The 72,089-nt window shown below is 36.4% G+C and overlaps 5 protein-coding genes and 1 long non-coding RNA gene across 7 annotated transcripts in view; 5 read left to right on the top strand and 1 right to left on the bottom strand.

The window, feature by feature from the left end:
* Nucleotides 1-1,057: 1,057 nt before the first annotated feature.
* LOC131929704 (uncharacterized) lies at nt 1,058-4,988 on the top strand (the record flags this gene model as incomplete). The annotated part of the gene is given in 3 exon segments (XM_059286045.1): nt 1,058-1,250; nt 1,862-2,017; nt 4,745-4,988. Coding segments are annotated over 3 exon segments (486 nt in total). The 3' UTR covers nt 4,888-4,988.
* Nucleotides 4,989-6,863: 1,875 nt separating this feature from the next.
* On the bottom strand, nt 6,864-8,732 carry LOC131929705 (uncharacterized). Its single transcript, XR_009383989.1, has 2 exons — nt 8,354-8,732; nt 6,864-7,902 (listed from the first exon to the last, which is right to left on the bottom strand). It is a non-coding gene; the product is annotated as an uncharacterized LOC131929705 (long non-coding RNA).
* A 397-nt stretch (nt 8,733-9,129) lies between these two features.
* On the top strand, nt 9,130-13,329 carry LOC131929700 (epithelial membrane protein 1-like). Its single transcript, XM_059286042.1, has 4 exons — nt 9,130-9,201; nt 10,742-10,939; nt 12,200-12,352; nt 13,082-13,329. The coding sequence occupies exons 2-4, from the start codon at nt 10,759-10,761 to the stop codon at nt 13,228-13,230; spliced, it is 483 nt and encodes a 160-aa protein (XP_059142025.1). The 5' UTR covers nt 9,130-9,201; nt 10,742-10,758; the 3' UTR covers nt 13,231-13,329.
* LOC131929699 (epithelial membrane protein 1-like) lies at nt 9,136-26,752 on the top strand. 2 transcript variants are annotated; one of them, XM_059286041.1, is made up of 4 exons: nt 9,136-9,180; nt 23,761-23,969; nt 25,106-25,258; nt 26,301-26,752. In XM_059286041.1, the coding sequence occupies exons 2-4, from the start codon at nt 23,783-23,785 to the stop codon at nt 26,444-26,446; spliced, it is 486 nt and encodes a 161-aa protein (XP_059142024.1). In that variant the 5' UTR covers nt 9,136-9,180; nt 23,761-23,782; the 3' UTR covers nt 26,447-26,752. The 2 variants fall into 2 exon arrangements, with proteins under 2 accessions (XP_059142024.1, XP_059142023.1); XM_059286040.1 differs by lacking the exon at nt 9,136-9,180 and adding an exon at nt 20,031-20,199.
* Nucleotides 26,753-31,658: 4,906 nt separating this feature from the next.
* On the top strand, nt 31,659-41,377 carry LOC131929701 (uncharacterized). The gene is made up of 4 exons (XM_059286043.1): nt 31,659-31,767; nt 37,409-37,615; nt 39,827-39,979; nt 40,941-41,377. The coding sequence occupies exons 2-4, from the start codon at nt 37,435-37,437 to the stop codon at nt 41,084-41,086; spliced, it is 480 nt and encodes a 159-aa protein (XP_059142026.1). The 5' UTR covers nt 31,659-31,767; nt 37,409-37,434; the 3' UTR covers nt 41,087-41,377.
* A 15,426-nt stretch (nt 41,378-56,803) lies between these two features.
* LOC131929703 (Krueppel-like factor 6) overlaps nt 56,804-72,089 on the top strand; it is a 60,927-nt gene continuing 45,641 nt past the window's right edge. The window contains 1 exon segment of the mRNA XM_059286044.1: nt 56,804-57,016. Coding sequence (XP_059142027.1) covers nt 56,912-57,016 — 105 coding nt within the window. The 5' untranslated portion in view covers nt 56,804-56,911.

Here is a 72,089-nt window from a genome sequence, read left to right on the forward strand (position 1 = left end):
CCTCACATTTTAGCCAGAATCCAACTCTTTCTTTTCTCCTTCACGTCACTCCTAAGTTATCCTCACTATAAAATATCAATGTATATCTAAAATAATAAAAGAGGGGTTGCTTTTTAACAAAGGGACATAACTAAGCAAATAACAATTACTGATTGCTAATGTGTTAATAACTAATTATTAAAATTATTTAAAATAATTAATACTGCAAAAAAAGTAGTAAAAATTAAGTTGAAATGAAGTTGAAAAATTATTTAAGTTGCCAAACGATGAACCCATACAGTCTTAATCCCAACACTTTTATCTTTTACACAGCCATAAATATCGTGGGTGAGTTCATTTATGGACGACCCCTAGGGAAATTTTTTCTGATTTATTACTATTAATGTGGTTGTTTTGTGTGTGCTAATACATACATTATAAACTTATTTTCCAAAAAGGAATACATGTAATTTTACTGATTTCCCTGCCAGCTTCCAATGGACCTGATAGGTGGGGTCAACCCTGCTCCACCCCCAGCTTAACAGACATAACAACCACCTCCCCACACTGACATCACACCCCACATTTACCCGTGTTTCTTTCAGAGTTATTTCTCCGTGGTGTGTATGTGTGAAGGGGGGGGGGGCAATTTAAAAAATAATAATTCGTAGAGGGGAGGGGGCGAGTTAAATTGCCTGGGGGAGGATCGGAGGGCAGACACTAGTAAAAGTATATTTTTTCTATATAAATTATATTTAGGGGTGGGGGTAGAAGTTCTTTTGAAAGAAAGAAACTGCTATTAGCCTGCTTGGTGGAGTCTACCCTACCCCCTCCTCCCTCAGTTTAATATACCTGACAACCCCCTCCACCCTCCCACACACCTGAACTGACCTCACACTCCTGATTTCTCTTCCAGCTTCCAATGGGCCTGATGGATGTGGGTCAATCCCCCCCCCCCCCCACATCCTCCTCCTCCCCATCCTCCCCCCCCCTATCCTCCCCCCCATCCTTCCCCCCCTATCCTCCCCCCATCCTCCCCCCCCCCCACATCTTAACAGACATCTGAATTCTCTTCCAGCTTCCAATGGGCCTGCTGGGTGGCATCAACGGGGCGTTTTTTATCGGCGCCTGCGTCATAACGGTGGGTCTGCTTCTTGAGATCATCGGCGTGTCCACGGAGGAGTGGTCAGTGGCGTCCATCCTGCACGCCACCCTCGGGCTGAGGAAGGTCTGCCTGGACGGGGAGTGCACCAGCTACAGGTCCAGACGTGGTAGGTGCTAACGTGACAAAAACATACGTGATACGTAATCCTGCTTGTGTTAGAACGTGACATTACACCGGCTGGTTAGATAACGTGACACCACGCCACCTGTTGTATAGGGATAGGGTGTTTGCATGGAAGAGCGATCGACTGCTAACTAACACGAACGTCTCGAGTTCGGATCCCAGACTCCAATCCATAGTAGGCCTACGTCCCTGAGTCCACCCAGCTCAGATGGGTACCTGACTCACTTTAAGGAAAGTAAAGACGGCTGAGCGCAGAGCTTACCACACTATCACTTTATTATTACTCCGAGGACACTGAAACAGGAGAACTCTACTTCACCTACTACTCAATGAATGGACCGTAAGCTACGAAATGGTCCTTTTGAATTTGTCTCTTCTTATGTAGACAAAAGACCTTTGCATGTGTATGTAACAAAGATCTTTAGCCTCTAAATCCTAATGTCTTCTATTTATTTAATTCAGTTCAATTACATATACATCTATTAAAGGTTGTTAACTTTAACTTTTTGCATAAAGATAGAACTGTTAAGTTTAACTGAGCATCATGCTGTTGGTTTGCCTAAACCAGAACAAAAACACTTCTGTTTTCTCCAGCCGTGCTTGAAGTGACAGAAGCGTTCGCCATCTTGGCCATTCTGGGCACCATTGCTACTCTGGCCATAGCTGTGGCCTATGTGACGAGTTTCATCATGGGCACGGAGAAGAAATTTTCATTGCTCGTTCTGGTGGGAGTGGTGGCCTTCTTCTCGCGTGAGTAGATGGAACGGGGGGGGGGGGGGGAGTGTGAGGTAAACAGTAAAATTTCGGGGGGGGGGGGGTGTGAGGTAAACAGTAAAATTTCGGGGGGGGGGAGTTCAACACAGTAGCATGGGGGATAAACTTATTGTAAACACAGTAACATGGGAGTTAAACACAATTTAAACACACTAACTTGTGGAGATAAACCCAAATATATGATAAAAGTGTAAACACCACACACATTATATAATGCATGTCCCCCACCCGCAAAGTATAATGAAAAAGTTATTTAAACCGTATATGCGTTTATGTTCTCACCTTTGTTTAGCTTGACATAAATGTTTACAAAATACTAGCTGCATCCCGTGCTCCGCCACGGTAAATCTTTTAAATGTACAACTTTGGAACAGAACAAAACGAACAAAAACACAACCACAACACAACCACAACACAAACACAACCACAACACAACCACAACACAACACAACAACACAACCACAACGCAACCACAACACAACCACAACACAACCACAACACAACCACAACACAACACAACCACACAACACAACACAACCACAACACAACCACAACACAACCACAACACAACACAACCACAACACAACCACAACACAACCACAACACAACCACAACACAACCACAAAACAACCTCAACACAACCACAAAACAACCACAAAACAACCACAGCCACAACATTAGAATCACCACCAAACAACACGCTTTTTTTAGGCGTCCGCGCCCAAAGAGAGCCTTTATTTAGTCACAAAAATAGATTCTACTCTATAACTTACAATAAAACAATGCAATGCAAATAAATGTACGGCAAGTGGTGTTTACTTTTATGGTTCTAAGAAAACACATTGGCAATGTAATTAGAATCACCACCGAAAAACACGCTTTTCCCAGGCGTCCGCGCCCGTAGAGAGCCTTTTCAGCATTCTCTCTACTATAATCCTAAAATTTCACCATCTGTTAACACCGAAAAACAAAAACAAAAAAATGTGATTTTGAGAGATCATAGACTAATTAGAAAATAATATAAATAATCTTAACATTTTTCTATTTTACTTATGAACCTTAACATATAATAATCAATGTGGAAGTAATAAAAAATAACTTAAATTATTGAGAGTGAGTTAAATATTAAAAAAAAAATTTTTCCCATACGTCCGCGCTCAGAGAGAGCCTTTCCAGTCTTCTCAAAAAGTCAAATTTTACCATCTGTTTTCATAACACCGAAAAACAAAAGCAAAAAGAAAGTGATTTTTGAGAAATCATAGACTAATTAGAAAATAATAATAAATAATATAAATAATCTTAACATTTTTCTCTTTTAATTATGAACCTTAACATGTAATAATCAATGCGGTAGTAATAAAAAAAAATTAACTTAGATATTGATGAGTTAAATATATTTTTAAATTACCTCCCTTGCAAAAAAATTACCAAACAAAAGTTGAATTAATTAGTTTTTTCGACCTACTTTCATGAAAATATATCCATTTTTTCTAAGAATATAAACGAAAATGATATTTAACATTGATTTTTTAAGTATGTTTTAGCCATTTTCGTGTATTTAATATTTTCTTTAAGTTATGCAAAAGAGTAAACACAGTGGCAATTATAAAATAGCGCTATGTGGCTATATAAACAAACCCTACTCTACTACTTATAATAAGACACTGCGGTGCACTGAAAAGCACAGCATGGTGCGTAGTTTACTTTTATAGTCCCAAAATCTATAGCGATGACGGACGGAAGGAAGGAAGGACAAGCTCAGCCCGCTTATATTATAGATTACCTGAAATTTAATATATCGATAGAAATCTAAAGCCTACACACAGACAAAAGCATCCCTATCAAAACAACACACCACAACGGTATGTGTGGACCATTGATCATACCTATGTAAAAATATTTCACGTTGTACCTTCTTACCCCTCCCTCCCCCGGGGGTAGAGTGAACAGAAGCTTCACATACACCTGTCATTCAGTCCCTCCCTCCCCCGGGGGGTAGAGTGAAATGTACAGAAGCCCCACCCCACCCCCTCTGGGTAAAGTGAACTGTACAGGATCCACACCCCTACCCCCTGGGGGTAAAGTGAACTGTACAGGATCCCCACCCCCACCCCCTGGGGAAAAGTGAACTGTACAGGATCCCCACCCCCACTCCCTGTGGGTAGAGGGAAATGTACAGCAGCCGTATGGAGCTTCACAAACACCTGTTGTTATTGGGTCCCTCCCTCCCCTGGGGTTAGTGTGAACCGTACAGGAGCCCCACCCCTCCCCTCCCCTATTAATAGAGTGAACAGGAGCATCACATACACTTGTTGTCATTGACACTTTTTGATTACATGTTCTGTCTTGGACTAATTAAATCTTTCCAACAATAAGTACAATTTACCACCTGTCGGCCAATTCACAATATCTAACAAATAAGGTGTGGATTACATACGTTTCCTTCAGCCATGCAATAACACTGTTGATAATGTCTAGAAAAAAATGTAAACAATCGTCATTGGGATTTATAATCAGGTGTTTAGGTCCAGGCTTTAATTGTTTGGACGTCAGAGGAGAGAGGGTCAAGGAATAGACACCTCTTTACCCATGTTAAAAAAAATTTTGTTTTTGTTTTTTGTTATATTTTGTCTCATAATTATAACACTTGTTCAAATAGTTACACATTTTAACCCGTCTATTCTCCCCCCCCCCCCCCACAAGTCGTGTGTGCGGTCATCAGTGTGTCCGTGTATGGCAGCACATTCCACCCCAAGAACATGGACCTCGGCTACTCCTTCATCCTCACCATCGTCGGGGGGTGTTTGACGGCCCTGGGTGGGGTTCTCTCCTCCTTGTCCGCCTAAAGACACGTCCACTCTGCTTCACCTATCACAAGGACCAGCAGGGGATCAACGATAAAGCCTTGTTTTACCACAGGAACGTTCAGTTTCTATATGTTATTCACTTTTATACTGTATTATATTTTTCCTTATTTTATTTTTTGAAATAAAGTTGTATAACCAATCAAAATTTAGTAATTTTTTTTTTAATATTTAGCATTACTTTGCTAAGCTTTTTGTTGAATTCGTAAAGAACGTTTTAATGGTTTTGTTTGGATTACTTTGCTTTTTACATCATCACTCTCTATTGAGTAACTTTCCTGCAAATTTAGCACCCATAGCCAGAATGCATAATGTGGCATGTCAGTCACAATCACAGTAATTCCTGACGCTTTTCTTACAAAAATAAACAATTATGTTGAACTACAACAAATTGTGGGTGGGGGGTTGTATACATTGAGATATTAGCTACTTAGTCAACCAGTAATGGTGTTTTGATGTGCATATTTTATTGATTTAGAAAGAGAAAATAAAAATGAAGACATTATTTACACGGTGATTATTGAAGGTGGAACTCCGTGACGTCATGTTTTACATGTCCTTTTGTCTGAATTGGGATGAAACAAGTGCACTGTATTTTTACTTTCTCGTATATACGAAGTATAGAGAAAGTATTGTAATCGTGCACAAACATAACAGGAAATTTAGACAGTTTTCACCTTTTTACTCCTCAGTCCTTCATCGAATCCGAAGTATAGAGGACTTATTTTAATCAGGCAAAAATTATTAATACAAATATATAATCATTTTGGCGTTTTATGCGTTATCGAGTCGTAAAAACTGGACTTTGCAATTCTGTCCGTATGTCTGTGTGTGTGTGTGTGTCTGTGTGTAAACACGATAACTTCAGTACCGTTACAGCTAGGTTGATGAAATTTCATATATAAGTATTTTATCAAAATCGCAGATCCTGATCAACTTTTGAGCGATTTCCGATAACCGTAAGTGGTACTTTTTCTAGTTTGAATTTTTAAAAAGCCTATAACTTGAGTACTATTTCAGATAGATAAATAAAATTTCACATGTAAGTAAAAGGTCTAATTCTCTACCTTCTGTCAAATTTTGAGTAATTTCCGTTGATTGAAAGTACTAATTTACGCTATTTTCGATTTCTCAAAAAAAAACGAATGTAAATTTATAAAGTACTAATAATATTTCGCACTATTATGCACGTTTTATTTGGCGTTCACAGGTGTGCAATTCTTTTTTCTACGAGATTTTATTCTATTTTAAAAAGTTTCAGTATTTAAAATGGATTAAAATTCATGTCTATATCCCGAATTCCCATCCCCTGTTTTTTTTTATAAAAGAATATTTGAGAAAGATTAGGGGAGATCGCTCCTGGTTTATTTTATGTGCCAATCACACAGGCAGGCGAAAAAACAAACCAACAATGAATGGCGCAGTGGGTAGATTGATTAGGCTTCAGTGCTGAACTCTAACTTGCTGACACAACCATTGTTGGATGTATACAACAGTGGTTGGATTTATACAACAATAGTTGGGCTAATACTATATTATTTAAAAAAAATTAAACGAGGTTGCTGGGCATTGTAATTTACAGGTGAGTAATCTAATTGGGCTAATTTTTATTTTTAGTTTTGAGGGATAATTTAAGCGTAACTGAAGTTAAACAGAGTGCCTCAGGTAGCTGGACATTTAACTCTTTACAATTCTCAGGTTTAGTAGAAAAATATTGGAGTACACTGGTCTCAATTGTAAAATGTCCACTAGACATTATTAAACAAGGAAAGTATATAGTGTTATGCACCATTCTTTAGGTAATTGAATAGAGAATCAGCAGAGATTAAAAAATCCAATGTAGCAGGTATGGCCTTGAGGGCACAATTAATTAATTAATTAATTAAATTTGATTTTACTTTTTTAAAAACAATTACATGAAAAACACCAAGAACAAAAAAAATAAGCCAAGTCCTATAATGAAACAAAGTAATGTTTATTGGATAGATAAATCAATTCTGCATTTAAAAAAGGTGATGTGATGCATTTAGGACAAGAACTAAAAAAAATATACAATAAACAATAACATGACCTGTGTAAGGGGAAATCAGTAAAAAATTTATAAAAAAGTAATCTGCAAAGAAATTAATATAAAATAGGATAAGGTTATTGATAACAAAATAAAAACAATAAGATTCAAGAAGATTCATGAAATTATAACAAACAGTTACTCTTTTTGTGAATACAGATATGTATCACAAGTGCGACACCTAGTGTTGACCCCCCCCAATATTTATTACTTATAATCCTGAATACTAATTGCTTGATCAACATACAACTGTGTATAATTACCTCCTACCTATGTTCTGCTGTTTACCTTTACTGAACCATTAGCTGTCTTATAGCTTGACATCACAGACTGTTTTAATTATCGCGCCACTTAACTGTTACAATGTCACCCTCGCTAAACCATAGCATGTCACCTCTTTTTGAAACTTTTTCAAAAGACCTATCTTTTAGGGCAATAAGAAAACCTTTCCTATTTTTATAATTGTGCCACAAACACCAATTCCACATTTAAAAGATCTTTAAATAGTTTAAGTTTAGTGTACAAGTTGTCAAAAAATAAAAGATATACCGCACGCAAGACTGATTGTGACAATATGGTAACTACATCATAAGATAGGCCAGAGGTGGAAGTCTGTGGTGTCTTGTCTTCAAACATCAGCAAACCTAAAAAAATAACTCATTTATAGATCTATAGTTAAATTTTACCATCTTTTGGAAATAGGTCTTGTAAGTCCACATTGTGCTGCATAATGGTTGGTATACATAACAATTGTCTTCACCATATCCACTGTAAAGTACAGCTTGACGAAATGACACAGGGCTCAGGGATTCCCTAGCAGCTCTTTTAGTTAAAATATCCCCATTGACTAAGATGTGTTCCATGTTTCTTAGCAGGTTGGAATTTAGGATCTAGAGGTCCACCATCTACATCAGGATGCTGTCTTGGGTCTGAAATCAAAACATAAAATATATGTTGACTTGGCTAGATAATTTATTATAAATATAGGCCTAATACTTAGAATATAAAATAATGTAATAGCTATAAAAACAAGAGAATATTGAAATACTTAAAATATATATTAGAAACTAAGCAACTATAGTTAGTTAACAGTGAATATAAAGCAGAAATATTTAGACAAAGCTACAAGATGCTAGAGCATACACTGTAAACAGCTCCTTAGCAACCATTTTTTTTTATTTACTGGTGTGAATGGGGCATTTTATTTTATTTTTATTTAATATTTTATAAATAATATAAATACTTCATATTATATCGATATTTCTAGAAGAGGCTGGTGTAATTAATATGAGTGTTTGTTATAATGATTAATTTCATGGTGGGGCAATTTAATTAAAAATGTTCAGTCTTAACATTGAAAAAAAAAAGTTGTCAACTCACCGATGCCTGTCCCTATGTTGTGTTGAGTTATTAACTGAGATATTTCCCAAATCATCGTTTGAATCTTCGAATTCTGTTTCCACAATATCTTCATCAGACGATTCATCACAAAATCTCATATCACTTGCGGTTTTAAACATTTTATTTTCATTTAATTCGAAGAGTCTGTCTCAAATCGACTTCACTAAAAATCCAAAATGGCGTAAGCAAGGCATGCTCGGTTCAAGCGTTTTCTTTCGCTTTTTTCATAATAAGAAAATAAGTTTCGCATTTTATGTGTGTTTTTTATAAATGCTAAAACAATTAGGAAAATAATGACATTTTAAAAAAATAAAAAAGCTTAGGGATTATTATTAAAAAATACACATTTCTGCGTCGATCTTATAAGAACGATAGCTAAGGGAGAGAATTGAAAAGAGTTAAAATTAGGTCTGCGGTCAAAAACTAAATATTTTTAATGTTGTTGGGGGGGGGGGGGGTGGATACAAAATACGTTATTATTCACGTTATAAAATCGATTTTAAAATACGAACTAAATAGATATAGTGGGGGATTTAAGTTAATTACAAAACATTAAAATAACATGAACCCTACTTGTTCAATCAACCGATTTATAGAAAAAAATTATAATTCCACTTAATTAAATGATTGACACACAAACAGACACACACATACACACACGGGTTTTTCTGTGAATTTGTTTGGACCCTTCTGTTTTTACGCGGATATCGAAAGAGGGAAAATCCATTGGTTACACTTGGGAAGGGGAGACCATATGGATCCGTGACTTGTCTATTTCCTAGTTATTGCGCATATTTGGTGAAAAGGTTTGAACCAAGCAACCAAAGGTAAGTGTTGATTTTTTTTCAAGAAATAATTGCTGTTTTATATTTGTTCAAATGTGTTCAAATCCCAACAGCGATGTCCAATTTGGTGGAGTTTACCCCACAGACAGAAGTTGAAATATGTGTTATGGCATCCCTAAAGGCGTCACTCACACTAACAGTAGATGTCCTCCCTTTAGACGAACGGCGGTCGTAGTTTCTCACAACGGCTAGCACGTACCTGGCCACTTAGGCAGGCACACATACACACACACACACACACACACATATATATATATATATATATATATATATATATATATATATATATATATATATATATATATATATAATGTGTGTATGTATGCACACATTATATATATATATATATATATATATATATATATATATATATATATATATATATATATATATATATATATTTATATATATATATAATGTGTGTATGTATGCACACAAACACATGTATGTATGTGTGTGGGTGACAGTAAGTTGGTCACTCCTGTGCTGAAAAGGATGTCGAGTTTATCTCCGACATCATCTTCTACCGCTACTCCCCCCCCCCCCCCCCCACAACCTTCGGTTGAACACAACCATGTGACGTATGACTGTCAGACACTCCTGTCTTACCTCTCCTTATTTTACCTGGGCGGATTCTCCAGTGATTACCTATCTCTCCACCAAAATATTTTAAACATGCTCATTTAATGTGGGACAGGTGACGTAGAGTTTTATAGACACCACCCCACGCTCTTGTATATTCTTTTTCCCTTTCTTTTTAAACCACAGCCAAGTCCTCTCTCTTCTACAATTAAACTTAACAAAGATAAGCAAACGTTCAAACCACTTCCATGACTTATTTCCCTTTTTTAAATAGTCAAATTGGGGTGCTCATAAGCTCCTTTTAGTAGATTTGTACTAAACAAATTAAAAAGCAATTACTTCTCTTACTAAATATTTTTTCATAAAGTACTTACTAAAGAATGACCATGTATAAAAAGGAAATGTATTTAAAATTAATAATATAAATACAAAAAAACATAAAAATAATCATAGGTCCCCCCATATATATATATATATATATATATATATATATATATATATATATATATATATATATATATATATATATATATATATATATATATATATATATATATATATGGGGGGACCTAAACAATTTTTTTGCGGGGTGGCCATTTTTTTCTAGTTCCGCCACTGGCTGAGCCCCCACCTCCCAAGTAGAGTTGCCTGAAAGAAACTCTAAATGCGACTCTTGTCATGAATGAGATTAGGTGCATGGTTTAGGGATATGCCTATGACTATATTTTGTATAAATTAAAGTACCGATTCTTGATAAAAATCCGTTTTCAATGTCATTTTTCGTTTCCGGTTAAATTGAATTAAGGCGGTGATTTTGGTTTTGGTTTTAGTTTAGAGAAAATAGACAGCACCATCAACCTAGCGCCCGTTGTATCCTTCCTCAACGGGACATTTTTCTCGTTGATTAAATTGTTGATTGTAGCATTACATCCTCTGCTAGGTTTAAACTCAACTGTAATGGCGCAAGCAAGCAATGTTGCTGTGACGTTCTTCGTTGGTCTGGTGGTTGTCGGTGTTGGCCTGTTTCTGGAGATCGTTGGGTTGTCGACGCCAGAGTGGGCTGTGTACCTACATACTACAGCAGGCCTGTGGGCGGCCTGTGCTATGGGAAAATGTGTTAGCTATACAACAAAGTCAAGTAAGTGGTCTGTCATGTTGTCTGTCCTAAGTCAAGTTGTCTGTCCTAAGTCAAGTAAGTTGACTGCGGACAAAGTCAAGTTGTCTATAGTCAAGTTGAACCTTCCCCGGACAATATTATGTCTGTATGCTTTGTTTTTGTTATGTGCCTTTATGTACCTTTGTCTAGGCATTTGGTGTTAAGTTTGTTCCCCAATGGTGACCGTATACACAGGGGTATATATATATACACATTGGTTTAAGCCTAACTCTGAACCTATCCCTATCCCTATTCCTATCCCTATATCTCTATCTCTATCTCTATCTCTATCTCTATCACCATTCTTATCATTATCCTTAAAGTTATCTTTATCCCTATCCCTATCCCTAACCCTAACCTTAACCTTAACACTATCCCTATCCCTATCCCTATCCCTAATCTATCCCTATCCCTAATCTATCCCTATCCCTAATCTATCCCTATCCCTATCCCTATCCCTATCCCTATCCCTATCCCTATCCCTATCCCTATCCCTATCCCTATCCCTATCCCTATCCCTATCCCTATCCCTATCCCTATCCCTATCCCTATCCCTATCCCTATCCCTATCCCTATCCCTATCCCTATCCCTATCCCTATCCCTTTCCAAATTCTAACCCTAGCCCTAACCCAAACCCAAACCCAAACTCTAGTCCTAACCCTTACTGGGGGGGGGGGGGAGTCCTACTGGGCTGGGGCTAATTGACAAGGGGGTAATTACTCCGGGGGATAAAATATGGGCGGGATGTCCGGGGGGTTATTGACGGTGGGAGGGGGGGGAGGTAATTCCCTGTTTCCGTTCTGGCTTCTAGTCCAGCTGTATGCCTTTTATATACTTATCTATCGGTATGTTCCTCTGTGTTCTGTCTAGCTATATTTTCTGTCTAGCTATATATTCTGTCTAGTTATATTTTCTGTCTAGCTATATTTTCTATCTAGCTATATTATCTGTCTAGCTATATTTTCTGTCTAGCTCTATTTTCTTTCTAGCTATTTTTATGTCTAGCCATATTTTATGTCTGTTAGTTTAGCAAACGCCATGCTCACTATTGATATTTTTTTTCTATATTTAAGCATAAACATAGTGTTCTTAATTACTTATTTTTAATTAACCAATATATTATGCTTGTGTGATGAATTATTTGATGTATTTAACAGTGTGTTCTGCTTGTGTGATGAATTATATGTTGTAGTACCAGTGTGTTCTGCTTGAGTGATGAATTATATGTTATACTTCACCAGGAGAGATAGAGGTGTGTGAAGCTTTTGCTATCCTCGGTACTTTGGCGGCCGTAGCTGCTGTTGACTTAGCTGTTATCTATTTGGTGTTGGATGCGATTGGTAAAAACAAAAAAATCATCGCCATCATCGTTGCTGTAGCAGCTGTTGCGTCGTGTAAGTCTGTTTCATTTGTCAGGTTGCAACATATAATACATATACGTATGTGTATATGATATACACATATATAAGGTAAAGACACACACATAACACTGATAACACTCATACAACATTCATCGACACAAACACACATATATATGTATATATGTATGTACGTACAGTTAACTACATATTTAGAAGAATACTTGATATTGATGCGGCACGTACGTTGACCACATAAACATACATGTTATCAACATCATCATTTACCGTTAGTATCCAAGGGGAATAGTGTGAGTCGGGTACCCATTAGAGCTGGGTGAACTCAGGGACCCTTAACGATAGTCTCAGGGGGGAGGTGGGGTGGGGGGGGGGTGTCGTACGGAGTTGAGCTAGGGGATTCGAACTCGACCGCTAGTTGTGTGTGACTTAACAAACTTATCAAACCAACCAATGTCTTATACCGGGGTCGGCAACCCGCGTCGCGCGAGCCGCATGCGGCTCTTTTGATTTAAAGAGGCGGCTTTTCAGCTATATGCTCAATTATTAATAATTATTTTATTTTACTTTCAAAACTCCTCAGAATATATATATATATATATATATATATATATATAAATAAATAAAAAATGTTAGTGGCTCTTTAAAATCAGGGAAATTGTGTACATTGGGACTTTTGGCTCTTCTGTCTCAAAAGGTTGCCGACCCCTGTCTTATGCTTTCATATCTCCATAATCTACCCCACAGTGGTGTGTGTGATTATCTGTGTGTGTGTGTTCGACCACTACTTCATCCTCGGACAAGGGGCAAAGGTCGGCTACTCTTTCATCCTCAACATCATCGGCGGAATTCTGACAGCCATTGGCGGAGTGCTGGTCGCTGTTTCTGTAACATGACTTTATAGTTGTGGTTGAACTACATAACATTACAATATATATAGCAATGTCTAAATTTTGCAACTTTATAGTTATGGCTGAATTGTATATATCCGGTATTTATTGTTGTCTATCAGTTGTATATTTATATTATCATTTATATCATATTTTGTAAATAATATATTAAATAATCAACTAAAGTGTGTGTTATTTTTTTATTTTCTTAAGTATGAAGACCCCGCTGATGAATTTTTGTTTAGTCTTAAACAAACATGTTTAAAGATCAGCAAGATCGTTTGATGGTAGGCAATTAATCTGAGGATTCAGCAACACTCTAATATCTGAAGAATTGATTATAAAAACGTGTTGAAAATTTCATTACGTGGCATCATAAATATATATTTCGGCCACCTAAATAAACATACATGCAGTATGTTGAGGTGAAAAAAATAAGTAGGCGTTGACTAGTGTGCACCAAACATAATTATCATTTTATATTGTGGTAATTTATTGTCTATAATTTGTTTTCTCCTTTTTAGTGCATTATTACATAAAAGCTTGTTATTAAAACGTTTCTGTATGAAATTTTTTTACACGTTTTTATTTAACTCACTTCCTCTGTCGTCAGTCTGTCGTCATTCTAGATTGAAACGCCAGAGCGAAATTGCAGGCACTTCTAACTGACAGATACGATTCGTAGTTGATACGTGGGTCAAGGCATAAAGACATTGCAACATGAGATTTAATTTGACTTAATTGGTTGGCTGATTAGTTTTTTATGAATTAATTTAAATTTTGATCAGATTAGTAGGCAGTCTCATCGGACTATTCCGCCTTATTAGACACGCGTCATTACGTTCAATAGGTGCGCAATGGTTTTAAGTCATGCAACTCTAGTGTAAATAAAACATGTAAAGTAGGCTGTAATAGATTGAGATAATTGTGAGGTCAAGGGAACTCACTCTTCTGTATTAGTATTATATTTATATTGTTATCTTGAGTGATGTCCCTTGTGCATTGTACTTCCTTCCTCTCTGGTTATCGTCATGTAGTTAGACCCAATAAACGTTTATATACAACCACACGCTTCTATCGTCAATCCATCACATTTTGGCGACGAGGATAAAAATCTACTAGAAAGAGCACCTACTTACGCAAAAAAGAGGTTTGCTAGAGCTTATTAGCTAAGTATTTCTAGAATAATGGCGCTGTATGGCCAAATAAAAGAATTTGATTCGAATGATGAAATCATTCAAGATTACCTAGATAGGTTAAGCTTTTACCTTGAAGCAAACGACGTGACGATAGAAGCCAAAAAGAGAGCTGTTTTGTTAACAGTCATAGGGCCTCAACAATTTAGGCTACTAAAAGACTTATGCGCACCAGCTAGTCTAACTACCAAGAGCTTTAACGAGCTGAGCAAATTGCTAACAGACCACCATGCGCCTACCCCATCAAAGTTTCTATGTCGAGCTAGATTTGACAGTAGGACTCGTCAACCAAACGAGTCAATATCAGAATATGTTGCTGCTTTACGTCATCTAAGTAAATTTTGTGAATTCGGCGATACGCTGTCTGACAGACTATGTGAAAAGTTTGTGACAGGTCTAAACAGCCCTGATGTTCAAAGAAAGTTGCTGCTCGAGTCAGATCTAACATTAGAAAAAGCAATACAACTCGCAACTTTATTCCAGCAGTCATCCGAGGCGGCGAGATCTCTAGCACCTTCAGAGATCCATGCAGTAAACAGCAGGTTAGTCAATAAACACCAACCCCATCAGAGCATTTCAACTTATGCTAAACAGCCTGCACGTTCAAATCTTAGATCTAAATCTAATAATAATTATCAAAAATGTCATCGATGCAAAGGTCCCCATGCATCTCATCGGTGCAAGTTCAAGTCTGCAACTTGTTATAAGTGCAGTAAGCAAGGTCACATTGCTAAGGCCTGCTTTGCAAAGTCTTCGTCTGTCGCTAAATCTAGCCAGTCAAGACAGTACCGCAACCAAAGGCAGCACTATGTTAACTCTCACCAAGACTACCTAACCCAACCAATGAACCACTCTACCAGTGAAAATGCTCAAATTGATTTGCAGCCGGATTTCAGCCTGTTCTCTGTGAAATCAAAAAGTCATGCTCCCATCAATGTACCAGTTTGTATAAACGGTAAGAGCATCAGCTTCCAACTTGACACTGGAGCATCTCTAACAGTCATCACAAAGAAGGACTTTGACGCTGTCACAGGAGGATCAGTGCCTCTACAGCCATGTCACAAGTGTCTAACAACATACACTGGTGACAATGTTCCGGTAATAGGAGAGTGTATGGTTCATGTAAGTTATAATGGTCAAAGTGTTAAACTTCCTCTTCTTGTGGTTGAAGGAAATGGACCACCATTACTAGGTAGGAACTGGTTAAGTGATCTTAAGTTAAATTGGAAGAGTATATGTTCATTGAACAATATAAGAGAATCTAGTCTTACTTCAATAGATAAAGTTATATCTGAAAATGAAAGTGTTTTTAGTAATCCAGGATTACTAAATGATAGAACAGTGAAGATAAGCATTAAAGACACAAATCCAAGATACTGCAAAGCTAGAGTTCCACCTTATGCAATGAGAAATAAAATTGAAAATGAGCTAAGTAGATTGGAATCTAATGGCATCATAAAGAAGGTAGACTATTCCGATTGGGCAACGCCCATTGTGCCAGCGTTAAAGAAGGATGGTTCTGTAAGAATTTGTGGAGACTACAAAACTACACTGAATAAGCAAATAGAGCTAAATAGGTACCCTATTCCTAACATTGAGGAAATTTCTTTGAATTTGGCAGGAGGAGACAAATTCACTGAATTGGACTTTAGTCATGCTTACACTCAACTAGAACTGCATCCAGATTCAAAAGTCTATACGACAATAAACACACATAAAGGACTCTACCAATATGAAAGACTATGTTTTGGTATATCATCCAGCCCTGGAATTTTCCAAGCTGTCATGGACAGTATTTTTAAGGATATTCCAAATGTTTCTGTTTACTTTGACAATGTGTACATAACTGGTAAGAATGACACTGAACATCTTAAAACACTTGATAAAGTCTTGAAAATAGTTGGTGAAAAAGGTTTAAAGATGAACAATGATAAATGTCAATTCATGCTGACAGAAATTAGTTTTCTTGGTTATATATTGAGCAAACAAGGCATCAGACCTCAACCTGAGAAAACAAAAGCCATTAAAGAAGCACCCAAACCTGAAAATACCCAACAACTAAGAGCTTTTTTGGGCTTGATAAATTACTATGCAAAGTTCATAGGGAATCTGTCTGGTAAACTATCACCACTGTACAAGCTGCTACAGAAAAATGCAACTTGGCACTGGGGTAAACAACAAGAAGCTGCTTTTAATACAGCAAAAGAGGCTTTGTCTTCTGACACCTTACTAACTCACTATGACCCAGGGAAAAGACTTGTATTGACATGTGATGCTTCACCAGATGGTGTAGGAGCAGTCTTGTCCCACATGGATGAGAAGGGTGACAGACCCATTGCTTTTGCCAGTAGATCTTTGAACCAGGCTGAGAAAAATTATTCTCAGTTAGATAGGGAAGGCTTAGGCATCATTTTTGGTGTTAAGAAATTTCATAAGTTTCTGTTTGGTAGGAAGTTCACCATCTTTACAGATCATAAACCATTGCTAGGTTTATTTGGAGAAAACAAAACCCTACCTGAGCATGCCTCACCAAGAATTCAAAGATGGGCTATCACACTAACTGCATACAATTATGAATTGAAATACAAACCTGGATCTGAGAATAGTGCAGATAGTCTTAGTAGATTACCTTTAAAAAACCAAAGCCTTAGCTATGTACCAGAAGATGTATTTGTTCTCTTCACTATCATGGATAACTCCAATATAAATGTGAATGATATTAAAAGAGAAACACAAAAAGATGAGTGCTTAATAAAAGTATATGAGTACTGTAAGAATGGTTGGCCTGAAGAGTCTGTGAATGATGACTTAAGGCCATATAAAATAAGAAATAAAAACCTTTGTGAAGATAATATAAAAGATGGAGAAGATGCAGTCCATTATCAGTCAGAGTTGCCTAAACAAAGTATTTGTAACTTAATAAATGATTATGGTGATATGGCAATTTCAAATGTTTTAAGTAAGAAGGAATGTGATCAATCAAAGAAATCTATGTCAGTCAAGGATCTGAATAACAGCATAATACTTTCAGATGCCAATTCAAAAATAGTTCCATTAAATCATGACAAAACATCCATTGAAGAGAATTTGGTGTTAATAAGAATGTGTATCTAAGAAATTATGGGAGAAAGGAAAAATGGATACCAGGTCAAATTGTTCAATGTACAGGACCTGTGCCTTATAAAGTTAAAAATAACTTGTGCAGATAATAAGTGTGAATCTATCAATCCCACCAAATCTGAACAGTTCACACCAACTCAGTTTGTTCCACAACCAAGTTCTGTTGATATGAGTGAACCAAGTTGTCTGGAGTCAGAAAATGTAAATTCTGGAGTTAATGATTTAAATCCTAGACCTCCTGAGATAGAGAATCCAGATGGTCAGAATATTGAGTCACCAAATCAAAAGCCACAGAGAAGGTCAAACAGGACAATCAAAGTCCCAAATAAGTTAGACCTATGATTTTAAAGGTCAAAAGGACTTTGACATCATTGTTTTGTATCTTGATTATGTTGTAGCATATTGTGCATTGTTTGTAAGGATGTAATCTACCATAGTGTTCATGTTACAATATAATTGGTGATTTTAGGATACTATCAATTGTTCTATTGAGAGATGTGTTATTGTGTTCTAAGGGTAAAGGGATGTAATAGATTGAGATAATTGTGAGGTCAAGGGAACTCACTCTTCTGTATTAGTATTATATTTATATTGTTATCTTGAGTGATGTCCCTTGTGCATTGTACTTCCTTCCTCTCTGGTTATCGTCATGTAGTTAGACCCAATAAACGTTTATATACAACCACACGCTTCTATCGTCAATCCATTACATAGGCCTACTAAAAAAATTTCAGAAAAACATTTTAATAACAAGCTTTTATATACTAATGCACTAAAAAGTATAAAATAAATTATACACTACTATTTAAATAAATATAAAGAAAAGCGTGGGTCCCTTATGTATCTATTGGATACTTTTACTAATATTTAGAAAAAGACCCACGCTTTTCTTTACAGTAATTTAAATAGTAGTGTATAATTTATTTTATTCTTTTTAGTGCATTAGTATATAAAAGCTTGTTATTAAAACGTTTTTTTTATTATTTTTTTATGTTGCAATCACACAGGGCAGGTGAATAAACAAACAATGAATGGCGCAGTGGGTAGCTTGATTAGGCTTCACTGCTTAACTCTAACTTGCTGACACAACCATTGTTGGATGCTTACAGCAGTGGTTGGATTTATACAAGATTTGGATTTATACAACAAAGATTGGATTTATACAATCATAGTTGGATTCATACAACAATGGTTGTATTTATACAGCAAATTTTAGATTTGTATGATTGGATTAATACAACAATGGATATTCATACGACAATGGCTATATTTACAAAATAACATTTTGATTTATACAACAATTGTTGGATTTATACAACACAGGTTAGATTTATACAACCATGGTTGGATTTATACAATCATAGTTGGATTTATACAACAATGTTTCGATGTATACAAGAAGTATTGTATTTATATAATTATTGGATTTATACAAAAAGGTTGGATTTATACAACAATGGTTGGATTTATATAACAATAGCTGAACTTATACAACAATAGTTGAACTAGTACTATAATGGCTGAGCTTATACAACAATAGTTGGGCTAATACTATGCTGTTTTTTTTTTAAATAATGAAACGAGGTTGCTGGGCAATTTAATTTACAGGTGAGTCATCTAATTAGGCTGATTGTTATTTTCAGGTGTGTGGGCTATTTTAAGCGTAACCCACGTAAACAACGTATGTCAGGTAGGCGGCCATTTAAAATTAGGTCTGCGGTCAAAGACGAAAATATTTTTAATAGTGTTGAGGGGAGGGTGGGGTGGACACAAATTAGGATATTATTTCACGATATCAAATTAATTTTAAAATACGAACTAAATAGATATAATGGGGGATTTAAGTTAATTACAATAACTTTAAAATTACACGAACCCTACATGTCCTTAAATCAACCCTTAATCTTAGCAGTAAATTAAACCTTAAATTTAATATGCAGGACGTCATGCGTGGTACGTATTCTACGTGTATAAGAATTGTTTTTCTAGCTACATTAATTATTCAACCATTAAATGACCAATTATGAAACATTACCAAACGTTTGTGTCCATCTAATTACCAAGGCAATAAATGACAATAAATTACTAGTAAATGACTCATTATGTAAGGCTACCTAACGTTTGTGTCCATCTGATTACAGAGGCAATAAATGACAATAAATGACTAATAAATGACTCATTATGTAAGGCTACCTAATGTAGGCTAGAAGTGCACACATCAGTTATGACAGCAACAATTTTGACTAATGACCCAAGTACAGATCACAGCTGCGAGTTTCCTGCTTTGTTTTGTTTAGATACGATTCACACCACCACCAGCCATAAATACACCACTCTCATAGTCCCAACCCCCCATTCACACACCTACACACACACACACCTACACACACACCTACACACACACCTACACACACAAACACACACACAAACACACACTCACACACACACACACATAAACACACACACACGCGACCTCGTGACGTCACCCAGAACGTGTTTTTCGAGTTTTTGTGTGGACCCGTTTGTTTTGACGCGGTACTGCGAAGGGGGACAATCCATTGGTTACACTTACACAGGGGAGACAATGTGAACCCGTGACTAGTCCATTTCCTAGTTATTGCGCATATTTGGTGAAAACTTTTGTACAAAACAACCAAAGGTAAGTGTTGCTATTTTTTTCAAGTAAAAAAATTGTTGTTTAAATAAATCGAAAAAAAATGCGTTTAACAAAATAGCCATGTTTTAAAGGACAGAATTATAATATAGTAAAAATGAATAAACACAGCCTAGCAATTGTAAGACGCTCGTAATTAGGTTAACATGCCATACCGTTATAAAGTAACTTGTAAAACGCACAATAAATTATTACATGGGGTTTATGTGTTTAAATGGTCCGCTGAAAGACAATGAAACAAATGTCAGACTCTAATCAAAGGCAGTATAAGACGAAATGTCAGTTAAGGCAAAATTTAGTAATTTAACTCTTTTTTCTAATTTTGATAAGGGAGGTAATTTAAAAATAAATTAAACTCACGCTAATTAAAAAAATGTGAATGCAAATCTACGGGCATCCTAGAAGGAATTAGTGTTGCAATAATATAATTAGCAAAATGTGAATGCAAATTGTGCGGATGTGGAAGAGGAAATTATTGTTAGAAAATTATAATTAGCATGGATTGATAAAAGGCAATCTTTTATTTATTTTATTCACTTAACGTACTGTTTAATACTTATAATTTTCATTCAACTATTTCGCACTATTATAGACGCGTCATCACATTCATTGGGTGCGCAATGGTTTTAGTTACGAAACTATTGTAAATTTTTACAAGCTTTTATTTAACTCACTTCCTCGTCAGTCTGTCGTCAGTCTGTCGTCAGTCTGTCTAGACGGAAACGCAGGAGTGAAAATTCGGACAGTTCTACTTGACCGACACGATTCACAGTTGGCACGTGGGTCAAGACATGAAGACAATGCAATCTGAAACTAAATTTGACTTAATTGGATGCCTAATTGATTTTTTATGAATTAATTAAAATTTGGACCGAATTAGTAGGCATGTCTAGCCAACCACACCACACGCGTCATCAATAGCTGCGCCATCACGACCACGTAATGGCTGCGTTCAAAAACCATTGCGCGCCTACTGAACGTGATATTCAGTAGGCGCGCAATGGTTTTTAGTCATGTAACTCTATTGTAGATAAAACATGTAAAGTACTGAAAAAAAATTCATAAAAAACGTTTTAATAACAAGCTTTTATGTAATGATGCACTAAAAAGTAGAAAATAAATTATAGACTACTATTTAAATAACTATAAAGAAAAGCGTGGGTCACTTTAGTATCTATTGGATACCTTTACTAATGTTAAGGAAGACACCCACGCTTTTCTTTATAGTTATTTAAATAGTAGTCTATAATTTATTTTCTACTTTTTAGTGCATCATTACATAAAAGCTTGTTATTAAAACGTTTTTTATGAATTTTTTAAAATTTAAAGTACTGGAAAAAAAAATGCGTGAATTGATAAAGTGATATATGGTAGGTAAAACACGGATATTTTAAATATTGGCTATTATTTTTTGTATACACTGAACCTATGTTTTACTAATTATTTTCTATCTTTCGGTTTGCCGACAAGCTGGGGATTTTATAGGAGAGGCGTAGCGATGGAGGGGGGGGGGGTGCAAATCTAAAGTTTGAGCGGGGCGAATTTCAAATCAAAAGTGGTGCAAATCTAAAGTCTGAGGGGAGGGGGGGGGGGTCAAATCATAAATTTAAAAGGGTGGGGTGGAAATTGAAATTTTGAGGGGAGGGGGTACAAATCGTAAGTTTGAGGGGGGGGGGGGGTCAAATCGAAAGTTTGTCCCTGGGCGCCGGAAAGGGTCGCTACGCCTCTGTTTAATAGTCATTCACTGTGTCAGGCGTGCGCGGGCGCTCGGAAAGGGTGCGATTTGGCGCTACGGGCTAGACTGTGAGCAATATGCCTTTATGATTGCATTGTGTTTATGTTATGAGTGTTGTGTTTGTTTTTTGCGTTCGTTTGTGTTGTGTTTAGTTTTATTCTGTTCCCAAGTTGGTACACTTAAAAGGATTTACCGTGGCGGAGCACGGGATGCAGCTAGTATATATATATGAGTGTGTGAGAGAGAGAAAAGTAGGTTGGTCACTCCTGTGCCGAAAAGGATGTCGTGTTTATCTCCGACATCATCCTCTACCGCTCCTCCTCCCCCGCCCCTTTCGGTGAACCCAACCATGTGACGTATGACTGACTGTCAGACACTCTTGTCTTACCTGTCCTTAATTTACCTGGGCGTGGGCCGGATTCTCCAGTGAATACCTTACTCTCCACCAAAATATTGTAAACATGCTCATTTTAGGTTTATCATTTCCATCACTTTTGTCACAATGTCTGCCTGCTGATCACGCGGTAATCACGTTATGTGTAATTGGTGACTGTATTATGAGCACATCATCAGCACATCATGACCACAGCATGACAACATCATGACGACGCTGTCTACATCATGACACAATACCATCATAAACACCTGAAACATTATCCTAAGGACCAATAAAACCAGTTAAATAATCAACACCAAATATCTACTTAAAGACCATCGAGATAAAAGGAAAATGGCTTATACATTTACTGCTGCAGAATCGCAAATGTTATTTAAAAAAATATCTTTGGTAATATCTTTGGTGGCATTATAGGTCTTGTAGTAAAGGACTAAATAGAACACGCTCATTTGTAAAAGTTGTGGTGTTAGAATCATGTAAATAATAATTTAAGCCAGGGGTTCCCAACCTTTTTTACTCTAGAGCACATTCTAAAATATCGGTAGGGTGGCGGGCACCACCTATTTTAAATCGACAAACTCCTTCCATAACTTGTAATTTTCCCATAATTTATTTTCTTCTTATCTTATTTTATTATAGTCATAATGTATTAATAAATAATAAACAAAAATGTTTCAAAATAATAAAATTATTTGGCATTTTTTTTCAAATTGCATACACACAGAGAAACGTATTTACAAAACGTAAATAGTGCAGTCTGGCTCGCCGCTAGACAAGTTGGGACAAGTATCGAACATATTCAATAAACCTAGGCAGTAACAAAAAAATTAAAACTGTAACAAATGAATAAAAATAAATCATATTTTAAAATAATGTTTATGAAAAAATTTCTGTCTCTGTCAAATAGTGTGAGGCGGGCACATACGAATCGTTCAGCTGGCGCCATTGCGCCCGCGGACACAGGGTTGGGAACCCCTGTTTTAAGCTAATAATAAAACGGACAGTGTATTTACAATCACATTAGTAACTATGGCAACGGAAACCTGCAAAACCGACGTTGAAAGGTGTATGTTTGTGTGTGTGTGTGTGTGTGGGGGGGGGGGGGGGGTGGAAGAGGGGTTAATAGTGCTGACGTAACTCACACAAACCAGCTTGTGTGGTTTTACATTCGTGTCGAACTTGGTTGTGAAGGGGGGAGTACTGGGGAATTTTATGCAAAAAATCATTTGTATTTTTAAAAATTAAAACTAAAATAAGCTTATTTAAATGAATAACATAATTAATTAATATATATTAATTAATATAGGGGAAAAATGACATGGCTAACGACCCAGATATCATTATAACCTTTCTTTATGAAAAAAAAAATTATATTTGACTAAATTGTTGATAGTAGCATTACATCCTATGTTAGGTTTAAAATCTACTGCATCGTGATGGCGCTACCAGGTAGTGTTGGTGTGACGTTCTTCATTGGTCTGGTGGTGGCCGGTGTTGGTCTGTTGCTGGAGATCGTGGGGTTATCGACGCCAGAGTGGGTGGTCAACAGTTACCACAGCAGCACCATGGGCCTGTGGGAGGCCTGTGGTTTGGGACTATGTGTCAGCTTCACAACAAAGTCAAGTAAGTGGTCTGTCCTAAGTCATGTTGTCTGTAGACAAAGTCAAGTAAGTGGTCTGTCCTAAGTCAAGTGTTCTGTAGACAAAGTCAAGTTGTCTAAAGTCAAATAAGTTGTCTGTACTATTAAGTCAAGTAAGTTGACTCTAGACAAAGTCAGGATGTCTGTTGGCAAAGTCAAGTGGTCTATAGTCAAGGTCAAGTAAGTTGACTGTAGACAAAGTCCAGTTGTCTATACTCAAAGTCAAGTTGGACCATCCCCGGACAATATTCTGTCTGTATGCTTTGTTTTTGTTGTATGCTTTTATGTACCTTTGTCTAGGCGTTTGGTATATATACAATCAATTGGTGTGTTCTGTCTAGTTGTATGCTCTGTCTAGCTGTATGCTCTAACTAGCTGTACGCCTTTTATATACTTATCAATCGGTAAGTTCCTCTTTGTTCTGTTAAGCTGTATTTTCTGTCTTGCTATATTTTCTTTCGAGCTGTATTTTCTGTCTAGCTGTAGGTCTATGCTCTGTCTAGCTTATGTTTTTTTTATATAATATCAATCAAAATGTTCCTGTATTTTCTGTCGAGTTTTATTTTCTGTCTACTTGTATTTTCTGTCTTATTTTTTTTTCTAGTTAAAAACCTATATTCTATCTAAATGTATTTTCTGTCTAGCCGTATTTTCTATCTAAATCAATTTTCTGTCTAGATGTAGCCTATCTTCTGTGTAGCTGTATTTTTGTCTAGCTATATTTTCTGTCTGTTAATTTAGCGAACACCATTCTCACTACTGATTTTTTTTCCCTATATTTAAGCATAAACATATTCGGTGTTCTTAATTAATTATTTTTAATTAACCAATATGCTTGTGTGATGAATTATTTGCTATACTACAAGTATGTTTTGCATGTGTGATGAATTATTTTTTTCTGTTTGTATGATGAGTTTTGTATTGTGTTACCGGTGTGTTCTGCTTGTGTGATGAATTATTTGCTGTATTTGTCTAGTATGTCCTGTTCTGTTTGTGTGATGAACTATTTGCAGTATTTGACTAGTATGTCTTGTTCTGTTTGTGTGATGAACTATTTGCAGTATTTGACTAGTATGTCTTGTTCTGTTTGTGTGATGAATTATTTGCTATATTTCACCAGGAGAGATAGAGGTGTGTGAAGCTTTTGCTATCCTCGGCATGTTGGCGGCAATCGCTGCTGTCGCCGTAGCTGTTATCTATTTGGTGTTGGCTGCGATGGGTAAAAACAAAAAAGTCATCGCCATCATCGTTGCAGTAGCAGCTGTCGCCTCCTGTCAGAGGCGTAGCGACCCTTCCCGGCGCCCGGGGACATACTTTCAATTTGGCGCCCCCTTGGGAGCAAATTTTCGATTTGCACCCCCCCCTTGAACTTTTCATTTGCACCCCCCCCTCAAATTTTCGATTTGCACCCCCCCCCCTTGAACTTTTCATTTGCACCCCCCCCTCAAACTTTCAATTTGGCGCCCCCCCTAAGGTCGGCGCCCGGGGACATATGTCCCCCCCCCGCCCCCCCCCTCGCTACGCTACTGCCTCCTGTAAGTCTGTTTCAACATATAATACATAGCACATGTGTGTATGATACACACACACACACAGATATATAATGTTATGTATATATATATATATATATATATATATATATATATATATATATATATATATATATATATATATATATATATATATATATATATATATATATATTTATATATATTTATATATATTTATATATATTTATATATATATACATAACGTTATACATAACGCATAATACATATTTAGACACATACTTAACATATGCGCGGCACGGTCACAAAAAAAATACATTTTATCACTATCACCTTTTCCCTTTATTATCCAAGGAGAATAGTGTCGTCAGCACTATATACATCCGGCTAAGTTTCTCCAATGTGAGTCGGGTACCCATTAGAGCTGGGTTGACTCAGGGATCCAACTTCAGACTTTCGGGTTGGCAGGAATAAGCTCCGACCACACCATCCCTATTTAATTATAGTTCCATATTTTGTGATCTAGTAGTATGTATGGAGTACAGTGTTTTATCGACTAGTAAGTAAAGAAAAAGTAAAGCAATGTATTATTTCAAACGTTAGGGTCTACTGGACAGACGGAGTAGAGTTTACTTTCCATGACGTTAGTCAGGTACCCATTAGAGCTGGGTCGTCTCGGGGGCGTCGCACGGAGTCGAGCTGGGGGTTCGAACTCGACCGCTAGTTGTATGTGACTTAACAAACTTATTAAACCAGCCAATGTCTTAATTTCATATCTCCAATTATTGCTGATAATCTACCCCACAGTGGTGTGTGTGATTATCTGTGTGTGTGTGTTCGACCACTACTTCATTCCCGGACAAGGGGCAAAGGCCGGCTACTCTTTCATCCTCAACATCATCGGCGGAATTCTGACAGCCATTGGCGGAGTGCTGGTCGCTGTTTTTGGCTAAGCTGAGAAACTTCTCGAAGATGTTTTGATCTGGCCGTTTTAAATAATATCGTATTCTTTACTTGTCATATAGCCATGGCTAAGTTTTGTTACATGACTTTATAGCAATGTCTAAATTTTGTAACACGGCTTTATAGTTATGGTTGAATTATATAACATTACATGATATATAGCAATGGATAAATTTTTAATACGACTTTATAGTTATGACTGAATTGTAAATCTCCGTTATTCGTTGTTGTCTATCAGTTGTGTATTTGAAATATCATTTATATCATATTTTATAAATAATATATTAAATAATCAATCAGACCAAAGTGTGTTTTTTTTAATTTTCTTAAGTTTGAAGATGCCTCTAATGATTTTCGTTTAGTCTTAAACAAATATGTTTAAAGATCAGCAAGATCTTTTGATGGTAGGCAATTAATTTGAGGATTCGGCAACACTCTGAAGAATTGAATATAAAAACGTGTTGAAAATTTCATTTCATTATATTCCGGCAACCTAAATAAACATACATGCAGTATTCAGTGTTTCTTCCAGACTTTTTTCTCAGGGGGGGGGGGGCACTTGGAATTTTTGGTGAAAGGGGAGGGGGGTGCGGACAATGTTAAAGTGGGAGCGTTAGACTGCCTGGAAGAAACACTGGCAGTATGTTGATCGATAAAAAAATAACTAGGTCTTGACTGGTGTGCACCAAACATAATTATCATTTTATATTGTGGAAATTTATTGTGAGTTATAACCAAAAAAAAGAACTTTTTTTTAAAAAATCAATGAAGGAATATAGATGGAAGTTGAAGTGGAGTTCATTTATTTATCTTTCATAATTTGAAAAAAAAAAAAAAAATTATGCTTTCTACTTTTTAAAATTGATACGAGAAAAGGGAAATAATTGCGCATATTTTTGTTGTACAAAAATATAGAGCTACGTCCCTTGGTTGAAATTGAACTTGTTTTTACACTAGGTTTGTCTTACCTCATCTCATACATTTTATTACGTTGGGTGTAACCTAGAACAGGGGTCGGCAACTTTTTGAGCCAGAAGAGCCAAAAGTTACAATTTACATAAGTTCCCAGTTTTTAAAGAGCCACTAAATTTTTATTTCAATATTTTCGCATTTGATTAGGATTAGATCTATACTTTTGATTTGAAATAAATTGTTTTAAATATGAAATAATATTTATACTTAAAAAGCATACTAATATTTCGCACAAAACATATTAAAGTATTATACCTATCTCTGCTATAATAAAATTAGTAATCAAATAATATACCTATGCGACTATCTCAATCCGCTTTTGAAGCCAATAACTTTTTTCCCCTTTTTTTACGGACACCACCGGCTCAGGAGGTGTCTCCAATAGCCCGCAGCCCTTAACACGGTCAACTCCGAATACTGGCTTGGGTATCGGTCGCTTCTGTCTTCCTTATCTTCCTACTCACTGAATGCAGGTAAACTCGTACCCCACCGGCTATACCGTAGGAAGCTAATAACTTTAAAAAACACGTCACTCATGTCAAAATAAATCCATACTGACCGATAGAGAAATGCATTCTAAATAAGAATAATATTCCTCATTTAACGATATTTGAAAAAGTCGGCAGTGGCAAGAATGGAACCTTCGCCACGGGGCTGGCTACAGCACGGTTGTGGGGCTGGGTCTGGTGCCCAAGCGGCTGTCAGCTGTCCGTATACTCTCTACCTCACCTTCTCTCATTGTTCTCTGATGAGTGTTTTATCCTGTTTAAAATTGTTGTTTTTTTTCTCTTAATGAGTTTTAAAAATAATATAATATTAATATTTGTGCATGGAACTGGAGAGCCGCATCTTGACATCAAAAGAGCCGCATTCGACTCGCGAGCCTCAGGTTGCCGACCACTGACCTAGAAACATCTATACTGTTAATTATTTTTTATTAGCAGTAGCCGATGAGAAATGTGTTGATTGAACACATCTTTATAACACGGAGTAACTTTAGTTGTATTCTGTATGGGTTTTGTTTCTTGTAGGCGTGGATGGGAAATTGCTAAAAATACATTTTTATCCATGTAAGGACTACTGTAAGATGTTCCATTATTATTATTTTATTCTCATGTGCATTCACATTTACAGAAGCAGCAAGAGAAACCAGAATGTTAAACTATAAAAGATTTCATGGAAAAACAATTTACTTTAGGTTACGTCCCTTGTCCAGGTATAAATGGACAGTATCCCCCGAAGATTCTGGAAATAGAGAAAAAGAAGAAAACGAAAATGAAAAACTCGAGGAAGACAAGCAAACGGGTGGAAGAGTCCAAGACATTATCTCTGTCTTAGATTCCATGCCTCCTGGCGTGATTCCTGAAACCATCCCTCAAGCAGACGGCACTTTTACACCTGGCGCAGACGACGACAGCACATCGGCTAAGGCTCGAATCCTGGCGAGAATGAAAAAAATCGGTCGCAGTAATATCGTACTTCGAGAGATCAACGCTATTCACGATTCACCTGTACATGTCCCGCTTAAAAGATCCGACCCCGCGCCTACTCCAACTCAAGGATTTAACTACCCCATCACGACCCCACTCCCTCCACCACAACCACCCCCTCAAACCCAAGTTCCGGTATCGATACCACACTATGAACAACAGTCACCGCAGTCAAGTATCGAAGAACACGAATCCGAAATCAAATCCAATACGGAAGGCTTGAACATCAACGCGAAAAGCGTCTTGGGAAATTACGGAGACGAACTCGGGAGGTACCGGAAAGACAGATCAAGTCTAGTACCGATAGAAAGCGACGAGAAAAATTTCTCTTCCGGGTATTCGGATATTATAAATTTTAACATCACGAACCGGCAGATTCGTCCGGAACAGTTTAACATCCTCAACCTGCCGCAGGTGTATAACAGTAGCAGAAACCCTGCAGGTTTTGGTGGTCATATCAAAAAACAAAACGATGACGTGTCTATTTTCGCCATCTCCACCGGAATTTCCCATTCTAGTTCCGGTAACGTGGTGATCAATGTGGAAAACGTACATGGACCGAAGGGGGGGGGGAATGGAGGAGAGGGCAAAGGTCAGCGCCATCTGGGACAACATGTCTAGGGACAAAAGGAATTTAAAGGGGCCAAGTCATTAACTCATTGAATGGAATTACATCACGCAAGAGGAAGAACATATTTTAAACAATTTAAACTATTTATTAGCAGCAAATGATGGTCTTGTTTTTATAGAGATTTTTTTTTTAAAACATTGATTTCCTTTTTTTCCATTCATTTTTATACACGTAAATAGAAATAAAATAAAATATAAATAAAATAACAACTTAAAAATGTTGATATATCAGTGAGATCACTAATAAAATTTTGAAAGTTTTTAAGCATTGATTTGTGTTGCTAACAATTTCATAAATGCATCTTGACTGTTATAAGCTTCCTAGTCTAGAATTGTTGATATTCAAAGATTCAAAGATGTGTAGTAGTCCTGGAGAGGAATTTGTGTTGCAGGTTCGACACCCCCCAAATAACTTCCTCGATGGCACATTTTAAATTATAATCGTACCCCTCCACACTGACATACACATATAAACCACTTAAGTCTTGGCACGCGAAAATAGCTCTCGTAAAACTGACATTTACAGTTAGGGTCTGTCGCGGTTTAAGATAAAAAAGAAGAGAATGTGTTGATAAAGTTTACGGGTAAATTCTAGGCCTCGATTTTTGTTGGTCAAGCGTGGATGGTATTTTACAATAGACATGTAAGGTGACCACATTTACTTTTAGACATTTATTTTCCTCGTCAGTAGGGGGGGGGGGCGAGGAGAGTACTTAAAACTTTCGAGGGGTGGGGGTTTTGGGGGTGGGGGGCTGATACTAGTTAAAGTATATATTTTCTATTTAAATTGGTCCTCGGGGATGGGAAGGGGTAGTAACTCAATGTGCCTGAAATAAACTCTGCAAATACGTCATAATTAGTGAGACACCTCATGTAACAATGTTAGTCTCACGTGTAAAAAGTGAGACTCAATCTAGTGGGTTCACCATACACACATGAACCACTTCCGTCGTTTGAGTGTGAACACTAACGCAAGAAATAAAACCACAGTTGATGTTTCTGCAGCAGGCCTTCGTTGGAAATAACAACCTTTTATGTTGCCTGGGTGTGTAAAACCAAAAAAAAAAATTCAATAAAAAAACGTTTTAATAACAAGCTTTTATGTACTAATGCACTAAAAAGTAGAAAATAAATTATACACTACTATTTAAATTACTATAAAGAAAAGCGCGGGTCACTTTAGTACCTATTGGATACCTTTACTAATATTTGAGAAGAGACCCAATCTTTTCTTTATAGTAATTTAAATAGTAGTGTATAATTTATTTTCTACTTTTTAGTGCATTAGTACATAAAAGCTTGTTATTAAAACGTTTTTTTTTAATGAATTCTTTTTCAGTACTTTACATGTTTTATTTACAATAGAGTTACATGACTAAAAACCATTGCGCGCCTACTGAACGTGATGGCGCAGCCATTAAACGTGATGGCGCAGCTATTGAACGTGATGACGCGTGTGGTGTGGTTGGATAGACATGCCTATTAATTCGGTCCAAATTTTAATTAATTCATAAAAAATTAATTAGGCATCCAATTAAGTCAAGTTTAATTTCAGATTGCATTGTCTTCATGTCTTGACCCACGTGCCAAGTGTGAGTCGTATCGGTCAAGTAGAAGTGTCCGAACCTTTACTCCAACGTTTCGATCTAGACAGACAGACTGACGACTGACGAGGAAGTGAGTTAAATAAAAGCTTGTAAAAAGAAAAATATCTCAATTCAATTAATTTTAAAAAAAAAAGTGATCGAAGTAAATGAGTTTAATACGTAATTATATGTTAATATATATATATATATATATATATATATATATATATATATATATATATATATATATATATATATATATATATATATATATATATATATATATATATATATATATATATATATATATATATATATATATATATATATATATATAAGCAATGCAAATCTCTGGTAAACGCTTAGAATGCTTTTCAAAAATAGAGTTCAATACTAGAATTTACAACTGTTTACCTACTGTAAATCAACCTCAAGTATTTTATTGCACCTAAATGGCGGGGTGTGGGGGGTAGTAAGGAAGTAAATCGAGACATCCCACATATATTTTTATTTCTTTCTGAGGACTCTTATAAGTGAATTTTGTTACTTTTCAGTCAGAGATTTTTAAATCTGATCACTTAAGTGTCTTTTTATTTGGATATTTGAATTATTAAACAACAATAACATTAATTGGTAAGAAAATATTAAATACGTTTAATTAGTGTTATATATATACACACACACACATATATATATATATATATATATATATATATATATATATATATATATATATATATATATATATATATATATATATATATATATATATATATATTTGTGTGTGTGTGACAGTAAGTTGGTCACTCCTGCAATGATAAGGATGTCGAGTTTATCTACACCATCATCCACTAGCCCTCCTCCTCCCTCTCCCCCGCTCCCACAACCTTGGTTGAACACAACCATATGACGTATGACTGTTAGACATTCCTGTCTTACCTGTCCTTAATTGACCTCGGCGGATTCTCCAGTGAATACATTACTCTCCACCAAAATATTGTAAACATGCTCATTTAATGTGGGGCAGGTGACGGTGAAGTAGAGTTCACCCGTACCTGTCTTCTCAGCATCTGAAGCGATAGTGTGGTCAGACCAATGCTCAGCCGAAATAGGTGTCTTTAAAAGGCAAAAGCAACATAACTACCATTGAACAGCCGGGTTTTTAACAAAATCATTTAAGTCTCTATAATGTATATAATTTGGTTTTATTTTTTCTAATAGGTGTTAGTAGTCTATGTTATTTTAAACAAGTATAAATATATATCGTACATAAAACAAAACCCCTTCTTTTCATTTTTTTTCATAATCTTAACAATGTTTCATTTCAATGCTCCTGATCAATAAAATGTTTCTTTTACTAATTTTCCGTTAAAGACTTTTTGAAAACAGCTGAATTACAATTCATTTTTTTAAACTCACTTTCAGGATTCTCTACCGTTTCTTCCCCTTTAATAAAATAAACCGGGAGTGATCTCCCCTAAACTTTCTCGAATATTCTAATATAAAATTACGAGGGATGGCAACTCAGGACATAGAAAATATTTGTTATCCATTTTAATTACTTAAACTTTTTATAATAGAACGAGCCGGCCCGCGGCATAACATACGCCGCTATTGTTGTTGTTTTTTCTACTTTTCAGTAATTCATAATTTGTGAATTCGACAGTACCAACGCTGCCATTGAAAATATTTCTTTAAAACACTATAAGTAGCTCGTTAAGGACCATAACCCCCCCCCCTTCCTTCCCCCCCCCCACCCCCCCCCCCCCCCTACGTTTAAAATCGTTGGCTCTGCTTGTAAACATCTAGAGTGAACACAGCTCACTAAAACCATGTAGGGGTGGGGAGGTAGGGATCGCGTTTGCAGCTTGTTTTTTAACGGCTCCCAGAGGAGAATTATATATATAGATAGAATCACGTAAAATAAAAATTGCACACCAAGTGAAAAGTTTCCATTTCAAACCTGACGGTCTATGGGGCAAGTGAAGTAGAGTTCACTTGTTTCTGTGACCTCGGCATATGAAGAGATAGTGTGGTCAGCACTATGCCCAGCCGCCTTTACTTTCCCTAACAGGAGTTAGGTACCCATCAGAGTTGGGTGGACTCAGGGACGGTCTACTGACTTGCACTCGGATTCGAACTCGAGACTAACGGGTTAGCAGTCCAGCTCTCTACCGCTAGACCACTCCGTCCCACACCAAGTGAACGCCTAATAAAATGTGTATAAAAGTGAGGGATATTATTAGTACTTTATAAATTTACATGCGTTTTTTTGAGAAATCGGAAATAGCGTAAATTAGTACTTCCGGAAATTACTCAAAATTTGACAGAAGGTAGAGAATTAGACCTTTTACTTACGTGTGAAATTTCATGCATCTATCTAAAATAGTACGCAACTTATAGGCTTTTGAAAAATTCAAAGTAGAAAAAGTACCACTTCCGGTTATCGGAAATCGCTCAAAAGTTGATCAGGATCTACGATTTTGATAAAATACATATATATGAAATTTCATCAACCTAGCTGTAACGGTACTCAAGTTATCGTGTTTACACACAGACACACAGACAGACACACAGGCATACGGACAGAATTGTAAAGTCCAGTTTTTACGACTCGATAACGCATAAAACTCCAAAACGTTTATATATTTGTATTTATAATTTTTGCCTGATTAAAATAAGACCTCTATACTCCGGATGTGATGAAGGACTGAGGAGTAAAACGGTGAAAACTGTCAAAATTTCATGTTTTTTTTGTGCATGATTACAATACTTTCTCTATACTTCGTATATACGAGAAAGTAAAAACAACAACAGAAAAACCAGTATCCGCTACCCCCAATCTCCATCCCCCCCCCCTCACATGCACACACACACACCCCACACGCTCTCCCGGACAGTTATAAATGCCCTACCCGGAGATAAATATCTGAAATAAAAACCGGGTAGCCTTTTGTAAAGAGAAGAGAGCTAAAAGAATTGCCCGTGTAACGTCTACCGATGGCTAGTACCCCTATATATACCCTGAAACATAATCCTAAGGACCAATTAAACCCGTTTTTTTTTAAATTCCTTCAGTAAAATCTTTGGTGGCATTATAGGTCTTGTACTAAAGGACTAAAATGAACACGGTCATTTTAAAAAAAAAGTATGTTAAAGTCAAGTAAATAATAATATTTTAAGCTAATAATAAAACGGATAATGCATTAACAATCACATTAGTAACTATGGCAACAGAAATCTGCAGAGCCGACGATGAAAAGTGTTTGTGTGTGTTTGTGGGGGGGGGGGGGGGTGGAAAGGGGGGTTAATCGTGATGACGTAACTCACTCAAACCAAGTTTTGTGAAATTACATTTGTGTAGAACTTGGATTTTAAATTAAAATTAAAATCAGCTCATTTAAATGAATAACATAATTAATTGATATATGGTAATTAATGTAGGAAAAAAAATGGGTGAACGGAAAAAAAGTCACAGGAAAAAAAAACACAGAAAAAAAGTCTTTTTAGAAATATTTTTATTTTTTCTTTCTTCTTCTTCGTTCTTAATTATTAGAGATCGAGATTTATCAGCCAGTGCGGTTGAACTCGAGACTGTTCGAATTTATCAACCATGAGCTTTTTGCTCAACACACAACAATAAACATACACAATTTTACAGTTGCAACATTGACTCCGATTTCAGCCCGCTTTTCTTTTTAACACGTTTTTAACACGTTTTTATTAACTCAGCTTCGTGTGGATGTGTTTGTTGTTAAAATTGACATCGAAAATTAGCCCACTTCTGATTGTTCTATAGTTCTGAAATTTGGCATGCAGGCTACTTTCGCCTAACAATTTCAGATGCAATCATAAAAACTAGCAATTAGAGACCGTAATTAGCTTAATTTAATTACGCCCAAAGGACCATAAAATTGAGGACATGATTTCTAAAGATACCGACAAGACTGAAGGCTTATTGACACAGTTACTTCGGCCCCAATCGATGCGAGCGCGCTGGCCGTGATCGTATAGTGGTTAGTACTTCGCGTTGTGGCCGCGACAACCCAGGTTCGAATCCTGGTCGCTCAAGATTTTTTTAGTCCGTGTATTTATAAACACTTAGTCAATTCATACTTAATCAAGTCATTAGATAAAGTAGAAAATAAACTATATAAAAAACTTTTTTAAAAACCACGTTTTTCATGTGTAGCAACGGACTAAAAAGGAGAAAATAAAATACTTAAAAAAAACTTTTTAAAAAACCACGTTTTTCTTGTGGACTAAAAAGTAGAAAATAACTATTTACATACATTTGATGACAAAAAACGTGGGTCGGGCAGATGGGTCGGGAAATTTGATGGTGAACGTACCCACGTTTTTTGTCATCAAATGTATGTAAATAGTTATTTTCTACTTTTTAGTCCACAAGAAAAACGTGGTTTTTTAAAAAGTTTTTTTTAAGTATTTTATTCTTAACTCAGCTTCGCGTTTGTGGATTTGTTTGTTTGTTGTTAAAATTGACATCGAAAATTAGCCCACTTCTGATTGCTCTAGAGATCTGAAATTTGGCATACACGCTACTTTCGCCTAACAATTTCAGATGCAATCATAAAAACTAGCAATTAGAGACCGTAATTAGCTTAATTTAATTACGCCCCAAGGACCATAAATTTGAGGACATGATTTCTAAAGATACCGACAAGACTAGAGGCCTATTGAAACAGTTACTTCGGCCCCAATCGCTGTGAGCGCGCTGGCCGTGATCGTATAGTGGTTAGTACTTCGCGTTGTGGCCGCGACAACCCAGGTTCGAAACCTGGTCGCTCAATATTTTTAGTCCGTGTATTTATAAACACTTAGTCAATTCATACTTAATCAAGTCATTAGATAAAGTAGAAAATGAACTATATAAAAAACTTTTTTAAAAACCACGTTTTTCATGTGTAGCAACGGACTAAAAAGGAGAAAATAAAATACTTAAAAAAAACTTTTAAAAAAACCACGTTTTTCTTGTGGACTAAAAAGTAGAAAATAACTATTTACATACATTTGATGACAAAAAACGTGGGTCGGGCAGATGGGTCGGGAAATTTGATGGAGAACGTACCCACGTTTTTGTCATCAAATGTATGTAAATAGTTATTTTCTACTTTTTAGTCCACAAGAAAAACGTGGTTTTTTTTAAAGTTTTTTTTAAGTATTTTATTGGATTTGCTTCCATAGCCTTTGTCCAACCAAGAACAAACTACAAGGCAGAAGTTGTTTAATTTTGGAGTTGTCTCTCCTAGAAGAGTGGCTGTCCCCAGCTAACGAGCCTCATCTGCCCGAGGGTTCGAACTCGAGACTTTTCGGTTTAGCAACCATGAGCTTTTACCGACTCGACCACGCCGAACCCAATATTTTTATTAATTTGTTAAGAATTGTAAAATTGTGTATGTTTATTGTTGTGTGTTGAATTTTTGGATAGCATAAATTATTTATAGACGTTAATAGCATTACTATTTACAACAGTTGTTAGTAAAAATACTCTAAGATAATTAACACAACAATCTTAACTTTTGTTACGAATTTAGTTAAATACGCGGTAGAAAACTTAATTATAAAATAAATTTAGGCACATTTTGCCGTAGGCTATTTTCTGGTCGGCCTCTTCTCAGTAGGCATTGTCCGAACATATTTTGTGTTGTTGACGTTATGCGTCAATGACAGCCTTTGAACCTTGTCGGCTTTCTGTTTTGATCCTGTTTTGTTATGTAATGAGCATGATAAATGTGGGCAGTAAAGGTGGTTGAACTAAACATAACTATTGTTGCCATGAGTTGAGGGCAGCAAGTCAGATGAACTTACCATTTTACGGTAATTTAATATTGGTATTTAAAAAAAAACACGATAAAAACGTGGACTTTGGAGCATTCTATTAAATGCTACTAATCTTAAGTTTAAAATAATTACAATCTACATACATCATAATACATATTTTTAGATCAATTATAAAAATTCCTATGCGTATACAGCCTACACACATTACATTACATTTAATTAATCCTAAGTTAATTTGCACTCTCTAAATATTTAATACATAAAAGTATTAACACATATCATGCAAATATATATTTGTGACTTTTTTCCTGTGACTTTTTTCCTGTGACTTTTTTTCCTGTGACTTTTTTTCTGTGTTTTTTTTTTCCTGTGACTTTTTTTCCTACAATCAAAAAATGACATGTCTAACGGCCCAGACAACTAAAAAAATTAAATATTATATTTTACTAAATTGTTGATTGTTATTTGTAAGCATTGCTAGGTTTAAACTCAACTGTAATGGCGCAAGCAAGCAATGTTGCTGTGACGTTCTTCGTTGGTCTGGTGGTTGTCGGTGTTGGCCTGTTTCTGGAGATCGTTGGGTTATCGACGCCAGAGTGGGCGGTGTACTTACATACTACAGCAGGCCTGTGGGCGGCTTGTGGTATGGGAAAATGTGTTAGCTATACAACAAAGTCAAGTAAGTCATAAGTCATGTTGTCTGTCCTAAGTCAAGTTGTCTGTACTAAGTCATGTTGTCTGTCCTAAGTCATGTTGTCTGTCCTAAGTCAAGTAAGTTGACTGTAGACAAAGTCCAGTTGTTTATTCACAAAAGTCAAGTTGAACCTCCCCGGACTGTATGCTTTGTTTTTGTTGTGTGCCTTTATGTACCTTCGTCCAGGCATTTGGTGTTAAGTTTGTGCCCCAGTGGTGACCGTATACACAGGGGTATATATATATATATATATATATATATATATATATATATATATATATATATATATATATATATATATATATATATATATATATATATATATATATATATATATATATATATATATATATACACCCCCCCCATTACCTCCCGGACATTTCCTCCCCCCGACATTATCCCCAAATCGAAGTCCGTCCCCCCCTTTTAATTACCCCGATGGGAATGACACCCACCCCACACCTCCAAGCACAAGAACCCTGGCCCTAACTCTATACCTTCAAATTTCCTTAATACACAACTTAAGAAAAAGCCAACACCTAAGCATTCACCTCAGCCTAAAATTTAACCCAAAACCAAACCCAAACCCTATACATTGGTTACCCAAACCCTATACATTGGTTAAAGCCTAACCCTGAACCTATCCCTATCCCTATCCCTATCCCTATCCCTATCCATATCCCTATCCCTATCCCTATCCCTATCCCTATTCCTATCCCTATCCCTATCCCTATCCCTATTCCTACCCCTATCCCTTTCCCTACCCCTACCCCTACTCCTAACCTAACCTAACCTAACCTAACCTAACCTAACCTAACCTAACCTAACCTAACCTAACCTAACCTAACCTAACCTAACCTAACCTAACCTAACCTAACCTAACCTAACCTAACCTAACCTAACCTAACCTAACCTAACCTAACCTAACCTAACCTAACCTAACCTAACCTAACCTAACCTAACCTAACCTAACCCAACCCAACCTAACCTAACCCAACCCAACCCTAACCCTAACCCCAACCCTTACCCCAACCTTATCCGTATCCGTATCCGTATCCGTATCCGTATCCGTATCCGTATCCGTATCCGTATCCGTATCCGTATCCGTATCCGTATCCGTATCCGTATCCGTATCCGTATCCGTATCCGTATCCGTATCCGTATCCGTATCCGTATCCGTATCCGTATCCGTATCCGTATCCGTATCCGTATCCCTAGCCCTAGCCCTAGCCCTAGCCCTAGCCCTAGCCCTAGCCCTAGCCCTAGCCCTAGCCCTAGCCCTAGCCCTAGCCCTAGCCCTAGCCCTAGCCCTAGCCCTAGCCCTAGCCCTAGCCCTAGCCCTAGCCCTAGCCCTAGCCCTAGCCCTAGCCCTAGCCTTATCCCTATCCCTAATCATAACTAACTAAAACCCTAATTCTAACCCTAGCCCTAACCCAAACCCAAACTCTAGTCCTAACCCTTACTGTACCTTAAGCTAATACTGGAGGGAGGGAGGGGAAGTCCTACTAGGGGGTAATTGACAAGGGGGTAATTACTCCGGGGGTTGTTGTCTTGGTGGGATGTCCGGGGGGGGGACGGTGGGAGGGGGGTAATTTCCTGTTTCCCTTCTGGCTGTATGTGCTGTCATTTAGTATGCTTTGTCTGGCTGTAAGCCTTTTATATACTTATCTATCGGTTAGTTCCTCTATGTTCTTTTTAACTATATTTTCTGTCTAGCTATATTTTCTATCTAACTATATTTTCTGTCTAGCAATATTTTCTGTCGAGTTATATTTTCTCTCTAGCTTTTTTTCTGTCTAGCTATATTTTCTGTCTAGCTATATTTTATGTCTAGCTATATTTTATGTCTAGCTGTATTTTATGTCTAGCTATATTTTCTGTATGTTAGTTAAGCAAACGCCATGCTCCCTATTGATTTTTTTTTCTATATTTAAGCATAAACATAGTCAGTGTTCTTAATTACTTATTTTTAGTTAACCAATATATTATGCTTGTGTGATGAATTATTTGATGTATTTAACAGTATGTTCTGCTTGTGTGATGAAATATTTGTTGTATTACCAGTATGTTCTGCTAGTGTGATGAATTATGTGTTGTTTTACCGGTTTGTTCTGCTTGTGTGATGAACTATTTCCTGTATTTGACTAGTATGTCCTGTTCTGTTTGTGTGATGAATTATTTGCTGTACTTCACCAGGAGAGATAGAAGTGTGTGAAGCTTTTGCTATCCTCGGTGCGTTGACGGCCGTAGCTGCTGCAGCCATAGCTGTTATCTATTTGGTGTTGGATGCGATTGGTAAAAACAAAAAAATCATCGCCATCATTGTTGCAGTAGCAGCTGTCGCCTCCTGTAAGTCTGTTTCATTTGATAGGTTGCAATATATAATACATAGCACATGTGTGTATGATACACGCACACAGATATATAATGTTATGTATATATATGTATATGTATATATATATATATATATATATATATATATATATATATATATATATATATATATATATATATATATATATATATATATATATATATACATATATATAAATATATATATATATATATATATATATATATATATATATATATATATACATATACATATATATATATATACATATATATATATATATATATATATATATATATATATATATATATATATATATATATATATATATATAATACATATTTAGACACATGACATACACTTAACTTATGCGCGGCACGGTCACACAAAAAATACATGTTATCACTATCACCTTTTCCCTTTAGTATCCAAGGGGAATAGTGTTGTCAGCAATATATACATCAGGCTTAGGTTCTCTAGTGTGAGTTGAGTACCTATTTGAGCTAGGTGAACTCAAGGATCCAACTTGAGACTTTCGGGTTGACAGGAATAAGCTCTACAATCCGACCACACCATCCCTATTTAATTATATCTCCATATTTTGTGATCAAGTAGTATGTATGGAGTTCAGTGTTTTATCGACTAGTTTTAAGTAAAGAAAAAGTAAAGCAATTTATTATTTCAAACGATTCAGTCTACTGGACATCGGAGTAGATTTTACCTGTTTCAGAGACCTCGGCATACGAAGTGATAGTGTGGTTAGCATTGTGTCCAGCCGCCTTTACTTTCCATAACGTTAGTCATGTATCCATCAGAGCTGGGTGGTCTTGGGGCGTCGTACGGAGTCGAGCTTGGGGTTCGAACTCGACCGCTAGTTGTATGTGACTTAACAAACTTAAACCAACCAATGTCTTATTCTTTAATATCTCCAATTATTGCTATTGATCTACCCCACAGTGGTGTGTGTGATTATCTGTGTGAGTGTGTTCGACCACTACTTCATCCCCGGACAAGGGGCAAAGGCCGGCTACTCTTTCATCCTCAACATCATCGGCGGAATTCTGACAGCCATTGGCGGAGTGCTGGTCGCTGTTTTTGGCTGACCTTGAGCGGCCGCTGAGAAACTTCTCAAAGATGTTTTGATCGGGCCGTTTTAAATAATATCGTATTTATTACTTGTCATATAGCCATGGCTAAGTTTTGTAACATGACTTTTTAGTTATGGCTGAACTATATAACATTATATGATATATAGCAAAGGCTAAATTTTTAACAGGACTTTGTTGTTATGACTGAATTATATATCTCCGGTATTCATTGTTATCTATCAGTTGTGTATTTGAATTACCATTTATATCATATTTTGTTAATAATATATTAAATAATCAATCAGACCAGAGTGTTTTTTTTTAATTTTCTTAAGTCTGAAGACGCCGCTAATAAATTTTCGTTTAGTCTTAAACAAACATATTGTGTTCAAAGATCGGCAAGATCGTTTGATGGTTGGCAATTAATCTGAGGATTCGGCAACACTCTAGTATCTGAAGAAATTATTATAAAAACTTGTTGAAAATTTCATTTCTTGGCATCATCATATTACGGCAACCTAAATAAACATACATGCAATATTCAGTGTTTCTTCCAGACTTTTTTCTCAGGGGGGGGGGGGGGGGCACTTGGAATTTTTGGTGGAAGGGGGGGGGGATGCGGACAATTTTAAAGTGTATTTTCTATATAAATACCATTTCGTTCGGGGGCGGGGGGTGGGGGGGGGGGGTGCGTTAGACTGCCTGGAATAAACACTGGCAGTATGTTGATGTATAAAAAAATAACTAGGTCTTGACTGGTGTTCACCAAACATAATTATCATTTTATATTGTGGAAATTTATTGTGAGATATAACAGAAGAAATAACACCAAAAAAACAAGAACTTTTTTTAAAAAAAATCAATGAAGAATCAATAGATAGAAGTTGAAGTGGATTTCATTTATTAACTTGCATAAAAAAATGTGGTGCTCTCTACTTTTTAAAATTGATACGAGAAAAGGGAAATAATAGCGCATATTTTTGCTGTACACAAATATAGAACTACGTCCCTTGGTTTGTCTTACCTCTTCTGACACATTCTAATACGTTGGGTGTAACCTAGAAACAACTATACTTAAAAAAAAAATTAAATATTAGTTTTTTTTGTTGTTTTTTTATCAGTAATAATAATTTATTTGATAGATTTTACACAGCATCAAGGACATGAACATCAATTGCATATATAATAATAAAAGGGAGAAAATAACATGGCATAAGAACTAGACTAAAATAAGGTGTGCAAACTAGGTTTCTCTTGACTGCTTAGTTTACTGTGCTCCGTCCTTAGCTGCGGTGTCAAAAGTTCCCATTGTAGCCATCCATGGACGGAAATAGAAACGACCGTGGGAGAAGTGTCTCTGTAATACACATACTGATCTATCATTCCAAAACTTTCCATGACATAAAATTGACCCTTGGCGATGAGGGCACGCTACCTTGAAATATCCACCAGTCCGGTTGAGTGGGGGGGGGGGGGGGGGTGATGTTTGGCTTGAGACTGTCTAAATTAAAATTAATACTTTATTTATTTCTTTCCTGTACATTTTTTTGTCTCAGTTAAGTGAGAATTCCCAGTCTATGTCTTAGCTTTACTTGAAATATTTCTTTTAACTCGATGTCCGTGTATTTTGTGAAAAAAATATCTGCTAAAAGTATCGTCTTGTTTTTATATTCGATATTTATACGTTCATTAAGCGTGTGGTAGAAATGTTTTTGTTCTTGTCTATGTGTTGGGGCGTATATATTGATGATTGTTATTTCTGTTTTGTCAATATCCAATGTGATGCATGCTATCCGGCCCTGTTTATCCGTGTATGTACTTTTAATTTTGTGTTTGTCTGATGTACAAAGTATACTGGATCCTCTGCAGTTGAAACCAGTACTGTGCAGTGAGTTTTTAATACTAATATATGCCTCTACTTTATTCGCTTCTTCTGTAGTTCCAATGTTAGTTTCCTGTAAAAGTAGGATGTCAATAGTGTGTTTATTTATTAAGTTGTTTATATAATGTGTTTTGTCCCTAGCCCCTCTGATGTTCAATGTTTCCAGAGTTAGCATGAATTATTTGGGGTTTTCTTTCGAACATCTGTTTCTGGAGGGCTGGATGGTGGTGGTCTTTTAACGCCAAACTTTCCAGCCGCTGGTTTGCTATCTCGTTGGGCCCTGGTCACGACCCTTTGAGGTGGCTTTACTGTAGTTAGTTGTTTTTTACTTGAACTGATTGCTTGACTATATGACAGTTGACATGATACCTTTGTTGCTGATATACTTTGTGAGCTTTTAATTTCCTTTAGCGGTTTCGTTATGTTTTCCGAACTGGTGTTATCTTGAAGAATATCATTTATTGTTTCGCCGACTGCCTCCAAATTTTCTTGATCCCCATCTTTTTGAGACCCTGTTACTATGGAATTTCTGGTCGCTATTGTCTCCATGGCTTTGGCCTCTATGATGGTTTCTGCTACGCTTTCGTTAACTTGCTGTGATGCTGCAGTAGTATGATGTGTTTCAGTTTGGCCATCTACTTCAAAGGCATCTTCTACCTCTATATGCCTTGCTTCTCTAAGCATTTCATTTTGTCTTTCTCCGTCAACATCATAACTGTCCCAATGCTTTAAGAAATTTCTATTGTTACTTAGATGCTCCCTAACTTCTTCTTTATCATTTGCATCCCAAGGCTCAATTGCCCTGTACTGTCCATCTACTAGCTGGACGCCGTCAAGAGCGCGAGTCCTCAAATGCTCACACATTTTAGGCAGGTGCCTGTCTGTGTTGCAATGGCAACATTGCATCCTCCTCCCATTGAGGATTATAAGGACTCTGCTCTCCTTGTTGGCTTCATTTGTAAGTATAATATAGTGTGGCACGCTCTCCACGTCTTCTTTCTCCAGAGAGATGGTGAATTGGACCACATTTGATTGGTCTATTCTCTTAAATGTTGGTGTTGAGTCCTGACTGCTTATAGATTTCAGAATTGCCATTATATCATCGTCGCTTGTCTTGGAAGGCAGCCATTTCAGCATGCCCCTTTGCCCAGATTTATCGGCGTGGGTTATTGATATTCTCTGCACTCTGTATCTGGATGTTACCCCAGGTGGCAAATCTCTGTGAAATTCTTTTAGGTGCATTTTCTCATATAGTTCCTTTGATCTAATGGTGACATACCATTTACGCAGTGTCCCGTAGTTATACAGACCTTCAAATTCAGCTGGTGATAGGCTACATAACATACATAGCTCTCTTTTTAGTTCGTCAGCTGTGAGGGTAGCTAAAGAAAAACCCTATTCTATGAAAATCTCTAGAGTTTTTGGCGCATGTCCTGCCATGCCAAACTTAGGGAGGAATAGCCGTTTGATGTATTTTTCCGACATAGTTGTGCGTGAGGCCCAACCGGGGCCAGGCAACACACACAAGAAATAAAAAAAGAAAAAGTACTTACAATGTATAAAATGTGAAAAGTACAATAACACACACACACATAAGGTTCCAAATGGAAATACACACAAGTTTAAATAAGTAGAGATGAAATTAATCCAATCGTTAACAGTATACTGCAATAAATAAACACTAATTGTAAATAAGTAGAAAAGAGAAATATTATTGACAAGTAGCTAGCGTGTTTCTTCCAACAACAGCGTCACTTTATTTAGGGTAACCAAAATATGAAGAAAATCTAGTCTTAGAAACAATGTTGTTCGTTTTTTTTTAATTCCGTTATTTTAAATTTTTTTTTTTTTTTTTTTTTTTTTTTTTTTTTTTTTTTTTTTTTATTCAAACATGTAAACAAACTTGAGTTTTATTAGTATAATAGATAGATAGATAGTTAACATATTGCCCTAAACGACAACAAATTGTCCACATGTTCCCATCATAGTCTACAAATAGTTTTCCACATTGTCTCTTGAACGACCACAAATAGAAGCCCCTCAAAGGTCACAAATAGAAGCCCCTCAAAGGGCACAAATAGAAGCGTTTCAAAGACCACAAATAGTTCACATATTGCTTATGAACGGCCACAAATAACATTTCGACTCCATTCGATCTGACCTATATGTGAGTACAATCAGTTCCGATTGAACCGGTATCGATTTTAATCGATAGCCTTTCATCTCACAAGGTCAGTAAATAATACGATAGTTTAGATGGATGTCATTAACCTTTAACCAGCTAAATATTGAATCCATGTCGTTCATTCAAATAACGTAGCGACTCACGGATATATATATATATATATATATATATATATATATATATATATATATATATATATATATGTATATGCAATACGATGCACTCATCACCTAAACATCCGACATGTACTGATTACAACGACAAGACCATGTATGTTGTCCAGGTTTGTGAGTCGGGAGTGGACTGGTGGCCCCTAGTTTACATTCAGTGGATGTATCTTGTTGTGATTCGACTGACCTTAAGTTTTTTTTAAATGTTAATTAACCACCAAGACAACTTTACAGAAAAAGCTGTTTTGAAGGGTTTTTTTTTCAAAGAGACAAACAAATAAATTGTAATATTTCGATTGGTTTTATTTCTAAAACGTGCATGTGTCAAGCCGTTTGAGATGTGTTTGCTTGTCTTAACATAGCGCATTAAATTTATTTGATTAAAATCATCAGAAGTCTTTGGCTGCTCTGGTTTTTTTAAGTATGGCATTAAATCCTCTGACACTAGGGCCTCCCCACCCCCTTCAGCCACCTCCTGCCATTCAAGTATACACCCCAACCCCTTCTACTGCCCCCTTCTTTAGTTCTAATCCCCGACCCTCCCCATACGACGGCCCCCTCCTGTTCCCGCCACAGCCCATTGAACAGGTACAGCTACAAGTGGTATCGATCCCAGAGTCACGTGGTCCAGCTGTCACGTGAACACTGGTCCGCCTGTCACGTGAACACTGTGGACCACGTGTCACGTGAACACTGTGGTCCACGTGTCAGTTCTTTTAAATATTAGTAAATATTAATAGCCGATCAGCAATTTTTTTTCAACATATAGTTGAGACGCGGAGTAACTTTAGCTGTATTCTAGGTGGTCCGTCTGTATGGGTTTTGTTTCTTGTAGGCGTGGATGGGAAATTGCTAAAAATACATTTTTATCCATGTAAGGACTACTGTAAGATGTTCCATTATTATTATTTTATTCTCATGTGCATTCATGTGCATTTACAGGAGCAGCAAGAGAAACCAGAATGTTAACTATAAAAGATTTCATGGAAAAACAATTTACTTTAGGTTACGTCCCTTGTCCTGGTAAAAATGTGAAAAATAGTTTCCCCTTTAGTCTAACGATTGTGTTTTGACTCTGTTGTAATGGTTTCAACGAAGAACATTGCGTCACTTTATATGTGCTGTCATAACGATCTTATAATAATACTATGATGTGTTTTTTATTCTTGATTTTTTTTTTGCGATTACGTTCTAATTAGGAACAATTTTAGAGTTGATAATTATATTAACATGTTATTGCCGTTATGTTTTGGTTGTTTATTATTTTGTTTAGTTAATAAAACCTTAATTATTTTTGTGCATTATTAATAAAGGCTTTAATTAAAATTGAAGTTAAGGTTCTCCTTCGAATCTGGCGAACCATGGGTAGATAAAGTAGAGTTCACTAGTTTCTCAGTTTTCGGCAAGAGAATAAATTGTGTGGGCATGCATGTTGTCGTCAGAGCTGGGTGGACTCAGGGATGTCATACGCACACTAACCAGCGTACTTACCAAACAAGTTAACTACGTTGGCCTAACAAATTATGCTCACATATTTCTCGGATCCACTGGTGCGTGGCCTAGCGGTAAAGAGCTAGACTGCTACCCCGAAAGTCACGAGTTCGAATCCGGGTTCAAAGAAGAACGTCCCTGAGTCCACCCAGCTCTGATGGGTACCTAACTCACGTTAGGGAAACAGGCGGATGCTGACCACATTATCCCCATGCATGCCGTGGTCATTGAAACAGATGAACTCTACTTCATCTGCCCCATGGGTCTTGGGCACAAACTGGAAATGATGATGACTGCTGTGTATATAAGTAGATTATAGTAGATTATTACAGTGGATAATTTCCTGGATAGTCTTAGTGGGAGGTTTAGTGGATAACGATGGCTAAAATAATCACACGCACCTTAATTGTGGGTAATTATCCGTGTCAAAATGAGTCATTAGCTGAAAAATATGACCGAACCGCTGCTGTTAAGTTGCGGGTAAAGGTCAAATCAATGCGAGAGAAATAGTAGGTTTAATGATCTAATTGTTTTCTTGAGGCAGATAATTGGTAGCCTTTGATTGGATGGGCTTCAAACCGACGTTCGTCACAGATTAGCACGGCATAGTGTCGAGTCACGTGATTGGATTCTGCCACCCCCACCCCCGCCACACACACTCTTTTTCTAACCTTTATTCAACTTCTAATGAAGGAAGCCTTCGAACTGTTTACGCTAATAAAACTGATAAACCGTCCAAATTTCAATACGGTGAAAATGTTTTTGAAAAAATATTGCTTCCATCACTGTCAATCAGACATTTCTGTTGGAATCCTGAATTGTTTCCCGCCATAATCCAGACAAAACCAGATTATGTAGCAGACATAAACAAGATTAATCCAGAGGCGTAGCGAGGGTGGGTGGGGCGGGGGTGCGGACCGCACCGGTGACACCATTTAGGGGGGGTTACACCAAGGCAAAAAATAGCAAAATATATAGAGAAAAACTTGAGGGGGGGGGGGGGGTTGTGCAAATCGAAAGTTCGAGGGGGGGGGGGTTGCAAATCGAAAGTTTGAAAGTTTGTCCCCGGGAAGGGTCGCTACGACTCTGGGGGGTGGGGGTGGGGGTGTGTGACACCATTAAATGCCGCACCGGGTGACACCCGACCTCGCTACGCCACTGCATTAATCTGAATCCAACTGTCAAATAAACAGGCGGACACTACTTCACCTGCCTCTCCAACCAGCTTCTATAGCTTATGCTTACCTTTCTGTGTTTCATAACTTACTGTAAACGTAAACATTGATATCTCTCCCTGGCCAACGGGATTTGGAATTTTAAGCGAGAAAGACCGAGACTTACAAGCCCTATTATACACAGTGTGTAAGCCTTTCGTCCAAACTCTCGAAGCCATCTCGTCAAGTCTCGTCACTTCCCGAGACTGTGACGTCATCTCTTAAGGCGCTGCCATTGTCTTATTGACATACCTAACATGAACAACACTCTCAGTACCCAGACCTAAACAACATTATCCCATTACCCATATACATATAACACTACAATTTTTCATCTTCGTGTAAAATAACACAGCCTCATTGAACATCGCTAAGATGACATTAACATTATCGACATACGAGATGACACCTGACATATTTTCTCCATTATACCACCACTTGTTTTTTCCCTATTGACATTTGCATATTTTGATGTATCAATAAATTAGCCTTTACAATCATCATTATATGAACACAAGCCTGATTTTACCGAGTACTTTTTCCATCTATACAAAATAATGACGCAGCTGTGGAATTTTTTTTAGGATTCTTCAAAGAAGATTTTAAATTAAATTCTGAATTAAGACGACTTTAACGGCGTACGCCTGCCTCAAGGAATAGGACTGAGGCTTCGCGGAAAGGTCACAGGGGTAATAGCTGGGTGCTTGGCTTGAACCGCTTGAAGCTAGCGTCGTTAGCAACGTAGAAAGGTCAAGGCTGCCATGCTGCTGAGGTTGGTTTCCGGTGAGAGATGATTGGTTGGTTGGGATGAGAGCTGACGTGTACGTTTTGCTTAGAATCGGGTTAGTGAGAAGTAGGAATTTGTGAGATGTAAGATTTGGAAATCGTTCAATTGTTGAAAGGTAAAAGTTGATGAGAGGTAACAGTTTAGAAGAAGAAAGAATAACGAACAAGTAGGAATTCAGAAAAAAAGTAAGAATAATGAAAACATTGGAATCGATAAAAATAATTAATTGAGAAGCAGTAGAAATAATGAAAATAAAAAAAATACTTTGAAGAAGTAGGAATTTATTTTTAGAAATGGATTAGCAGGTTTGATTGTTTTGAAGTAGGAATTTATGAAAAGTAAGAACTGATCAAACGTTAGAATATCGAAAAAGTAGAGAATAGTAGAGATTAAGAAGAAGTACGTTTATTTTTAATGTTAGATTAGAAATGTGGATTGTTTAGAAATAGTAATGAATGAGTAGTAAACATTTTTGAAAAGTAGAAATTGAGAAAGCGTTAGAACACAGAAGAATGAATGAGAAAAAGTAGAGATTTTTCTCTTTAAATTACCTTAGAAATATCACTTGTTTGGAAGTATGAATTTTTGTGAGTAAAGGACTTGAGAGCAGTAGAAAATAAACCGGGAGTGATCTCCCCTAAACTTTCTCGAATATTCTTATATAAAACAACAGGGGATGGTAACTGGGGATATAGTTATGATTTTTAATCCATTTTAAATACTAAAACTTTTAAAAATAGAATAGAATCTCATAAAAAAAAACATTGCGCACCAAGCAAACGCCGAATAAAAACGCGTATAATAGTGCGCAATATTATTAGTACTTTAAAAATTTACATTAGTTTTTTGAGAAATCGGAAGTAGCGTAAATTACTACTTCCAGTCAACGGAAATTACTCAAAATTTAACAGAAGGTAGAGAGTTAGATCTTTTACTTACATGTGAAATTTCATTTATCTATCTGAAATAGTACTCAAGTTATAGGCTTTTGAAAAATTCAAAGTAGGAAAAGTACCACTTCCGGTTATCGGAAATCGCTCAAAAGTTGATACGGATCTACGATTTTGATAAAATACTTATATATGAAATTTCATCAACCTAGCTGTAACGGTACTCAAGTTATCGTGTTTACACACGGACAGACACACACACGGACAGACACACACACACACAGACATACGGACAAGATTGCAAAATTATGTTTTTCCGTATCAGTGAGGTGTAAAACGTCGAGATTTGTAAAAATCTCGATTTTTTTTTTTTGCACGATTACAATACTTTCTCTATACTACGTATATACGAGAAAGTAACTAGAGAAATAGAAGGGAATGTACGCAATGAAAGTGCTTTGTATTTTTATCTACAGCGTGCTTACTATATGATGCAAACATCTTTATTCATTAATTTAATTTATATTTATAATGGTTTATCTTATACCCTTATATTATATGTTGAACGTATAAACATCTAATGGGCCTATCACCATTCATATTAATTTGAACAAATAGAACTCATGTTGTATATGACGGTTTCACAATGAAAGGACACCGAAAAAATAAACCCAGTCGTCGACTTACAATAACAAAAGGTATAATGAACATACCAATGAATTGTTCTTACAATTACAAAATACCGTAACAGTTTTTCTCCATTGCAAACTGCTTAACTCATAAACATAACTGTTTTTGCTTTTAGTATTTGCTTCTACATTCGCTACATTTATTCAGGTCGCAATACCAGATAAAATGAATATGAATTCAACATTTAAAGATTTGTTTTTGCCTTAAACAAAACATAGTTGTCAAATTGTACTCTAAATTTAATGTGTTTTGATGTGGGTTAAATCTCAGCCCTCCCCCTCTTAACCTTTCTGGTAATGTTATGTGTACTCTAGAACTGAGCTACGGAGAAATACTCGCGTCTAAAGTAAAGTTGTACCGGTACACATTGTTGTACTCTCGTCATTTAAAAATATTGTCATCACCTCTAGCAGTACAAGTGACATTTGACATGTATTTATTTCCGAATTCCGTCCTCTTTCATTAACAGTTCGCGTTTGGTTAAGTTTGAAAACTTGAGGAATCGATTTTTTTTAAAACTGTTGTTGTATGATCTTCGAGTTTTCGCGAGGGTCGTTAGATTTGTGGTAGACTGGTGCCAATTTACTCGTGTCCTACCCTGGTTGGTGTGGCTGTGTGTGGTGCCAGTTTTCTCGTGTCCTACCCTGGTTGGTGTGGCTGTGTGGTCGTTGCACTAGCGTGGCAGGTGGTAATTGGTTCCATTGGTAGTTTAACCCGCAGGGGCGAAGGTAAGTTGGGGTAAAAGGGTACAACACCCCAAGGGGGAAATAAATTATTTGTTCCAAGTATAATTTATTTGTTGGAGTGGTATACTTTTAAAGAATAGTACAATTTGTTAGATTATTTTATTTTTAGTTCGGGTATATAGCTATGAAAGGGTGGGGGAATAATGAGGAATTTAATTTAATTGGCGGAAGTTTATCTTGGTGGGGGAAAGCAAATGGCGCAAGATAAAAGTACAATTTGTATTGTAGCTACAGTCTTCTGTCCCATAGAGTAGGTGGCAGTTGGGGGGGGGGGGGGGTAATGTGGGATGGCACTCATTCTCCATTCCTCTTTGTCTTTACTCCCTTCTTCCCTGTCTTCCTCCACTACACTTTCTTCTTCTCTATTAATTTTACACATCCGCCCTCCTCTGTGTCGTCTTTCGGCCTATGCATCTAGAAAAAAGAAAACAAATGTCTTGCTGCTAGCATCTACGTTTTCCCTAATGATATATGTGGGTGGCACGGATGGTTGGTGTGTGATATGTGTGTGGTGTGTGTGGTGTGTGTGGTGTGTGTGAAGGACTACATGTGCTGGTGGTGATATGTGTGTGGTGTGCGTGGTGTGTGTGGTGTGTGTGGTGTGTGTGGAGTGTGTGAAGGACTACATGTGTTGGTGGTGTGTGTATGTGGTGTGTGTGGAGGACTGGATGTGTTGATGCTGTGTGTAGTATGTGTGGTGTGTGTGGAGGAATACGTGTGTTGGTGGTGGTATGTGTGAGTGTGTGTGGTGTGGTGTGTGGAGGACTGCATGTACTAGGTAATAAAATATTATAGTAAATGGAAACCGTATCGTAAAATCTTTTCTTTCCTTTTCAATACATAAAACAACACATCAATATAAAAACAATGTCGATTATAGTTCAGGCCCTTCAGTATTTTCATGATCTTTAAAAACCAGTTATTATTTTAATGCTGTACGGATTAAATTTTATAACTGGTGTTTAAATGATTTATTCCTCTGTAAATGTCAATATCGCATTAGAAGGCGGTGAAGAGAAATGGAATTTCCATGAATTAGGGTGAATGTTTTACAAATCTCGTGCAAGGCCGGTCACGCGTGACTTGATGATTATGATCAATGGCTGTTAAGTGCTCATCAATTAGGGCGTGAGTAGGGGGGGGGGGGGCTACTTGACGCGCATCAGTTGTGAGGTTTATTTCAGATTGCAGGATCCGCAGGTATCGATTTATTGTTTACAGCTGTTTCGGATTAGACGTACCCAAGTACTGATGTAGAGAAAAGAGAAACTTTTGTTTTGGTGTTCTTCGCTTTGTTTTACAAGGGACTTGAAAGTGGATTGTTTAAAATACGGTTTAACCGATGCATCATTTAATATAGGGTTTACGGTTAAACTAATAGATCTTTTAACATAGGTTTTAACCAATAGATCTCTTTATTATAGGGTTTAACTAATGCATCGTTTAATACAGGGTTTAACTAATGCATCGTTTAGCATAAATTTTAACCGCATGAGTAACCAGTGCATAGCTAAACATAGATCTTGACGCCTGCGTCGTTTAACATATGGTTTAACCACTACATCATTTTCCATTAGGTGTAACAAAGAGATCGTTTAACATAGGGGTTTGCAGTGCATTGTTTAACATAAATCTTAACCGATGCATTGTTTAACATCGACTGTAACTTACGTCTAAATTAAATCGCGAGGGCGGACGCCCCACTCTCCCTCTCCTAGCTACGCCTCTGGTATGTAGAATTTGTATTTTTTAATCTGATGTTTATATAATATATAATATAGAGATATTTAGTAACAATAGAAAATAGAGAAACATCTAGCCTAGGAAGAAAACATATTCAACAGTGCCGGTACTAGCTGTATAGTCGATTTGTCCAACTCTTCTTTGTTTGCCTGCTGCATTGTTTTAAAGATCGATAGAAAAATTAAACTGGGGATAATTGTCCATGTGACCAACCCAGCCTCTACCACTACAGATGCTAAAGTAGGAGATTACTGAGCAAATCACCTGTTCTGTAGCATGCCATTATGCGCAGGCATCAAATATTCATCGACTTTGTGCGGAGGTTTTCGTTTTAGGACAAGCAGACTTGGAATAAAAGGAAAGTTGTTTGATGCTAGATATGGAAGGAGGATTAGCCTACATTTCAAGCAAAATAAAAATTTCAGAAAATTTTTTTGTTTTGTTACTAGAAGCTGTTACCAAAATAATCGGCGAAAAAGATATGCGCTGGATGTGGCACGTTTTGAGAATAAGTTCAGATAAAATCACAGAAATGGCGCGCAACTGTACGCCTTAAGTGAAAAGGAAAAATGGAAGGCTAAAAACATGGAGGCGTACAGCAGAAAAATCACCGTCAAAAGTAGGACGGTTGGGGACTGTTAAAAATTTTTTCAAGGGACCGGCAAAGGTGGAAAAAGCTTTCTGTTCCAGCCCCATGTGTCTTTGACACAAAGGGAATATATGATGATGATTTGTTTAATGATGTCTATAAGACAGAGTTTTGTGGGCGCTATGATTGTGTGAGATTTGACTGCAGGTTGGCCTACCCTCCCCCCCCCCACACACACACACACACATGCTCCCCCGCCATATAGACGTAGATGCCTAAGTAAGATGACACAGTTTTGTAGTGGTGTTTCAGACAATTGCAGACACCAAACCAGACGAGAGTACCGCTGAAACATGGTATCAAGTCGATTTTAACACACAACACATTAGATTCCGTGTTTTGATTGAGGTGGCTGAAATTTTTCGCAATTTATAAAATTGTGCCAAAGTCTGTAGGCAAAGTTTGTAGGCAGATAGCATCTGTAGACAGACAGTTTGTAGGTAGTTTGTAGACAGTAGTTTGTAGACAATGTTTGTAATTAGACTGACGTAGTAGGCCAGGTTTGTAGTTAGACTGAGCTGTTAGTTAGACTGAATTTGTAGGCACATAGCGTTTGTATGCAATGTTTGTAGTTTGTAGGCCAGTAGCGTTTCGATTAGACTGAGTTTGTTGGCAAGGTTTTGTAAGCAGATTAAATTAAGTAACATAAAAAGCATGAACTTAAAAAGTAAACCAATGACTCACACCAATACATATATTCTGTAGAGCTCACTACACACTTCGGAATTTGTTTCTAAGCGTTACTCTAGAATTATATATATATATATATATATATATATATATATATATATATATATATATATATATATATATATATATATATATATATATATATATATATATATATATAGTGATGCGAGTTTCTTAACTGCCTCGTGATGTGTTACGTCTTTCTGAGCTAATTAATGCGTACTAAAACTCAAAACCAAATGGATTCCACTAATTAATTGTTCCCTTGTGCTAATTGACGCCCTTTTTTATGCTTGGCTAGCTAATTATTCAAACACCGATCTAAGTTTGTTTAATTTAATTATGTCCAATTAAGTTTGAGTACAGTCTGGCTACAAAGCGGCTTTGTTAATTTCGAGCTGGATCAAGCATAAAGTTGAATTTATGTGTCTAGTTGTTAAAGTTAGGTGTGATTAAATGTGTCTTTGTATGATAGATCTTAAAGACATCTTACGTCCAAAATTAATGATATAATTTAACTTAAAAAGAGTTAAGTATTATCAAATGAAGGTCAAGAAAAAGTAAGAGAAAATAAAAACTAAAATTAGGCTTAAGCAAAGATAAAATAAGTCCAAAGAAAGACTAGCTTAGCCGAAAAAAATACTGTTAAACTCAAAAATGACAATCAAATAGGGTACAAATCTTAGGAATTAGGAAACTCACTGAAAGCCGAAGTAAATAAAAAACTGCAAGCCAAAGTTTAAACATAAAAAGCAGATAGTTGAGCCAAAAGAAAGAACACTGTATTTACTCTAAGCAAAAAAAAATAATTAGAATTAGAATGACCAAGTAAACTAAGACTAAATAAGCTTGAAGTATGATAAGGTAAGCCTAAAGCATGAAATAACCTTGTAGCATGCCTTATGTATTATATCGGAATACAAGTTCATCAATAGTATCTATTTACAGTGCAAGTTTATCAAATGTATCCATTTACAATGCAAGTTTATCAAATGTATCCATTTACAATGCAAGTATCAATGTATCCATTTACAATGCAAGTTTATCAAATGTATTCATTTATAATGCAAATTTGTCAAATGTATTCATTTGCAACACAAGTTTACCAAATGTATCCATTTACAATGCACGTTTATCGAATGTATAAATTTGCAATTCAAGCTCATAATTTGTTTCAATTTAGAATATGGGAATTCAAACCACCCCTTCAAAATAAACATCAACAGCTAACAAAAAAAATAAAAATAACGAACACCAAAATCCTCAGCTGTATGACTAAACGCCGTACATCTGTCGCCAGTTACCACGTGACCGCACGTTAGTCACGTGACCGTCGTATAACCATAGTCTAGGTCATCCAGTGCCCATGTTTAATTAATTGGGATTTATAAGATAAAAAATAAAATCGCAGGCCACACATAGCTGTCAGCAGTTTTTAAACATATGAGGGAAACTAATTGCTAAAGCGTTTTATTAAAACAATGGTATTTGAGCTCAAGATTTTAATATTTTTTTGTATTGTCGTTATTATTAAATAGGCCTACTTAAATAGACAATGTACATTATTGTTAACTCGTGCATTCCGTAAAAAACTGGATAAAAACGTTTTAATAACAAGCTCTTTTGTAATAATGCACTGAAAAGGAGAAATAAATAATTTTATTTAAATATATATTAATAATGTACTATTTAAATAACTATAAACAAAAGCGTGGGCGTTCATTGTCTTTAAGTCTTGACCCACGTGCCAACTTTGAAAGGAATCTGTCAGTTAGAAGTGTCTGAAATTTCGCTCTCCCGTTTCAATTTAAACAGATAGACTGACGACAGACATGATTAAGACAGAGAAAGCAACTTAAATAAAAACTTGTAAAAAGGCGTCAATTGCGCTGGTAAAGGTTTGGGGGGGGGGGGGGTTGAGGGTCAAAAGTTTAATTAAAAATATATGACTAACCAGACCTATATATAAGCTAGTGCGGGTGTACTTTGTTATTACAAACGCCCTTTTTTATCGTATCCAAACATGTTTTTTTTTCTAGTATCAGTGCTATGATGAGGCCTAGAGTTTAAGTTATCGAGAAGTAGGGCTAAGTTTAGCATTAGGCTTAGAACTATGACCAGCTTAAGGGGCTATGATATCGATACTAGAAAATTGTAGCATCGATACGCCCGGTCGACTAAGATAGATTTGCCATCTGTATCATTATCATACATTTTTAGAATTTAAGTTGTGAAGATTCTACTAATTTTTTTTTCTGTCATAGAGGATCGATCGATCGCTAACTATTTCCTTTTAAGGTTGCTGTCCCTCACTCGTCCCGTTGTGGAAAAAAAAAATGTATCTGATAATCGGATTGGTCAATGAACATTCTTGGAATACCACAGCAGGGAAACCCCGTCGCGCCATTGGTTAACCTCTCGAGGTTCCCATGACCTGATTACGATTGTTTGCCGGCGGATTTAGCCGAAGTCGACGGGGCCACGGGAAACGCCAACTACGAAGCCCCGCTTGAATGGTTCAGCCAACGAACGCGCGAGCAAACGAGGGCAGAAAAAAAGCGAAACTGTGTCGTCGAGGAGTTGTTGTGTGTGTTGTGTAGTGTACGGCGGCAGACGGCAGATGAGTGTTGGATAGTTCTGAAGTTAATTTGCATGAGGTCTGGATTCAATTTACGTGTGTGAACTGGACAGTGGATACCGTTCATGATGGATATCCTGCCTACGAGTAATATATTCAGGGAGCTGCAGGTTGTCCATGAAACGGGGTACTTCTCGGCTCAGCCTTCACTAGAGGACCGTTGGCAACAGGTCAGAACCCGCTTGTGTATCATCTGTTGTTAGGGGGTTTTTCGTTTCCGCGGTAACCACCAGTTAATTAATTAAACTTTAATCAATGGGTGTTTTATTTTTTTGTTGTTGGTGTTTATAGGGTCAGATTAAAATATTGACCCAGTAAAAAAAGTTGGCGAGAGGTTCACTCGGCCGAGCTGTGCTCACTATCCTGCCCCCCATCAGGAACACAACTCGCTTCCTGGTGTGAGTGAATTCCTGTGTGGTCAGCACAATTTTACTCACTCTATAGTGTTAGCGCAGATCTAGATTTGTTATGAGAATTTTTTTTTTGTTGTTTTTTGTTTAAACTTCAATGATTTTCAACCAGGTTCTGACATAAGATTTTTTTTCTGAAATATTGTAGATTCCTATGTTGTTATATTAGCAATTTAGCCTGCAAATGTAGCTTTAGATTGTCAAAATATTTAGCGTAATCCTTAAAAATAAAAACTTTTTCTGTTACTGTTAATATTTCATTACTAAAACACAGCTTCTCATTTGTATGGAGTATACTCTTTAGACAGATTTAGGTTTTGATTTATTAGTCGGACTATTCTCTTACTAACTTTTCTGGTACCAGTACTAAAACCTAATTTTATGCCTCTAGATATAAACATTGAGTTCAGCTAGTTAATGAAATTATTGGGTTAGACTCAAGTAACCTTTGGGTGAGAGGTATTCAGTGGCAGTTTCTTTTAAGTGCGAAACACATTCACGACGTAGACCTACACAGATATACTATCAACCTATCTGATGTCTGATTGACGTATCACCCATAGCAAACCCCAATCTAACCCTAAACCTAACCCTAAACTTAACCCTAACCCATAGCAAACCCCAATCTAACCCTAAACCTAACCCCAAAAGAATAACTGTCATTATTGGTTTAAAGAGAAAAAATATCTCATTAAAGTTAGGTCTGTGTGTTACTTTGAGTGATGTGCATGTTCGATTGAATCAATAGTATCGATTATACATCAGTAACCTATACATAAACGTTGAACGTAAATATGCACTTACATTTTTAATACAGTGTATTATTCGTGACTCAATGACCCTCGGTATGTTTGTTTTCCTTTAACACACCATTTCAAACGTCAATACTTATGCTTGCGTCTATAGGCCTACCTTTGATCCTGTATTAGGCTATCGTGGATATGTCAAATAAAATAAAAATCGGCAATATGACTCAATGCCTAGTTCACCATCAGACATTCAATAACAGATACAGAACATCTACATATAACACAGAAACTTTACATTGGGCTTTAAACATTATTGTCGTTAATAAAAGTACACTTTAAATTGGGATAAAAACAAACTTTATATCGGTCCTAAAAAATTGTCTTTAAAACTTTAAATTTGGCTTAAAACATAATTATCCTAACACATAAACTTTACATTGGGCTCAAAACAAATATTGTCGTGAAAGCTTTACATTGACTTGAAAAAAAATAGCTTTTAAAACGTAATATTGGGCCCAAAAAATAATTATTCTAACACATAAACTTCATATTGGGCTTGAAAAATAATTATCGTAAAAACTTCACGATGGACTCTAAACGTAATTATCATTAAAACACAGCTTATATAACGAATACAGCCGTGTAAATCTGGACTGGCCAATCGATAGCGCCAACCCAGGGAGCAACAGGTGGGTCTACCTGTTCAATCCCGGTGTCTCACTCATTAAGGTATTTTAATTACTTCTCTCTGTATGTGCCCATATCACATGGGAAGATAATATGAGGGTATCATACTCATATTACAGAATACATATTGCACTGTATACTATAGGGTATTTATAGCTCAGGATACTATAGGGTATTTATAGCTCAGGATACTATAGGGTATTTATAGCTCAGGATACTATAGGGTATTTATAGCTCAGGGTACTGTAGGGTATTTATAGCTCAGAATACTGTAGGGTATTTGGAGCACATGATACTTGTGACACATGATATACATGATACTATAGCACATCTGATACTATAGCACATAAGATACCTGTATAGTAATATAAGATACTTGCAGCAAGAAAAACTAAATGGGTACTTGATACTTCAACATACTTGGATAAAGTATACTGGTAGATACTTGTTTATATGATGCTTGTACAGTACAATACAGTTACATACTTACGAAAAATTCCAATAACATGCAATCATGTGTGCCTAGTAATATAAAGACATAAACACACGCTCATATTTTGACAGCTTCACAATCGACTCGCTAGCTTGAATGTCTGTTAAGTCAAACTATATTAGCAAGTACAACTTATGCCACAAAAATCATAAACCATTTTAGCGCCGCTCTAGTCAAATGTCATTAACCTGTTAAATGTCTGTCTAGTAAAACGTCATTTACCAGTTGAATGTCTGTCTAGTAAAATGTCAGTAACCATTGCAATGTCTGTCTAGTAAAATGCCATTAACCATTGCAATGTCTGTCTAGTAAAATGCCATTAACCATTGCAATGTCTGTCTAGTAAAATGCCATTAACCATTTCAATGTCTGTCTAATCAAAGGCCAATAACCTGTCCAGTCATAGGTTATTGACCAAGCTAGTCTAGTTATTGAAAACTCTTCGATCTGATGCAAATCATCAGGTCTTACCAGCTACCTAAAACCAAACCCTACCCAAGGCAAAACCCTAACGACGCCCCCCCCCCCCCCTCTGACAAAATCCTAACGACGCTGCGAAAATCAATACCCTAAACATTAATCAGCTTCAGAAAAATTAACGTAATTGGCGGAAAAATGATCACGACTTTAAACTTGGCTCTTGGTTACTATGGAAACGAATCTATTTATAGCCGGTAGATACAGGTGATGCTAGTGATAAAAACGGTTGAAATGCGCCTTTTGTTCACACCAGGAGCTTACAGCAAACATGAGATGACGTGGGGGGGGGGGGGGCGTTTAACTCGAGTTATTGTCCATTAGGCAGATAACTCAGTTGTTATCTCTATGCCGTCTTTAGGGTGGGTCGTCGGTAAGGAGGGAGGGTAGGGAAGTTAGTGGGGAGGGAGAACTGAGAGTGACACGGTTTTGTGTTTCCGTAAAAAAAGATTTCAGCCGTTACATAATACGTCGCTTGTTCATATTTTTTTTAAATACCGAAATAAACAAAACAAATGGAGTGAGAGTGTATGCTAGGGATTCATTTGTACAGAACAGCATAGAAATATTTCACAATATTAAAATACATTTTTTTTAATTTGGGGGGTCGTGGAAGGGGTGGGGGGATACAAGAGCTCCCTTGCAATTGGTCGAAAAGTTCGTATAATACTCTCTCCACCCCTCCTCCTTCTATCCTGAAATGACCATTGGAAATTAGTATTCAGAAAATAATTAACTCTACAAAGTAGACATTTTAATTACGAGAGTCCTGAGATGATGTTTAATTGCAAATAACAGACGATCTGCTTAACCTCCTCCCCCCCCCACCCCCACAATTAACATCTCTATATGGCCATGACCTTTGTAAAGAACGTTCCAGACGTGTAAATAATGAATGATGCTCAGGAGACAAGAATCGTTCGCTCGAACTCTCCAGATTTATATTTAGACTTGCATTCTCATTTTTAGAACTGCTAAACTAAGCAACACAGCCACGCCATTCAAACAAACCTTCATACGAATAACATTCCTACAAACCTACATACATATGACATGAACATACCTACATACGACATGAACAAGCCTACATACGAATCTCTTATCACGAATATTCTAGTTCAAAGCTTTACGTCATAAAATATTTGCCCACAACGACTGTCATAACCGCCACAACTCGTCCGTTAATGACTTTTGTTTACATAAGTTGTGCTCAAGTCATAATGTTATCAACAGGCTAGACCAGATGCGGCAGTTTTTAGACTGCTTGAAACTCAAGATAAGACAACCCACACCTTTCCTACCTACGAGTTGTCGTGTGACTAGAGTTACGTTTCACAATATGCCGCCCACACACATCTGCTTAAAATAGTAGCCGTGTTTTAAATTCTATGTCACGTTGTATAAAGTTACTTTTATTCAGACTTCTCCAACATGCTTTAAGTGCATTAAATGTCTACATCGATCGTTGAAGTCTGTTAGAACAATAGAATACACAGAGGTATTCGCTTTTATTATTTGACGATCTTTAAGAACTCCTAATGGAGCCGTGTCTGAGAAAAAAATCTAAATGCCGTGCCACGAAAATACACTAGAAAAATTGTATAGTTTAATTTTTCAAGGTATAACATGGGCGCTAAGTACTTCTTTCAGATGAATTTTCTTGAATTTCTACCACCCAAATTGCGTTTCAGAATACTGCTATATATATATATATATATATATATATATATATATATATATATATATATATATATATATATATATATACCTATAGGCCTATATATATATATATAATTGAAATTAATTTTTGGAACCATAATGTTGAATCTATTTAGGGTGATAAGAGTGCTTCTATTAATCCCACTGGATAATCTGGTGTCTTACTTGTCTGCTAGACAAGACACCTGCACTAACCCCCACCCCTACACATTGTTGTGTGTGGGGGTGGGGGTGGCCACACTGTGACGCGCCAACTGCAGCGGTGTGGTCTATTTCTGGTTGTTGTCGCGAGATGACGATACGGTCCGTCAAGGATGTGTCCTGCCGGGGCGTGAGCTAAAAATAAACTATGTAAATTCGGTGTCACGTGACCGTGTCTTAACCCCCCCTCTCGTCTCCTCCCCCTCCTCCCATACTCCCACGACCTAGTTTCAACAAGCAACTAGAGCGTGACGCACCAAAACACACCTGTACTCATGTCCGTGCTGCGTATCAAAACAACACAGATCACCTTGATTAGTCGTGCACTGATTGTATCAGCTGGTGCGTCCCTTGAGGACCCCAAATTATTACCCCCCCCCCCCTCCCCCGCCACCAGGCTTTAATATTTACCCCCCACGATGGACCTCAAAGTCCCACTTCTTAACTTCAACTGCCACAATCACAAATCATTTTGGTAAACACCGTGCATTAAACACCCCAACACCAAACACATGCACCCACAAAACCATTTTATTAACAGCATAAAACACCAGCTGGTAAACACCTCTAAAACACCTGCCTTAAAGCACCCACATACCTCAACACCAACGCAAATCGACACACGCAACAAACACCATTCATCATTTCGCGAAAATGAGGTCATACCTAGAAACCGGGTCGACGGCACTTCAGAAACTGTCACAAAGTTCAAGTCATCCATTTTATACTGCTACTACCTACCACCTTACTAGCTCCCCTTCCCACCACAACCACCTTACTTACACCCCCACCCCAATCACCTGAACTAACACCCCCACCCCAATTTGTATTTCCTGTTCTTTAATTTTTATCCTCCATACAACTTAATCTCATTAAAATGATTTATAGACTTACAAGTGTTTATTAGTATATGATGAAAATAAAACGACCCTCATTTACATTTTAGTATAGGAAGCATATGATGATAATCATGTTGTAAAGAGCTACATTTACTCAGCCTATGAGAGGCGTAGAAACCCATTCCAGCGCCTGTGGCGAACTATCAATTCCCCCCCCCCCATATATATAGTTTATCAAGTTGGCTAAAAAGCGTGTCTTCCCCCCCCCCCCCCCCCCCCCAATCATCAGTTTGGAAAGGTTGTGTACACATTGACCAGTCACTATCCTGTAACAGTTTTTTTATTATTTTATTGTGTTATCACACAATTGAAGTTAATTCAGTCTGTAAAGCCAAGTCGCAGTCTTTTATCTTAATTTAGACTGTGTATAATTCAGTAATACAGCTCAGAATGTGCTTTTGATTTCATTGTGCACCCTGTTGGCCGCCCCACTCGCCCTACCATAGCTACGCCTCTGGCCTATGATTGCTTGCGAAAAATTTCAACTCTCACTTGTGTATGCGTAGTACTAGGGCTAAAAATAGAGGTGTGTCATGGTATTGGGGAGAGGGGGGGGGGGGGTGAATCAGTGGTTAATGACGGACAGGTGCCGCAATGGTTTTACTTCCTCGTTTTGTGAGGGTGTTTGCTATTGCATGCTCCTCGTGGATTGGTGATTAATTAATTGGGTGGAGTCATTAAATTGATATTATGTGGTATAAAGGGAGTGGGGACTATCGGTGTTTAGGTTGATGTTGTTGTCAGTTTTGTTGTGGCAGGTGAAAGTGGTGATGTGTCAGTCGTTAGCAGTGATACTGCACTAGTTGGTGTCAGTGATATTGTGGCAGGTGACAGTGGTGATGTGTCAGTCGTTATCAGTGATAATGCACTAGCTAGTGTCAGTGATATTGTAGCAGTTGACAGTGATGATGTGTCTGTTTTTAGAAGTAATACGGTAACAGCTGTTGTCAGTGTGCTAATGACAGTTGCTATAGCATAAGTGACAACTGTCACCACCAACAGACAATAGCCATTGGCACATAGCATTATCTTAGTGTCACATCTATCAACTCAAAAATTCTGCATAGCGTGTCTCTTCTAATCCCTCACAACGAATACTCTAAACCCTAAGCCCATACTCACCATATCAATTATCCTATCTCTACTAAGCACTTTACTTAAGCTTACTGTTGCATAAAGTAAAGCTAATGGCTGCCACTATCACCGAACAATAGTGCACTCAATCCAGGCGGATTGGCAGATTCTCGACTGTTAACATCAAAAATGTCCTCCTTGTATAAGATATTTATTTCTCTACATTAAAGGCTGAAAAAAAAACCTATTTAAATATGAGTTTATGTTTTTTTTTGGCATATTAAAACAAAATAGAATAAGATAAAATATATCTGTTATGCTGTGTCAATGATCATTTTCATTTTACACAAGGGAGGTAATGCAAGTGAACTTAATGCATGGGAAATAACTTCTGTCATTTTTTTTACCTTGAGGGCTTATAGCAAAATAACTTACATATGGTCCGTGGTATGAAGATTAAGGGCACGCGTTAATGGGTGTGGGGTGGGGGTGAGTTGCATTTTGTAGCCTAGCCCGAGGCAGTGTTTAGAAAGTGCAAATGTTTTAGTGTTGTTTCAGCAACAACGCGGATGTACCTGCTGTCTTTTTTTTTTACCTGAGTTGTTCAGAGTTACACCCCTCAGGTAATCAGCGGATATGTAATATTTTTTTTCCGTGCTGTTCAAACATGGTGTAATGAGATCACGGTTCCTCTACGGTGGGTGGAGGACATTGTAAGAAAGGTTATCGTCTACTTCCTCCTTCCCTTCCTCTTCCTCAACGTTATCGAGAGGTCTGCATACAAGTACTACACATATGTGCTGCGGACAACTGCACCGTTTCAACACCTCCACCATCACTTCTTTTTAATCGTAAATAGAAACATATAAAAAGTATACGTAAAGGCAAAATTAGTATAGTGTATAGCAACACATATGTTGATGTTTCGACTAATTATCACCATCAGAAAAAAAAATGGAATAAATAAAACTTATGGCGAAAATCCTAGACATGATATATATAGATATAACTAAATCATAGACATGCCATGATATATGTAGCTATAATTAAATCATAGACGATATACATATATTTAAATTATAGACATGATATATGTAGATATAATACTGTACACACGCTAAACACGGAGAACAATATATGATAAAAATAGCATGATGTTACTTATGCATTAATCAAAGTTGTGTATTGCATGTGGGCTAATTTTCGCACTCTAATATCAAAGTGACATCAAATGTTTCGACACTTAGTCATAATCTGAGAATAAGAAATCGGCATGGAATATATGTAATTATGCAACCATATAAAGAGGTTACATTTAAAACATGAAAAGGAGACTTTCTGAAAGAGTCTAAAATTTTCAGCTCGGTGTCACCCTCCCCCTCTGCCTCCCTCCTCCCCTCCCCCCACCAAACCATTCACCCAATTCATCACGCCCCAATCTCTCTTCAAGTTACATATAATGTGTTACTGTGCACACTCCCATACCGATATCTTTAAAAATAGATCCAATCTTTGCACGCAGATAAATAACATGAATGCATTTTAAATATCAAACCTTTATCGAAGACATTCCACCCTGCCCTCCCTTTCCCCCTTTCAATTTGAAATTTTAAAAGCTTCCAATGCGCACCAGAAGACATCAAAGAATTCTCGCCACACCGTCATATGTTTAAAAAAAAAAGTTGTTTAGCTGCAAGGACTTTCTAGAAGGGTGCTTTGTGTGGGCGAAATCAGTCAACCATACCCGAGTGACGCCCCTACAGAGCTAGTCAACCAAGCCCCTGATGACGCCCCCCCCCCCTCCGCCCTTTCCAGGCCTATCCGTATAGGTATTGTACCGCCCTGTATGACTCATTCATCGCGTTATGTCAACATATCGTAAACTCTATGACACAAGACAAATCCTGTCAGACAGAGGTCATCTTGAAAGCGAGGAGGGAGGGGGGGAGGGGGGCACTTTAACAGGAAACCTGCTGTGTCGCCTGTCATTCTCGCCAAAACTAACTTTAAAATCCCACCCACCCCACCTGTCATTATGTAATTTAATCAGCACATTTTACACGTGATATCGTATATCACGGCGCACTTTAAAGAGCCATTACGCCAAATCTGGACTCATTAATTGATCGGGAATTTCTTTATTGATCTGTGGTTTTTGGCAAGAACGCTCTAGACTATTTTGGTCTAGCTACGGTTCATGATTCTCTTTTTATATACGGAAGAAACCCAGCAAAATGTAAAATATTGATTGGGAAAGGGATAGTGCTATTGTAAAAAAAAGTAACTTTTTAGATTATCTATTGAGTAATAGATATCTATCGGAGCTGGATGGTTTCAGGGATGTAGTGCTGATAATCAGGTACTCATTAGGGCTAGGGCCGGTGCTACCTATAAGGCCAACTAGGCGGTCGCCTAGGGCGCCATCCCTAGAGGGGCGTAAAAAAGGTTAAATCGCTATTATCAAAAAGTACCTAATTATTAATAACTTTTATAAAGGAGTAGCGATCTTTTTCGGGGCCCAGGACGAACTATCAATTTTGCACCCCCACCCACCCCAAAATTAGGTCTATATAGGCCTATATTTAATAGCTATGGTGAAAATACAACCCCCACCTCCCTAATTTGGAAAGGTCGGTGCGCTTTTTACCAGTCACTTTGCCTTTTTATTTTTAGTGTCACATACTTGATGTAGAAAACGATTAAATAAGTTCGTAATTTAAATTTCGCACATTTCAAAAGGTTATCTAATTTTAATAGGGCTTGTAAGTCTCGTTTTCTCTAACTTTGAATTAGAAATATGTCCTGGTGTATAGAGTTTTGTAATGACGGGGTGCTCAAAGTATTGTACTTGTTTGGTAAGTTTTGATGAATCGTTTAGATTTGAGAGTAACGGCGGAAGGCTGTTGCTGATATGGTTTCGTAGGTATCAAGTATAGAAGTGTTTAAGTGTCATAATTTTTATTTGGCTGTTTTGTAGTCGAAGATCTAGTGGAATCTGATTGGTATTAGAGAAATGAGAATACAATATTTTAATATTTAATAAATAATTCTAGCAATGTCTAAAGCACCTACCCGTATTTGATTTTTTGAAAGACGTCCCTTTATTTAAGGGATCCAAAATTTTCTCAGAGAATTTGACATCTATAGAACTTGTAAGTTTATCGTTCTTTCTCGCGTTAATTCGTGTCTGGTTAGCCAGGGAGAGATAAAAGTTTTCGAACTAAATCAATTGTTGTGAACGGGGTTTCCCATTGATAGCAAAAAACATGGCGGCTATTTGTTAGTAGGTCCCGCTTCAAGATTTCAAAATCATCAAACGTTCCAGAAATGCAACAACTGTAAAAAACTTTCAACGCTGTTTTGTTCATATGGATGGGAACAAACACATGTGTATGCATTTTTGAATATAAAAGTTTTGTGGCGGTAAGTATATTGATATTTCTTTTGTTGATAGTTTGTCCAAGGCTAGGGGACATTACTCTGACTCTACTCAGTCTTTGCTTCGAGACTTAAGATTCCCAGACATAGATCTAGATCTAGATCTAGATCTAGACCTAGATCTAGATCTAGATTCTAGAATCTACCTAGGATCTACTAAGATCTACATTGCTTTAATCTAGTTCTAAGAGTATAAGTTCATGAATTAGAATATATTAGATCTAGATTCTAGATCTAGTATTTTAGTGATCTAGATAAAATATTAAAAATATTAAGAAAAGGATGACGGTAAAAACTAAAACAACAGGAAAATGAGGATGACTTCCAGTCTCACTCAGCCTACGACTTACTTATTAATCGAATCTAGATTTCTAGATCTAGATTCTAGATCTAGATATTAGATCTAGATATCTAGAACTTAGACAACAATGTTAATGTTAATAGACCTAGAAATCTAGATCTAGATTTAGATAGATTACTGAACTAGACTCTAGTACTGATTACTCAGTGATTACTGTTTAAAAGTTTAATATTTTAGAAGTAGGCCTATTTTATTTATATATTAGTTATAGTAGCTTGTAGATAGATGGCTAGATAGATAGTATTACTAGTAATACTAGGTCTAGATCTAGATAGAGATAGTAGAATAGATCTAGATTCTAGTTGCAGATGGTAGTATGGTAGGCCCTAGATCTAAAATCTAGATCTAGAGAATCTAGTCTAGTAGATCTAGATAGATTCTAGATTTAGATCTAGATTAGATCTAGTTTAGGTAAAATCTACCCTAGTTTAAGTTTAGTAAGAGCTAGATCTAGATCTAGTAATGCCTAGTAAGGCTAACCTGTTTTTAATTTTAAATTAATTTTTTTTATATCTAGAATCTAGATATCTAGACTAGATCTACTCTAGCTATTTACTAGATTCTAGATCTAGATCAGTAGCCAGTAGAGTGATTAGAGTAGTAGTAGAGTGTAGTGTAGAGTACTGTGAGTGTAGACTATTGTAGAGTGTAGGTACTAATAACTAGACTGAAACTAAATTAGACTAGAATCTAGGTCTAGATCTAGATACATTTAGGGCTTACAGACTTATCAGACTACAGTGTTGCAATGAGTAGATCTAGTAATATATAGATTAAATTTAGTTTGAAATTGTTACAGTAGTGCTACTACTTTTCTAAGTAGTAAGTAGTGTAGACTACTAGAAGAGCAAGATGATAGATCTCCATCAAGCTACAATAGAGTTTAGTTAGTAGTTAGTTAGTCATAGATCTAGTAATAGTACCAAAAGCAGTGTAAGTAGCACAGTAAAAAAAAAGTATTACTAGTATTTACTAGGCCATCTATTATTGTATTAGGCCCTTTTATTTTTAGCAAGTTAAAGTTTGGTTAAGTACTAGTCTTCTAGCAAGTTGCCTAGTAGTAAACTTATAAACTAGATCATGTGTATTAGTACTATTAGACTTGTAGGCTAGTCTTGTTAGTCTAGACCAGGGGTCTCCAAACTTTTCAGTCCGAGGGCCGCATTAACTATCAAATTTCAGTTCGGGGGCCAGTTTCTTCCAGGCATGTCTTTGATTTTTCTGGGCAAAGTTCCTCAGCAGAGGCGTATCCAGGTTTTCGTTGTAGGGGGAGCGAAAAGAGCAAAAAAAGGCGCCGAATTTTTAACACGTTCTATATACGTGTATTATATATATATATATATATATATATATATATATATATATATATATATATATATATATATATATATATATAATTACTAGCTGTATGTTATTACTTGGCTATGATGTAAAATAAATTGAAAGTAGCACTCTGAAGGGCGACAAACAAAAATTGTATCAATCTAAAAAATAAAATATACACACACTACAACCAAAAACAACGAACGTATCACAATCTGTTTTGTAATTCTTGTAAAAAAATTTCTTACATAATAATTCCTGAGAAATTATTTAAGACAAGTGAAATAGGGGAAATAATCACTCTCTTAATATAAATATGTGTATATCTACAAATTTAATTATAAATGTCAAAACAAATAAATAATTACTTTAGAATATAATAAAATTGTTTAACACTATTCGTGTTTACAAAATGTTTTTGTCTATAATCATAATTTAATATATTGTCATCATAAATGCTAAAGTATTACAGCATAATGAAAGATTTTAAAATCAGAGTTGGTATAAAAACCACACTTTTCGATGTAGTAATAAACGGTCGGAATATCAGCCTACATTTAACTAAACACTTGTCTTTTAGTTCAGATCATATATTTTTAACTAACTATTGCTTCTTTTTGTTCTTTAAAGATCATTTTTAACATTGTGATAGGTATGGATTAGATCACTGTATTGATCACACACCTTTTTACTGGTAATTACAAAAACAATATTTACAGAGTTTTACATTTACAAAGCTAATTTTCTGGCGGCATGTTACTTTGGTACATCATTACGCGTTTTTCTACATGTACTTAACAGATCAGTTTTCGGGGGTCAACTTCATTCACCACTGTCCGGTCACTTTAGGTCAATTATCCAACCCAGTGTATACCTAGGTGTGACATTAATGTCGCTCTACACAATTGTGGTGGTGAGGTGGGGGGGGGGAGATATCCGAGATAACCAACTCAGAGTGAACATAGCGTCAGTTTTTAGATGACTGTTCTAAACATACATATATATTACACAAATATATATTACACAAATACATATTACAGAAATAGGGAGGGGGGTTGTAACTGTTTCATATAATTTATAATCGTAATCACTATCGTCCAAACTGTAAGAATACTGCTACTTCATCGTGATGACGTTTTTGACCTTGTCAAAATTTCCGCACCACTACGCAGTTTGCTCATAAGTAAATTTAAATAGAGGTGCCACATCAGTTGTATTTGTTTCTGTATTGTAATTTTTTTAAATTGATCACACGATTCAAACTGTATATACAAAGTAATTATGTGTGAAGTTTTATGTATAACATTTTATAATTCAATTATTCGTAAGAAAATACATTATACAGTTGCCTTAAACTTAACACCCCTCTTGCCAAGTGGTACTACCCGTAAAGGTTTTTTAAACATTGCAATGCATCCTAATGGTTATTTTTAGAATGGCAAACTGATGCAGCTGTTAATACGTGTTGTAAACGTAGACACTACTAGACTAGTACAAAAATGCTTAATTGCTGCATGAAAAGAAAGCTTGTGATTTACATAAATGTGCCGACCAAAAATATTTTTTAACAAATATCATTGTTTAAAACTTAGAGTTTAAAAAGTTTCAAAAAGGCGCCACTTTGCTGAAAATGGCCAGAGGGGGAGCGGCCGCTCCCCCTGCTCCCCCCCTGCGTACGCTACTGTTCCTCAGCCATCACCAACAAACGATTTTTCCTTGGACAAAAGCATCTCCGCGGGCCGGATGAGAGGACTTCGCGGGCCGCATCCGGCCCGCGGGCCGTAGTTTGGAGACCCCTGGTCTAGACCAGGGACTATAAAATCTACAATTGATAACTTTCGGCCTTTTAGTATAAGCCTAATTATTAATGAATTACAGGGTACAAAAATTAATAAATTGGTCAGAGTCAGTATGGTTACAGTTAGCTGTTAATAGAATTAAGTTTTAGATCTATTGACTACAATTTTTAGTTACAAGTAATGAAAATGAAACTAATAGTTTTGTAATAGTTAAGATATGGTTAACTGTAAACCAGATATTTTAGTTTTTAAGACAAGCTAAGTAGATAGAAAACTGAACCTTTACAATAAATTAAACCTTTTATATATATATATATATATATATATATATATATATATATATATATATATATATATATATATATATATATATATATATATATATATATATATATATATATATATATATATATATATATATATATATATATATATATATATATATATATTAATATCTCATATTAGTTAAATAATTATTTTAATATAATATATGGATAAACTTAATAATTTATTATATTTAAATTCCCTAGGTACTTGGCAAGCAATTTTCTCACACTTGACTGTGGCTATTGGTGCTGATCTTGAACTAAAGGTGAGCTGAATTTTTTTTTTATAATAAGCCATTTTTCAGCTTAAGCCCAAGTTTGAAATCGATTCAGTGTTCTAATTCTTAAAGAATATGTTGCTACTAAGATTATATACTGTAAGTATTAATATGTATGGCTTGATAGTGGGACTGTCTGACAGTAACTTTCACATTTCTATCCTAAAAGATAAGAGTTCAGATCCCTGGTTTTAGTCCTGGTATGATGTCCTAAGTCTCATGAGTACCAGCTCTCATGAGTACCTGGCTCAAGATAGGGAAATTAAAGGTGGCTGGGTATATACCTCTGAACACTCTAATTTTACATGCAAATGTCACAGAAACAGGTGAATTTTAATTCAACTGCTATATTGGCTGTCTGTTTTAATCAATAATTAATTTTTTCATATTACAGAAAGTTGTTAAAAATATTATTTATTTAATTTCTAGGTAAATGGAACAACATGGATGTGGATTTTTAGACACAAGGAAGCTGAATTTAACTTTTAATGAAGAATTTAAATGATGATTGTCCATGAAAAGAAATATGAATCATATACATTGTAATGCTGTATTGATGCATCTTCTGTTTTAAGTAATTAAAAAACCATCCATTTATGAAATTATTTTCATTTTTTTTTTCAATTTTAAAACTGTAGTTCTGTTTTGTTATTTGAAAACAATGATGAAAGTATACTGAACTGCCATTGAGATATTAATATAAATGCTATTGTTTATAGTTTAATTCTTTCAGAAGCAACTATATTGACATCAAAACTGAATCTTTATTGTACACTAAGTATAAAAGCTTACCCGCAAACCAGTCCATGTCAACAATTTATTGACATTCAAACATTAAATTTTTTTAAAGGTGATTTTTCTTAAATAAAACAGACTACTTTCATATGGGATAAGAAACATTTAATTTTGAAATTGATTGGTTTATTAAATTTTAATGGAGCTGAAACTAAAACACTGGGTACAAATTTATTATTACTTTGTTTCTCAGAAAATTGCAAATTTTGAACAT

This window comes from Physella acuta, unplaced genomic scaffold (genome assembly GCF_028476545.2).
Source record: "Physella acuta isolate Inbredline_101_S28 unplaced genomic scaffold, ASM2847654v3 ptg001663l, whole genome shotgun sequence".
In the NCBI taxonomy this organism is placed as follows: Eukaryota; Metazoa; Mollusca; class Gastropoda; family Physidae; genus Physella; species Physella acuta.

Bases quoted from the DNA above. Each gene is read 5' to 3' on its own strand.
- LOC131929700 (XM_059286042.1), top strand. From the start codon at position 10,759: ATGGCGCAAGCAAGCAATGTTGCTGTGACGTTCTTCGTTGGTCTGGTG. The intron at 10,940-12,199 runs GTAAGTGGTCTG...ATACTTCACCAG, and splicing joins TAGCTATACAACAAAGTCAA to GAGAGATAGAGGTGTGTGAA. The intron at 12,353-13,081 runs GTAAGTCTGTTT...TCTACCCCACAG, and splicing joins TGTAGCAGCTGTTGCGTCGT to TGGTGTGTGTGATTATCTGT.
- LOC131929699 (XM_059286041.1), top strand. From the start codon at position 23,783: ATGGCGCTACCAGGTAGTGTTGGTGTGACGTTCTTCATTGGTCTGGTG. The intron at 23,970-25,105 runs GTAAGTGGTCTG...ATATTTCACCAG, and splicing joins CAGCTTCACAACAAAGTCAA to GAGAGATAGAGGTGTGTGAA. The intron at 25,259-26,300 runs GTCAGAGGCGTA...TCTACCCCACAG, and splicing joins AGTAGCAGCTGTCGCCTCCT to TGGTGTGTGTGATTATCTGT.
- LOC131929701 (XM_059286043.1), top strand. From the start codon at position 37,435: ATGGCGCAAGCAAGCAATGTTGCTGTGACGTTCTTCGTTGGTCTGGTG. The intron at 37,616-39,826 runs GTAAGTCATAAG...GTACTTCACCAG, and splicing joins TAGCTATACAACAAAGTCAA to GAGAGATAGAAGTGTGTGAA. The intron at 39,980-40,940 runs GTAAGTCTGTTT...TCTACCCCACAG, and splicing joins AGTAGCAGCTGTCGCCTCCT to TGGTGTGTGTGATTATCTGT.